The sequence below is a fragment of the Ceratotherium simum genome, chromosome 35 (genome assembly GCF_057802395.1).
Source record: "Ceratotherium simum simum isolate JZ-2026a chromosome 35, ASM5780239v1, whole genome shotgun sequence".
In the NCBI taxonomy this organism is placed as follows: Eukaryota; Metazoa; Chordata; class Mammalia; order Perissodactyla; family Rhinocerotidae; genus Ceratotherium; species Ceratotherium simum.
In genome coordinates, this window is record NC_141934.1 from 5,526,054 (window position 1) to 5,587,001 (window position 60,948).

The 60,948-nt window shown below is 45.6% G+C and overlaps 1 long non-coding RNA gene across 2 annotated transcripts; it reads right to left on the minus strand.

Annotated features, from left to right (window-relative positions):
- Positions 1 to 19,145: 19,145 nt before the first annotated feature.
- Positions 19,146 to 60,693, minus strand: LOC101401204 (uncharacterized). Of its 2 annotated transcripts, none has more exons than XR_015549854.1 (3): positions 60,641 to 60,693; positions 19,321 to 19,404; positions 19,146 to 19,194 (listed from the first exon to the last, which is right to left on the minus strand). It is a non-coding gene; the product is annotated as an uncharacterized LOC101401204 (long non-coding RNA). The 2 variants fall into 2 exon arrangements; XR_015549855.1 differs by lacking the exon at positions 60,641 to 60,693 and adding an exon at positions 46,848 to 46,924.
- Between the last annotated feature and the right edge of the window lie 255 nt (positions 60,694 to 60,948).

Genomic DNA, 60,948 nt, shown 5'->3' on the forward strand with positions numbered 1-60,948 from the left:
GAACTGTGTTTCACAGAATTATTTTCTGTCTATATTTCTGGTTAAGACTGGTGTACAGAGTGATTTTTGTGTGTGGCCCCATTAGTGATACTGTGTGATTCAGATCCTCAGACCGTGATCACTGCAGCCTGAGGGAATGGGATGGACTGTCCTTACTTCCGTATGAGGACTGAACCTTGGCCACCTGCTGATCCCCAAGGCTGATCTCCCTCTGACTCCCACCTAGGCAGCCCCAGCCTCTGTCCTGGATGCTCCTGGATGCAGCTCTGCTGCCCCCTGCTGGTGGAGGAGAACCCAGACCAGGAGCTTCCCTCCTGCAGGTCACCCCAGAGCCCCTGCCACCTGAGAGGGTGTGGAGCAGGCAGTGCAGCCTTCACTGTGTGCCCGCTGTGACCCCCCTTGCCCTGCACAGGGCAGCACAGTGAGGTTGAATATGGGGAACAGGGAGGCAGGATGGGTGCAGTTTCCAAAACCACTTCCAGAGATGAAGCACCCTAGCCTAGGCCATTGTTTACGTTAGAAGCAAGGAGTTTATGCACCGTCTCTAGCTCTTGTGAAACAATGTAAAAGTCTAGAGGACCTGTGCTCCATAGGGACCACACGCCTGTGTGTGTAAGATTCATGACGGATGTTTCCCCACCACAATAAAGGCAGCTTTGTAGTGGCAGCTCCCTCACTGCTTGGTCACCATCCGACCACAACAGGGGCTGATCTTCATCTGCCTCCCATTTCCATTCACTGTCATCACTTCTAGCACTTTGTCCCTGTATCTGTCCATCAGAAGCTACTGCTGACCTTCTCCCAAGTTGTTCGCACAAAAGGCCCAGGTGGATGTGGATGTGGGGTAGTCCACACTGGGGTTTGGATTTATTTCCCTGCAGTCCCCCTGAGTCCCTTTCTTACAATGTAAGCTGTAAAGGAAACGCCCCACTGGAGGCCTTGTTGGAGAAAGGAAGGGACTGAGAGAGACAATGACAATCCCAAGGTCACTTGGGCATGAAGAGAGAAGAGGGAGATCTTATGCCCCAAAAATAACCTCTTCTGAGTACTCTAGAACCTGCCTGGGCTAGGAGAGTGGGTATGGGAAAGTTCTCAGCCAAAATTTTTGGGTCTCTGATGTAGATACATTATTCTTGTCAGTTCCCTCAGCTGCCTGTGGGGGCGCTGCCACACCTGGACCTGGGGCCAGTGGTGCACCTTGAGGGCTAACAGCTCCCAGCTCTCTTTTGGGCTGATCAGAAACCCCAAGGACAATATACTCCAGATCACAAGCAACGAGAGTGACCTTGCCATGATCTTTACCCTGGAATAATCCTGGAATTATTCCTTAGGTCCTGGGGACGTGGTGCTTATAATATTGTCTATTGACTGCTCATGGTCCATTAGCATGACATGTTCATTATACATTTAGTACTCCAGTTGTAATTGTCAATAATTTTTGAACAGCAAATGATTTTTTACATGTGTGGTCTCCATTCCTCAAATTAGACATTAGCTCTAACAAAAGACAGTGGTGTACTTGAAGAAAGATGTAGTTTCTCTTTTCAAACAATTCCATGCTTGACAGTTTTGTGTTTTCAATGTGGACATTTCCCCTGCTAAGCCTCTGTCTTTCTCTGTGTAGTGGGAGATCTATGTACCCCTTGTCCAGGTTGTCACATGTTTTTTAAACATTCTTCAGGGAAATGGTCTTTGGGTGTAAAGTTCACTATTTTTGTATGTCATCCAGAACTTTCCTTATTGCCCCTCTAAGAGATGGACACTGGCCCTTTGTGAGGAAAGCCATGTGTTGTGAGAATGTCAGGATTTTCTTTCTTTACAGGAAGGTGAAACATATCCAGCCACAGTTGGTGGGTGAATAGCCGTGCAGATACCAACCCAGTTTTTCCCAGGAATTTGTTTCAGATGAAGAATAACCCTATGGTATATAACTGGGATGTGTGAAGGTTGGGTAGTACTTTGAAACAGAACAGGTTTTCTTGATAGTCTCCATCATTTACAACATCTACATGTTACAGCTAATAATTGGTGAAATGATTTCATTCATAAATTTGGATGGAGAAGCAGTTGTTTGCCAGTTTCTTACACAAAACTATCTCACTACCTGCTAACTGTCTTAAATGCACCAACTCATTACATGTTGAAATGTGGACTTTTCATTTCCATCCTGCTCCTCATCCAGGCATCATCCCCCTACTTGGTGGCATCACTAGGTTCTCACCAACCATTGATTCTTGCTGTTCTGGGCAAAACTTTCTGCTGTTAATTAACTTGCTCCCTGAGACTATCCTCTCAAAGTCACTTTGTAAACAAAATCTTTCTTCTGAGTGTTCTGAGACTCCCCAGCATTTAAAATAAATATTACCTGTAATTGTAGAATGGCTGTGATTGGCAGTTAAGCATCTCTTTATTTGTGCTACAGCCATGGCTGCATTTGTAGGACGTTTTCCACAATGGGGTGCAGTGGGGTACGATGCTTGGGTCAGCAGTCTGGGTAACACCCCGAGATGAGTAAATTTCACTCTACCTTGGACACTGTCCTTCCTCCCACTACTGCAGTGAAAATATAGAATGTCTGTAGTTCTTCATCATCAACCTGATCAGGATTGTCCGTGTGCCCAGACCCCAACCTCCTCCCCCTTCTCACACCTCATCTTCCATGTCACCAGTTTGGACATCAGACGTGTTTGTAGAACACAGACACCAGTAAAAACAAATACAGATGTCAAAATTTAACTAAGCATAAGATGGGAGATTATGTGATACTTTCCAATCCTTGTCACCTTCACCCGTGTAATCCAAATTTACAACATGTGCACTGGTGTAGTGGGAGGTGGGCATGAGATACAGCACATGAAAACTCCATCCGTAAAGTTACACATTCATTCTATTCAATTTCCTATCTGCACCGTATACCTTGTCCACTTCTATAGTCCCTGATAGCACCATCATCAGCCACCATCTACCCCTTTCTGCAATTTAGTGCCCAGCAGTTATGAGCCATCTCCTTTTGTGCACCAGAAACTTAAAATGGACTAAACAGGTGAACACAGCCCTACTGCACACAGTGAACATGGTCTTTTCTTGTATAACTTTCAAAAAATTTCTGGAAGCCTCAGGTTCAAAGAAATCTTGGCTGAGAAATGCTAGATAAGAAACAGCTAACAATGAAGTGTGAGGGTGTGAATCTTCAGGATATTGATTGGTAAAAGACAAAATAGTTATAAAAGACATTCTTGTGCAACCAGGGAAACGTGACTATGGACCAGGCAGAGGATTGTAGTTAATATTCTCACATATGATAACAATGTTGGGCTTAATAGAAAAATATGTATATTCATGTATCTGTGGACAAGAAGGGAGGGAAAAAGAGGGAGAGAGAGAGAGAGACCAGTATGGTCCAGTATTCCCAGTGTTGTGTCCAGAAAGAGGGAATATGGGTGTTCACTATACTGTTCTTTCAAATATTCTGTATACACAAATGTATGAAAATTAAAATAGTTGTACTACTGAATAAAGGGAGAGATTGAGAGAGAAAATAAACCCCAGTGAGTCTGGTGTTTGCGGTCTGGCATTGACATCCGTGCAAGCAGAGCACTCCAGCCCTGTAGGGCAGGGACCCCTCATCAGGCCTGTAGCCATTAACATGGAGGTGAGGAGCAGGTCTGGGCCTTGGCCTGGAGGATTTCCTGGCGTGCCTCGAGGAAAGCAGTCCAGAGCCCCATGACAAAATCCAGACCTGACAGGGACCTGTGGTCAACCACAATAGCTTCATAACTGCCTGGTGCATGACATGGGACTTTGGAGGCAGTGAGAGGAGAGTGCAGCTGGGAGAAAGTCCCCAGGTGGAACCAAGATGCTGTCTCCACTTCCTCTGCATTTTCTGTGAAATCTCAGGATTTCACAGCAGGGGCTGGGACAGCCCATTAGGATGTGGGAGATGCCTCATTCAGGAAACCAGAAGAGACCCAGCCCCTGGGGCCTCCTCTGGGCTGGTTCTACCCAAGTAGAAGGGGAATTCCAGCAGGGCTGGGCCATTGACACAACTCTCCTCTCCTCTGTGAACACATAATTATATCTGGGGCCTATCTGATGTATCAGGACTTCCTATGCCTTTCTTGTCTACTCCAATCCTGACAACAGTCTCCACAGCCCAGACCAGCACCCCCACTCAATTTTTAATCGGGATAAACAGAGACCCTGAGAAGATGGACAACCTGCTCAGAGTCTCCCAGCCCTGAAGGGGACCGGGAGAGGACCAGAGAGGACACCTGAGCTTAAGGTCTGACCTACAGCTGCTCAGAGGGTGGGTGAAAGGAAGCAGTAGTCCCACGTAGCACGTTTGTGTCCCCTTCCCTGTCTATCTGTGTCACCATGAGTCACTGCCAGCTGTTCCCACTGCCATGGGCTGTGGAACAGTAATAGTCAGCCTAGTGCTTGGTCCAAGAACTTAGCATGGTCAGAGTGGCCATGTTCCCCAAGTTGGAGCCAGATAACTGGTCAGGGACCTCTGAGAGCTGGTAGCCATTATCATAGATGACCAGTGCAGGAGTATGCTCTGGCTTCTGCTGGGACCAAGATGCCTATTTATCCCCCAGGTTATTTACAGAGCAGGTGATTGTGGCCGTCTGTCCAAGGTCCATCTACACTGCGGGTAGCTCCCTCATCTCACAGGAATCCACAGCGCCTTAAGAGAGGAGGGGAGAGGGGGCTGGAGGATAAAGGGCTCAAACCCATGTGGTATCACCCTATGGCTGTTCCCGGGCTGAGCTCAGTGTTTGGGGCAGGACCCGCTTGGGGTGCTGTGGTGGCTGAGTCTGTGGGGCAGCACCTGTGCAGAGAGTGAGGAGGAGGACCAGAAGAGGGGTCCATGCCATGGTGTAGATGCCCCAGAGCTCTGCCTCCTGAGACCACACAGGTGGGCATGGCTCCATGAGGCCCTGTTGTCCCCCGTGGTAGAGGCTGCCCAAGTATGGAAACCAGATGGACCCTCATTGGCCCCCTGAGGAGACAGAGGTTTTGAGAGGAGGCAGGTTCCAAGAGGAAAAGAGAGGAGAGACTCTTCCCTTTAGTCCTTACCCTCAGCCACACAAACTCCTCCTCTGGGGCCCAGGAGACCCTGGCACAACCTCAGGGTCTCCATGAAGGGTGCTGCATGGCTTGTCCTGTGATAATCACCACTAGCCCTGTATCCATACTGGCCTTTGTCTCTTGTCTGCTCTGCCCAGGGTCAACTGAGAAAGGATCTGCTCTTCCTGTGGGGAAGGGAGGCCCTGTCCGTGGTGCTGACCCAAGCCCAGTGCTCTAGAAGGACCACAGAATGAGAAAGGTGGAGCTGAGATGCTATGTTCTCAAGACTCTGCTCGACTCCCCATCCAGCTATTTCTAGCCATGGGGACTGTGAGACCAGGGGCTGTGACCTTCATGCTGCTGATAGCAGAGAGCACTGTAGGAGGAGCCCAGGAGCAGGTCCAGTCCTGCCTCCAACACTGACTGACAATGTCGGTTTATTCATATGACTGCGAGGGTCACTCAGGGTTGATATTTAAGGGTCAATTATCATGTGTCAATACTCTGACCCATGCCCCCCACACGTTGTGCCACTTCTTCTTCCTGGGAACTCAGAGCAGCAGTAAGTTTCGGGACCCATTGAATAGGTGACACCCTGAGCCTGGACATGGGGTGTATCATCCAGAGTCTCAGAGTCATGAATGGCAGAACCCCAATCATTTCTGCCTCGTATATTGCACATGAACATTGTATAGACCAATTGACTATGTTCAATTGACTATGTTCTGGTGCCCAGGGTCATTTTCTTTCCCACTGTGTCACCGGTGGTTGGCATAGTAATGGCCCATGGGAGGATTTATTGGTGAAATAAAGGCATCAAAGCAACATATAACATGTAAGAGTCTATCAAACTAAAGTTATGGTTATAATCAGGATGCCTTCACTTACCCACACAGAGACAATTAATAAGTTATCAAACTAACTAATTATTTAATCATACCAACAAATATGTAGTGATACTAGGGGAAACAGCTCGGAATACGACATAAGATCTGTGCTCAGGATAGGGACAATTAAAAAAACAGAAATAAATCAACAGTGGCCGCTGTATCTGCATCTTGTGGAGACCCTCAGGGGACTGTGTGCTCACTGAAGTCACAGAAGCTATGGTCTAGATCATGGAAACTCTCACTTCCTCCTGCTTGTCTCCCCAAGTCCTTCTTGGGTAGCCTGGGTGTTGGGGCTTAACTGTTCTGTCCTCGTCAACTGAGCTTGATTCAGATTCTAGACCCTACAGTTATGTGGGGAAAGGTTTAAGAATAGAATTTTTCACAAGCACATGGGTGGTGTGTGTGGGGGTGATGTCCTAATGGGAGGTCCAGACAGAAATAGGTGGTTCCTGCTCTTTCCTTGATCTCACTCAGCCCCAGTTGATCTGGACTTTCCTACTTTCTCCACACGTCATACTCTCTTCTCTCTTCCAGTTTCTGTATGTTTTTCTCTCTGACATCCTTTCTGTGACCCTTCTCCTCACCAATGCCTGAAACCTAATCATCCTTTTTTCTGCATCCATTTCACCTCTCTAGGAAGTGTTCTGACCCCCAGAACATTCAGAAACACAGAATTATACTCCTTTATCATTTATCTTCAATATCCTCACAGTTGAGTGTGGGGTATCCAGATCCTTTTCATGGAATAACGCCCCCATCCCATCTCTGCACCTCCACTCTCATCTGTTTGATGCTTTAATAGTACTAGAAACATGACCAGAAGCAAAGTCTGCTGCATGAAAACATTGTGACTCTTGAGAACACCATGACGTTTGTCCTTTCCTTTATTCTATTAATATTGTACATTCCATTAACTGATTTCCAGGAGTTAAAACAACCTTGTATTCCTCCGATGAATATCACTTGTTCATATTGTATATTCCTTTTTCTATGTTGCTGGATTAGGTTTTCTAGTAATTTGTAGACGATTTTTGTGTCTATATCCTTAAGGGTTATTGTTCTATAATGTTTTTGCCTTGTGATCTCTTTATCTGGTTTTAGTATCAACGTAATAGTTCCCTGATAGAATGAAGTTGTAACCATTCTTTCCCATTCTATATTTTTTTTGGAAGAGATCGTGACTAATTGGTAATAATTCTTCTTTAAATATTTGATGGAATTCACCAGTGGAGCCGTCTGTGTCTGGGCCTTTCTTTGTGGGTAGTTCATGATTACTGACTTAATCTTTTTCCTTGTTGCAGATTTTATGAAGTTTTCTATTTTATCTTGAGGTTGTTTCAGTAATTTGTGTCTCTCCAGGAATTTTTCCATTTCATCTAATTTTTTGGCATGCAACTGTTCATTTATTCCCTCACAACCTTAAAGTCCTGTATTATTTCTGTATGTCAGTAGTAATGGCTCTTCTTTACTTTATTTCAGTAATTTGTCATTTTTTCTTAATGATCATTCTAACTAAAGGTTTGTCAATATTGTTGATGTTTTAAAAGAACTAACTTTTAATTTTGTAGATTTTCTCCAATGTTTTTCTACTCTCTCTTTCCCTATTTTCCACTCTAATCTTTATTATTTCCCTCCTCTGTCTGCTTTTGGTTCAGGTTTCTCTTCTTTTTACAATGTCCTGATGTGAAATGTTATGTTATTGATTTGGGATTATATATATATATATATATATATATATATATATATATATATATATATATACATGTGTATATATATATATATATATATGTATATATACACACACACACACATAGTCATGTCTTCATTATCATTCACTTCAAAGTAATTACTAGTTTCCTGTTGATTTCTTCATTGACCCATTGTCTATTTTGGAGTGTTTTTTTTTTTTTTAATTTACACTTGGTGAAATTTCAAGAATTTCTTCTGTACATTATGTTTTCAGAAAATAGTTTGAATTTCTCCTATATTTCAAAATGTATCAATTCTTTTTTCATGTCCTAGAATATGATCCATCTTGGAAAATGTTGCATGTGTACTTGAGAGGAATCTATTCTGCTGTTGTGGGACTGAGTGTTCTGCAGATGTCTGTTCTGTCTAGTTGCTCTATAATGTTGTTCAAGTCTTCTGTTTCCATATTCTACCTCCTACTTCAAAGTTATCCATGTAGTTACCATAAAAGATGCATATCATTGCTTTGTGTGGCCTCATGTTGGCATCTGATATCATTTTTCCTCTCTCTGACGCGTTCTTCTATTTCTTAGTCTGACGGTCTGTGGGTGATCTTTTCTGTGAGCTTTTGCATGCCTGGGGAAGTTTTATTTTGCCCTCAATTGTGGAAGATATTTTCACTAGCTAAAGAATTCAAGATTGGTGGGTGTTTTCTTTTATTGTTTTAAAGATTTTGCTCCTACACTTTTAATAAGAAATCTGCTCATTCTTTGTTTGTCTTCCTCCGTATATAATGAGTCTTTTCTCTAGGTCTACTCTTAGAGTGTCTCTCTCTCTCTCTCTCTTTTTTTTTTTTTTTGGTGAGGAAGATTAGCCATGAGCTAACATCCACTGCCAATTCTCCTCTTTTTCCTGAGGAAGATGGGCCCTGGGCTAACATCCGTGCTCATATTCCTCTACTTTATATGGGATGCCGCCACAGCATGGCTTGATAGGCGGTGCAGAGGTCCATGCCCAGCATCAGAATCTGAGATCGCCAGGCCACCAAAGCAGAGTGCACGAACTTAACAACTAAGTCCCTGGGCTGGCCCCTAGTGTGCCTCTTAATAATCAGTTTTTATTATGATGTTTATCAGTGCTCTAATTTTTTTGTATGTATGCTCTTTTCATTATGACTGTTGCCCGAGATAGAATGTATCTTTTCTCTCTGGCTTCCTCTTAAGAGTGCATCTTCATAATCAATTTGATTATGATGTGCTAGTGCTGTTTTATTCAGAATTATTTTTTGTGCTTGAGGTTTGATAAGGTTCTTGAATACATGCATTTATAGTTTTCACCAAGTTTGGAATAGTTTTGGTTATTATTTCTTCAAACAGTGTTTCTAGCCAGACTCCCCTACCTAAATTTTCTCCTCAGAGCCTACAGTTCCACACATGTAGGCCACGTGAAGTTGTCCTATAACTCAAAGATGTACCGGCCATTTTGTTCAGTTTCATTTCTTGCTGTGTTTCATTTTGAATAGTTTCTATTGCTTGTCACCAAGTTCACTAATCTTCTCATTTATAACATTTAATCTGCTGTCAATGTCACCCAGTGTATTTTTTAATCTCAGATACTGTAGTTTTCCTTTGTAGAATATCAACTTGGATCTTTTTTAATGTCTCCACATCTCCACTTAACAAGTTCAGTCTTTCCACTGCCCTCATGAACACATGGAATACGCTCATAATAATTGCTTTGTATCCTTGTCTACAAATTATAACATCTGGGAAATCACAGGGTCATTTTGAATAGTTGATTTTTGTACTTATTATGGTTCACGTTTTCCTGAATCTTTGCAGGGAATCTTTGACGGGATGCCAGGTATTGTGACTTTTTCCTTGTTGAGTGCTGCATACTTGTATTTCACTTTGTTTTGTTTTTTATTTTGGATTCAATAAAGTTACTTGGGTGCAGGTCCATCCTTTCTCACCTTGCTTGTGCGCTTTCTCAGGTGGCAGCAGAGCAGCCTTTAGTCTGGAGCTGATGTCCACACGTGTGAGGCAAGTTCTCCTGACCAGTCAACCTGCTGCCTTAACTAGGAGCTTCCCCTCTGACTGGGGAACAAGCACTATATGAAAGTGTGAGTGTGAGCCCTGCGGAATGTTCCTCTAGTGTCTTTGGATGGTTCTTTCCTCAACCTCACAGTTTCCTCCCACACATGACTCATCAGTCCTCTTAGGAACATGTGCAGAACTCCAGAGTTCTCTCTCTGTGCAGACATCTCCTCTTTCATTCTCTTCTGTCTGGACTTTTATTTTCTCTTTGGATCCCTAGAAGCATATTGCACCATGGAGAATTGCATGCAGGAGGATTTGGGGTGATCTCTCTGGAAGGAAGCATGGAGAGAAGACTGGGAAGATCTGTCATGTGATTATGAGTGAAGTTTCAGGTGGGAGGCCCTGCAGGGTCATCCTGAACTGAGGCAGGGCCAGGGTCTTGGCGTCAGGCAGTCATAGGACCTGAGTCACAACCAGGGCATAAGCTTGGAGGACACAATTCTCCACAGACAGTGGCACTTCCCAGTGAGTACACAGCTATGAGGAGCAAGGGCTCCCAGCAGTTTGGGTGGGTGGGTCGGGACTAAGGAGGGATCTAGGTGGACACCAAGTGTCCGCTACACTGGTTTTCTTCATTCAGAATCCCAGGCAGCCCAGGAAGCAGGGGATTCAGGAGTTAATCTGAGGTGAGAGGTCCTGGGGAATAATCCAGGACAGCTGACCAACGAGGGACCATTCACCTCTATATGGAAATCCAAGGACCAATACAGCAGTAGACATACATCACCCTCTCTCTCTTCTTCAGGACAGATCCTGGTTCTCCAGCTCACACCCTGGCTAAGAAAACACCAGTAAATCCTGGTCCTATCTATCCTAAATCCACCACTGATCCACTTTCTGAAGAGCCTGCCTGGATGGCTGGGAGGAGAGGGCAACCTGGAGATCTTAGATTTGGGGACCTGGGCCATATCTGGTCATGGCTTTGTCTACAGTTGTCCTGGGGCTGGAGGAGAGTGTGACACAGATGGGGAAGGGGTTTGTATCTCAATTACCCATCAGCCTGTGTCACTGTGAGCTTCATCACTGTAATTATACCTCACCTGACAGTAATAGTCAGCCTTGTCCTCTGTCCGGGCCCCACTGATGGTCAGTGTGGCTGTGTTCCCTGAGTTGGAGCCAGAAAATCAGTCAGGAATCCCTGAGGGCCAATTGCTACTACAATAGGTGACCAGCACAGGGGCCTGGCCTGGCTTCCACTGGAACCAGTAAGTATTTTTACTTCCAATGTTATTTGCTTTGCAGGTGATCCTGGCTCTCTGTCCTGGGGCCACCGACACTGAGGGCAGCTCATAGGAGACCACAGATCCCACAAGAGAGAAAAGGAGAGATGGGCTTGAGGATGAAGAACCCATTCCCAGGAGATCTCCCACCTGCCTCACCAGAACATAACTCCACGGTTCCTTGGGTCCCAAGGGCAGCCTCCCTCATCAGTTTCAGCCTTAATGGACCATGTGCTTGTCTGTTGGATGAAACCTCTGAAAAAATGAGAACCCCCACTTCCTTTCTTTCTGCAGGTGCAAAGAGCCAGTGAGCACGGGGGGGTATTTTAGCACCAACAGCCCCTCTTTCTGCAGCAGTTTCATGAGCATCCTTCCCACCACAGGCAGTGCCCTGCTGAGCTCAGAGTCAGCGTCAGGCTTGACCCAGAGCCCTGGGACTGGGAGTGGGTGTGTGCCTGGGTGCAGCATCTGTGCAGTGAGTGAGGAGGCTGAGGAGGAGAGGGGTCCAGGCCATGGTGGAGGTACCCTGATTCTGCTCCCTGAGGCCCGAGGCTTGGGAGGTTTCCTCTCTGGCCTCTCGTGTCCCATTGCAGGTGGGAGCTGCTGGGTGTGCAAATCAGCCAGGGCTCAGGGGTGCTGCTTGAGGAGCTTTGTGGTTTCAGAGAAGGGCTCAGCCCCAAGGGACACAGAGAGGAGACGCGCAGCCCCTGCACACCCCAACCTCAGCGCAGGGGATTCTCCTTTGGTTGCTGGTCCCATAGTCTTTGGTGACATCTCCATATCAGTCTGTATCCTGGACTCTCTCCCTGTCATGGTCATGGCTCAGATCAGAGGTAAATTCTGTCCATTTTCCAGTGAACCTGAAGGCCTGTCCACTGAGTAGTCCTGGACCCTGTCGTGAAGGTGATCAGAGTCACAGTGCTGATGCTGGGTTATCCTGGGTCCCCATGTCCTTCCCCTGTTCCATCCTGGCTCAGGAGGGAGATGGTTAATATCTTCCAGGACTCTGGAGTGTCTCGTCCAGAATTGTTTTGTGGTGAAGTTCACATGTTGGTCTAGTTCTAGCTCCACCTTCAGTAGCTTCACACAGCAGGTCTCTTCTGACCCTCCAGGTCTCTATGCAGTGACCCTGCTCATCCCCACTCTACAGGTGACACCACAGATGTAGCCAAGTCAAGGGTGTATCCCAGACACAGCTCCTGATTGTAGAGCCAAGAATAAACCTTCTCCCTTGCCAAGTGCACTTGGAGTTTGTAAAGATCCACTGAAGTGCTGTAAGTGTCTGCCCTTGGCCATGAAGTCCTGAGCAGGTCGTAGGGTCTGTGCTTCAGTATCCCCAGCATGTGGTGTGGGCCATTGACAGATCATGTGCTTAGAAGAAATGACTGCTTGTAAGAGAATGAATGCTGGCTGTGTAGGGGAGGAAGACTGTCCTCTTCCCACTCTGGGTCCTTTCTGGCTGGGCTACAAATTAAATTGACATGAGACTGAATAGCAGGAGAAAATCAAACAAAGCTTTATAACATGTATACATGGCAGAGACCAGGGAAGCTGAGTCACTTGATAAAATGGCAGAGATTATCACCTTAAATAGCATTTTCAGGTAAAGACAGAGGAGGATGTTGGGGGTGGGGGAGCTATGGGAGATTACCAGGGAAACAAAGTAAAGAAGAGTATACAGATTTAAGTTTTTTGCCTTCCGCATTGATAAGAGTTTCTAGATATAAGCTCATCCACCCATCTTTCTGGTACAGAGAGGGAGATACCTTCACAATTAGAGATTTCCCTTAGGAATGTAAATGTTTCTTACAAAGGGTAACTTCTAGTTTTACTTGGTTTTCAGAGCTTTGATAAGAACGGCTGAGCAAGGACTGTCCCACTCTATCCATATTCAGAGGTATCTATGGTGATGGACTGTCAGGGGGACAGAACTTCTATCTTAAATTCTTTTAGGCAGTTAGTTGGGGGGAAAGTCAAAGTGTTTTTCTGAGTCTTCTGAGCCTTTGTTGTCTTCAGCTCAAAATGATCTGCATACCAGAGTGTTACATCTTGGGGCACCCTGCCCTGAACCCCACCAGCTGTAAATTACAAGAACATCTCATGTGAAATTTATATACAATTAAATTGCTTTCAGTTGGTTGGGAAAATGCATTAAGTAAGATAAATACTGTTTCTAATTTGTAAGTCAAGTCTCGTTATTGAGTATCTGCAGTATCCCTGGAGTAGAAAAAGAAAAAGAAAGAAATTTGCAACCAGCTGCCTGGAGAGAGATGGAGAAAGGAGGAACTTCTCCAGGCAGGGCCGCAGGCTCTCAGAGCCAAGGGAGGGAGGGAGATCTGTGATCACAGGGAGGATGAGTGTTTGTGGACATTATAGAGCGTTAGCAGGACTTGGTTATGTGTGGGAATTGAATTGCGTGAACCTGTGCCGTGAAATACGCACTTTCTTTAAGATTCAGATCAGGAAGCCAGAGAGTCAAAAAATGTGTACATTGTTGTCAAGGATGGTGCTGTAGAAATAAATGACACATTTTCCCTCAGTTGTTAGGTCATGGTTACTAACCTCCCTGCATGTTACAATCTCCTGGGTGGATTTTAGAGCCCTGGTGCCCAGGCCCTTGTCAGGTGACTCTATGCTGCCCCTTGGTGACCACTCCACACTGACCACAGGAGGCAGGGGTGTCCTCTGTCCAGGTGCAGATTCAGAACTCAGTGCTCAGGTGGTGATTCCCTCATCCATGCACTGCTGGGCCTAGGGGAGAAACTACTCTTCTCTATGAGGCCACTGCCTGCCTTAGACCAGACAGGAGGGGCTCAGATAACCCAGGAAAACATGAAGATGCCCATTTGGAGGAGGAGAAGGAGGGGCCCACCTGGGGCATCCTGCACATCCCTACAAGGTCATGGTGGTCCTCAGGCTTGGCACTGGGGACACAAGACTGAGGGGATGACTCTTATTGGCACTGGCTTTGGGGCAGAGATGATGTGGCTCTGTGGTGACTACTAGTTTAGTTGGATGGTCAGGGACTTGGAAAGAAAACAATCATAAAATTGGTGACCGAAATGTCTGAGGAAGGGACAGGAAATTGGACATCTCCAAATGGGCACACATCATGATGATATTTGGGTCCTTTATAAATGCTCACCAAAGTGTTACCTCAGATGGGATTGATGTCAATGATATGGTGGATATGATGACCAGTTCTGGGGTATGGGTATGGGGTACCAGTCAGCCTCCTTCCCCAGTCACTCCTGTCATTGCACACAGAGTCATGAACAAAGTGGCTCTTGGAGGCAGGGATGGAGATTATTCAAGAGATCATCAACAGGTATGTTCTCTCACTAAAGTTGACCTGGCTGTAGCCACTGCTCAGTGCTCCACATGCCAAGAGCAGAGCACAATACTGAGTTCCCATAGATGATGCCGTTTCTAAGGAGCATCGACCTGGTGACTGACCACATCAGATGGGTTCCATCATGGAAGGGACTGCTCTGTGTTCTTACTGAAATAGACATTTAGTCTAGATAGGGATTTACCTTCCTTGCCTGTCGTGCTTCTGCCAAAACTATTATGCATGGATGAACTGAATTCTTCACCCACCATTATGGAATTCCATGTGAGGCTTCTAACCAAAGAGCTCATTTCATAGCAAATGGAGAGCAGCAATGGACCCATGCTCATGGAGTTCACTGGTCTCCTAATTTTCCTTTTCATTCCAAAGCAGCTGGCTTGACAGATGATGTAAGGGCCTTTGAATACTCAGTAACAGTTCCAGGTAGGTGAAAATCCTTTATGGGGTGTTGCAATGCCCTCCAGAATGCTGTACATGCTCCAGGTCAGCATCTAATATACAATGTTCCCTCTTGCAGAGACAGGATTCAGGGGTCTGGGAATCATGGTGTGGAAATGGGAGGGGCACCACTCCTATTATACCTAGTGAGCCACCAGCATTGTTTTTCCTTCTCATCCCTGAGACTTTACACTCTGCTCTATTGCATTGAAGTGGTGGTTGAGATTACTCTGTCTCCCCTTTTGGCTCCTCCTGACAGTGATTCATCAGACAAAGTAGGGGGTCTTGGCTGGGGTGGTTGATATTGACTATCAAGGGGCAATTGGGTTGTTACTTCACAATTGTAGTAAGCCAGAGTATGTACGGAATGCAGGCGATCCACTAGTGTTCCTTGGGTCTGTGATTAGAGTCATAAAATCACCATAGTTAAAATCAGCAGGACTGATAACGGACCAAAACTTCCAGAATGAAGGTTTTGATCATCCCACCTGGCAAGGGATCAGGGCTAGCTAAGGTATTTCCTGAGGGCAATGAGAATATGGAATGGAGAGTGGAGAATGTAATTATAGATATCAGCTCTGACCACAGGGCTACTTGCAGAAATGTGGACTACAGAAGTAACAGGTATTTTTTCCTTATTTTGATATGTATACATTGGATACATACAAATCATATATTTTTGTTTTCTTCCCCTGTCTACTCCTATTATCATCTAACATAAGAAATGTCTGCAGTAGTTAACTTTATATCTCTGTATTTAAGGTAGAGGAAATCAAAGGGGAAATATGAATCAGCTGGAAGGAAAATAAATATTCCTAGAAGGCAAAATATTCTTTGGCATCCTCTTGTGGGGAAATGGTGAGCGTGTGTTTTGTTGTTCACAAGACAGTTTTATCACATTAGGTGGAAGCATGGCTACCGTTATATTTATTTGGAGTTTCTGTGAATTATGGTGACGTGAGTACATTTCATGCGGACAAGGGGTAGACTGTTATTAAGTGTCAACTCTGTTAGGCTGAACTGTACTTCATAGAATTATTTTCTGTCTATATTTCTGGTTAGGGGGGTATAAGGAGAGATCCTTTTGCAAGATTTGGAGGTTAGTTGTGAAGCAACATCCATTTGTAGCTCATATGCACAGTAGTGCACGAACTGGCTCACTTTGTAGAACGAGGCAATTGCTCCCTTCTCCCTGGATTCACCTTCAGGATGGATCTAACTCTCCACTTCTCTTTCAGAACCGAGAGCACCTAGTGTATTGGGCTGTTTTTTCATCCTATAAAATGCAAGGAACAAGCAGATGTAGCTGGGGCATTGTGAAGTGCACATGGGAATTGAGGTGAGAAACCTGAGTTTTCTTATGAGCTGTAACTCCTTGCCTTCTTGTGTCTGTAACTTGTCAAAGTCTACATTCAGGTGATTGTACCACCTTACATATAGTATAAGAACCTTATAACATAGTTTTATCTCTTTCCTCTCAGCATTTTGCTGTCATTGTCATATGTATTACTTTTACCTACATTATAAATCTCAACATATGTAGTTATTATATTTTGCTTTAGACAGTGTATTATATTTTTAAGAGATCTGAATAATGAAAAAAGTCTTGTTAATTATCCCTGTGCTTAACATCTCTGAATCTTTCATTCATTTTTGTAGATACAGATTCTTTCTGCTATAATATTCCTTCTGCCTAAGTGGTGTCTGTTATTATTTCTTCTATGATGGGTCTGCTGATGGTCAATTTTGTCAGTTTTTGTTTGTCTGAAAAAAAATTTCACTTAGCCTCAATGTTTTAAAGAAATTTTCCCCGTGTAAAATATCGCTTTTTCGTGAGCCAGCCCTGATGGCTTAGTGGTTAAAGTTTGGTGCTCTCACTGCTTCAGCAGCCTGGGTTCGGTTCCCGATCACAGAACCACATCACTTGTCTGTCAGTAGCCATGCTATGGTGGCGGTTCACATAGAAGAACTAGAAGGACTTACAACTATAACATACAACTATTTACTGGGGCTCTGGGGAGGGAAAAAGAAAACAGAGGAAGATTGGCAACAGATGTTAGCTCGGGGTGAATCTAAAGAAAAAATGCTTTTTCTTATTTCAGGTTTTTAAAGATGTGTATCCCTTGTTGTCTTGCTTGCATTTCTTCTGAGAAAGTTGCTAGAATCCTTGTCTTTCTTTTCCCAAGTGTAGTGTGTCTTTTCTCTCTTGCTGCTTTTAAGACTGTCTATTTTTCACTGTCTTAAGTAGTGGTTTTTAATTTTTTTTTATGTTTTATGCTCTTGGGGTTTGTTGTGCTTTTTGGATCTGTGGCCTAGAGTTTTCATCAAATTCAGGACATTTTTGGCCATTTCTTTAGGTATTTTTTCTAATCTCCCCACCCCTCCTTCTCTTTTTGGGGGGATTCTGATTACATCCATACTATGTTTCTTACAGTTGTCCTATAACTCTGTGATTCTGTGATAGTTCTTTAAAGTCTTTTTTCTGGTTTTCGTCTTACAGTTTCTATTACTGTCTCCTCAAGTTCACTCATATCTTCCTCTGCAGTATCATATCTGTTCTTAATCTCATCTCTTGCATTTATAATCTGAGACATTGTAGTTATCATCTCCAGAAGTTTTATTTGGATCTTTCAATTTTCTTCTTTGTCTCCTCTTAACATGTTCAGTCATTCAGACTAAATTTGGACTAAAGACTGAAACATCAACTCTGACTTGAATATCTAGCCTTCTGGTCTGCCTGCAGTTTCAGACTTGACAGCCCCACAATTGCAAGAGCTATTACTTAAAATAAATGTCTTTCTCTCTCTCTCTCAATCTGTCTTTGTGTGTGTGTGTGTATATATATATATAGATACATATATAGATAGATACATATACATAGATACATATATAGATCCATACATATATATGTATATGTGAGTATGTAAATATACATGTGTACATTTTATACATATACATATATATGAAATCTATATCCTATCAGTTCTATATTTTCTGGGGAAGCATAACTAATACATCTTCTTAGCTATAACTCTTTGTTGTTAAAATGGTTTTATTTTAATGGTTTTAAACTTAAATAATTAACTTAACACTCTACCTTCCAGGGATATGCTATCAACTCACATATTGTATAAGAACATCATAACATGTTCTTCTCTCCACCCAGCATCTGTGATATCATTGTCATATATTTTATTTTACATTCATTATGTATCTCAATATACTGTTATTTTTGCTTTAAACTAATGACAATTTTTATAGACATTAACAGATAAAAACATTTCTATATTTATCCACGCAGTTACCATATCTGACACTTTTTATTTCTTTGCGTGGAATCACATTTCTATCTATCATCATTTCCTTTGATATGAAGGGTATCCTGTACTATTTCTTGTTGTGAGGATCTGCTGGTGATCAATTCTGTAAGATTTTCATGTCTGAAAGTTTTATTTTGGCTTCATATTTGAACAGTGTTTTCACTGGGTAAAGAATTCGAGGTTGACAGGTTTGTTTTTCTTTTAGTATTTTAAAAACATTGCTCCACTGTCTTCTTGCTCACATGGCTTCTAATGAGAAACCTGCTCTCACATGTTGCTTGTTCCTCTTTTCTCTGCGGCTGCTTTTTAAGAGTATGTCTTCATCACTGGTTTGTACTAAGTCCATTATGATGCTGTTAGTGCTGTTTTTCGTGTCTCCTGTGCCCTCAATTTTTTGAGCTTCTTGGATATATTGGTTACAGATTTCATCAAATTTGGAACATTTTTGGTTCCTATTTCCTCATATATTTTTTCTATTCACCTCCCACTTCCCTTCTTCTCTCCCTCAGTTCTTCCAATTGCACAGTATTTAGGCTACACGAAGTTGTCCTACAACTCAATCATTTTTTCAGGATTTCTTTTTCTGTGTTTCATTTTGAATAGTTTCTATTATCATGAAATCAAGTTCACTAATTTAGTCTCTTCTTTTGCCACATCTCCTCTGCTGGCAAACTCATCCAGTGTATTTTTTAAATCTCAGATCATGCAGCTTTTATCTCCAGAAGTTCAATTTGCTCTTTTTGAAATGTCCTCCATATCTGTTCTTGACATGTTCAACCTTTACTATACCCACAATAACAAATGAAATATGATTATGATAACTGTTTTTGTGTCCTGTGCTGACCCACCATCCGCAAAGCCTGCCTGGAGGTCTGGGAGGAGAGGAGAGCCTGGGAATCTCAGATCTGGAGGCCTAGACCAGACCTGTTCATGGCTGTGTCTATAGTCCTCCTGGGGCTGGAGGAGAGTGTGACACAGATGGGAGACAGGTTTTTGTCTCACTTCCCCATCAGCCTGTGTCACTGTGAGCATTACCACTACTGTCAAATGACTGACAGTAATAGTCAGCCTCGTCTTCGGCCTGGACGCCACTGATGGTCAGGGTGGCCGTGTTTCCTGAGGTGGAGCCAGAGAATCGTTCAGGAATCCCTGAAGGCCGTTCACTACCACCATAGATGACCAGCACAGGGGCCTGGCCTGTCTTCTGCTGGTACCAGCTAGCATCAGAGCTTTCTATCTCACCTCCCTGGCAGGTTATGGTGGCCGTCTGTCCCAAGGCCACGGATGCTGTTGGTGGCTGAGTCAGCTCAGAAGACTCCACAGAACCTGCAAGAGAGGAGAGGAGAGGTTAGTGTGAGGAAGAGAGTCTCATTCCCAGAGGGCACACACCCTGCAGCCTCCCCTCTGCAGAGCTGAAGGTCAGGGCCAGGCTGCTCCCTGGTTTCTTTGGGGGCTGAGCCCTGAGGGGCAGCACCTGTGCAAAGAGTGAGGAGGGCGAGCAGGAGAGAGGTCCAGGCCATGGTGGAGACGCCCCAGAGCTCTGCCTCTGAGCCCACAGCTGGGGATGTGCCTCAGGGCCTCTCTTATTTTCTAAAGAAATGCAAATCTACTTCCTTCCTTTTTGTGGTCTTGTTGGGTGTCTTCTTGCTGAGCAAAAAATGTCTCACCTTAAAAGAGATTGTGAAAGTGGATCCTATTCCCAAGGCCTGCACTTGAGTCCTCAGAGCTCTCTCTGGTGTTGAGTGATAAATTGCTGCCCCCTGCCCCCAGCACATGCACACACACCTCAGTCTGTGCCCGGGTCTTCCTCTCTGGGCTTGGGGAGAACCCCTCAGTCATGCTCTCTAGTGATGGGTCATCCATGGGGTGGGCTGTGCAGTGCTTGAAGCAGGAGCTTGTAGGGACAGTGGTCATGCTGCTGTATAAGAGGTCAGAATTCATGATCAGATACAGAAAAATTGCTCATGTGCCTCTCAGGTTATACTTTTTATGTTTAGAAAGAAAATAGAAGAAATCCTTGGTATCTAGGGCTGGGTAAGAATTCTTTGATGACCCAGAAACATGATTATTTAAAAGGGTGATCAATATACTTAGCCTCATCAAAATTAATACATTTTCCTTTTTATAACTTTCTAAAGAGCATGAAAAATACAAGCAACAGAGAAAATATATTTGCAAACCCCACATCCAATGAAGGACTAGTGTAAAGAGTATGTAAAGCACTCTCCAACTAAAGAGTAAAAATAAAATCCATTGAGAAAATAGGCAATGAACAACAACAAACATTTCATGGAAGAGGATATAGAGATGGCAAAGACCGCATGAAATTATGTTTCTAGGAAGTCATGAGAGAAATGCACGTGACAACCACAAGGATACATCTCTACATATCTATCAGAATGGCTGCAATAAAAACAGTGACAACTCTAATTGCTGGCAAGGATGTGGAGAAACTGGATCACTCATGCCTGCTGATGGGAATGTGAAATGGTGCAGCAAATTTGTAAAGAGCATGACAGCTTCTTATGAAAAGTAAACTTGTGGTTACCATGGAACCCAGCACTTGTTCCCGTGGGCATTTATTTCAGAAAATGAAAACATGCTCAGAGAGAAACTATACACAAATGTTCATACACCCTTATGCATAACACCCCAAAGTGAGAATAATCCAGGTGTCCTTCAGTGGGGGGATTCATAAACAGACTTTGGTACACTGGTACCATGGAATACTACTCAGTAAAGAAAAAGAATGACCCCTTAATGCACACAACGATGTTGATTAATGCACAGTGTATTATTTAGAGTGAAAAATGCCATGCCCAAAAGGCTACATATAATAGGACTCTGTTTTTTTATTTCTATATATCATTTCTGAAAGGAAAAAAATTTAGAAATGTAGAATCAATTAGTGGATGCCAGGGGTAGAGGCAATGAAGGGCACCTCGGAGGGAGGAACTGAATGTTGTTATAAAAGCAAACACAGAGGATCCCTGTGGATATGGAACTGTTTTGTATCCTGACTGTGATGGTGGGCATATGAACCTACTCCTGGGATAAAATCCCATCAATCTAAATACACACACACAAATGAGTACAAATTTCCTGGGGAATCTGAATTTGAAAATGGAGATTTGATCACACTCTTCACTGAACAAAATACAGATGAGAGATAAGCAGCTGAAAAGATGCTCAACATCACACGTACTAAGGAGATAAAAATTAAAGACATTATGGGACACCACTACAGATAGATTAAAATGGCTTCAAAAACCCTGACAATCTAGTGTTAATGAGGATGTGGAAACACTGGAAATCTCATAAATACCTGGTGATAATGAAAATGCAAAATCAAACATCCACATTGGAAAACAGTTTGGCAGTTTCTGCAAAAGCTCAACATACATCTACCATATGACCCAGAAATTCCGTTCTCAGGTATTTACTCGAGTGACGTGAAAGCTTATGTCCACACAAAAAAACATAACAATGTTATAAAGATTTTATTTGAAATTGCCAAAGAGTGGAACATGGAAACATCTTAAGTGTTACTTACCTGAGGAATGGATAAACCAACTGGTTCATCTGTACAAAATATTCTACTCAGCAACAAAAATGGAATGAAATATTAACATAGCACACAGACACATCTCAAACGCGTTATGCTGAGTGAAAGAAGCCAAAACCAAAAGGATCCCATGCATAATTCCATTTGTATGATGGTCTTGCAAAGACTCAACTATAGGGACAGACAACAGATCAGGAATTGTGGTGAGGGGGGTGGAGGGAGGGTGTGACTACCAAGAGGTCTGGGGAATTTATGGACAATGATTGAACTGTTTACATCGTGATTGTGGAAGTGCTTAGAACTCTATGTGCATTTATCAAAACTCACAATTTAGGGTATGTGAATTATATCTTAATAAAAGAAGAAAAAGAAAAAATAAGTTGAGGCAGGTGAAGGTTCCCAGGTGCCAACTCTCACATAGAGACTAGAGTGCAGGAAGTCTAGATGACCACAGAGCACACCCCAAGGACTGGAAGGGATGAAGGGAGTGGACATGGGCAGAGATGGATGTTAATCTGTGAAGCGGACACAGCCAGGCCCACAATAGAACAGATGGGTTCTGGTGCTGGGCCTGCTCTTCAGATCCTACTGAATGGGGTGGGAGTCCTGTCTCTATCCCACCACAGGCACAGGTCACTAGATACAGGCTGCCATCAGGAAGGGGAGTGTCCCCACTGTACCAGCTCTCTTCAGCTGAAGCAAGTCGTGGAGCTGTGGCTGCCAACACCCGAACCTCTAGGGAATGAGGACTCCATCCTGTAGGTGAGGGACCAGGATTCTGGTTGTCATGCAGAATATTCAGGACAGTGACAGACTCAATGACATTAGTTTTGGTGTAATGTCCATTAAGTAATAAAGACACACGCACACACACACACACACACACACACACACACACATACACAAAATGGACATGAAAGTACGAGAAAGGATTGCGTATAAAAAGGAACCACAAAGATAAAGATGTACTGGAAGAATTCAATAGAACATGACTAATGGGAGAAATCCAGAGAGAGACAGAGACAGACAAAAGACATTGAGTGAGAGATGCAGGATGAGCCAGAAGGGGAAGGACACCCCCTGCAGCACACTCTCACTCCAGCCCCCCTGCCTGGTCTCCCGTGTCCACTCACAGCCACATCAGCTCCAACGTGCCTCCATGTACAGGTCCTGTGACCTGTTTCAGCTGATCCCTCGACTGATTTGACACAGCTCCTCAGGCTTTAGAGAGCCCCCAAGTGTAACAATGACACTATGTGACATCCATCCTTGAGACTCTTCTAAAGCCCCAGCAACAAGTACTTTTGACATAAACTGTTACTCCCAGTCTCAAGATCACTTGGCATCTGTGAGGCCTAGTGCACGGGTGTGGAACAACCTGGAAAGGAACACGCATCCTTCACACCATTCATTAGTCACTTTCACATGACAAGAGCTGACAGTGGCCTCTGATGAGACCCTGCTCCTGTTGTAAACTTGCTGTAAGAAATGGCCTCTAATCGGCCCTTGGTCCCTCTCAGACATGGCTTTGTAGTGGCAGCTCCCTCACTGCTTGGTCACCATCTAAGCACAACAGGAGATGATATTTATCTGCCTCCCTTTTCCATTCTCTGTCATAACTTCTAGCAGTTTGTCCCTCTCTCTGTCCATCACAGGCTACTGCTGACTTTCTTCCAAGTTGTTAGCACACAAGGCCCAGGTGGACATGGGTGTGGGGTGGTCCACACTGGGGTTTGGATTTATTTCCCTACAGTCCTCCTGACTCCTTTTCCTACAGTGTAAGTGGTGGAGGAAACTCCCCACTGGAGGGACCACGGGAGACCATGTTGGGGACAAAGTCAGTGTACAGCCTTGTAGAGATCAACCCTTTACTGGAGTTGGGAGGATGGAGGATGGCCCTGTGACCCCAGCGACTCAGCCAACCACAGGCTGACACTTGTCCCTGCAGGACTGAGCCCTGAAGTCCATCTCTCCTGCCCTCCTGCACCCTGTCCACTCCCTCCCTGGGAGACCAGCCACCTCTTCCCCACCCACTCACTTGGGAGTCCTCCAGGCCACGGGCAGCTCCTGGAGCTTCCATCTCAGAGATCAGACTTGGTATACTAGCTTGGCATTCTAGGGTCCAGCCCTGAAATTCCACTTGACCCTGCTCAGGTCGTGCCCATGGAGAAGTGTTACTTTGTCAATACGGCTGTTCCATGTTGACACAAAGATGTGGGTGTGTGTGAAAGATGCTTGTTTTTCAGATTCTAGAAATGCTATTGAGGAAATCAACACATCCAGGAAACCTGCTCCTCCCAATGCATTTGACGTGGATCATCCACAGGGCTGAGACTCAGGGAGTCAACATATTTCCACCTCAGTGTCACCTGTGCCCCATGCCCTGCTGCTGTCCCTGTGGGCATGGTCTTGGTCTGTCCCTGGAAAAGTCTTGTGAGCAAAATGTGGAGCCATTCTTGGCGCCACAAGCTGAGAATCTACCACAGCTGGAGAAGAACAAACCACACTCCATGTTGGTCCTGCCACACACCTCCTAACATGCACCCACTTCCCCACTGGATCTCAACTCAGCACCCACCATGGAGTTCAGGTCTCTCTGTCATACCTCCCTGAGGGCCAAGTGCTTCCTACTGAACCCTCAACCCTGACAGGAGTCCTGCTGTACACCCTGGTGCACCCGGATTCAGGACATTAGCTGCAGATGACTTCCAGGGTCACCCCTGGAACACTGAGATCTGTGTCTCTTCCCTGAGCAGAGCCCCAGGCTGGGAGCACAGGGACAGAAGGTTCTCTGGGACACAGTCATCTCAGTCTAGCCACTCTCTCAGGGTCATTTTCCTGCCTGGCCTGGTCTGGTCTCTCTCAGCATTGTCCTCACAGGCCTGTGCTGGAGGAAACAGATGTCAGGGTGTCAATGACCTAAATTTTGACCTGCATCGGCCTCTTCATAATGGTGTCAAGGAGAGGAGGTAAACAATGATGAGGTTGGCAAGGAGAAGAGTCAAAGGTCTCAAGGTCCTACAGAGGGACAGGGAGCAGCTCACCCTGAGTCCCTGTGGAGAAGACAGAGTGGGAGGTTTTGGCTGCTCTTCCCTTTGTGTCTCTGTGTCTTACTCGTCCTGTCCATCAATTGTATGGATCTCACCACAGTGATACTCAGTTTCATCCTCAGACTGGATGTTGGAGACAGTTAAGTAGCGGTCACCCCCGGAGCTGGAGCCTGGGAAGTGGTTGGTGATCCCGTCCCCCTTGCTGTGGTTTCCCTCACTGTTGACCTTCATCACATACCCAGGGGCCTTCCCTGGTCTCTGTTGACACAGTGAATGTACTAGGTGCTGTGCTCGCTGCTCAGGGTGCAGGGGAGCTTGGCCGAGGCTCCCAGGGAGGCAGATGCAGATGGGGGCTGGGTTAGCACAGGCAGAGCACAGAGACCTGGAAACAGAAATCACCAGAATGATGCTGAATGCCCTAAGACTGGATAAATGGCCCACGGGACTATACTTGGAGGGAAATGTTGGGAGAGAGACCCCTGAGTGCCCTGGGGCACTCTGACCTGTGGGGAAAATGAGAGGCAGGAGGTAGAAAGGAACCCAGTCCATGGTGGGAGCTTCCTGGAGCTCAGCCCTGAGGCTGCACAGCTGGACTGGCCTCTCCAAGCTCCGGTCTTACCATCTCTTCTTGCAGCTCAAGAAGGGAGGAGCATTGAATGCACATCTATTCTCTATTCCCACTGTCTGAGCTCTTATCTGTGCCCTGAGCATAAGAACCTTCTGCTGGCATTTTCCTGAGGTAAGAAGAAGGGCCAGGTGTGGATTTCAGAGTCGGCTGTTGATTCTACCCAACAGAGTGTCTGCAAAGGAAGCATCAGTCATGCCCTTTGCACTTGAGCACAGCGCAGGGGACTTGGTCCTTTTAGGGTCCCCAAACCAGGACCCACAGCGCCCCCTGATGCCCCCAGGATGAATGTCATCCTACGTGTACAGCTAGTTCAACAGAATGACTCCTTCTGAGCACTCAATAGATGCCAGATCCTTGGTGAGTGTTGACATGCAACCCCTCAACCAGACATCACAATAACCCACCAGCATCCCTCTGCTTAAGGTCACCCTCTCCTCCAGTCTGATGAGGAGGGAGCCATCAATGTGAGGTTAAATGATTTCCCGAAAGTCTCCGAGACAGTGAGGAGCGAGTCAGGATTCCAATCCAAGAAAGTGACCTCAGAGCCTGACCTATCAGCCCCTCCCTGCCTGCCCCTCACCACGCCCCATGTCTTCCTGCTCCCTCATCCCAGCCCTCTGGGGCCCTCCTGTCTCCAACCTCTCTTCTGTATTCAGGTGCTCCTCTTCCCCAAGTCTGTCCTGAAGAGCACTCAGATCTTTATGGTGTTGGAATCTGTGTGTCCCAGTGAAATACAGGTCTCTCTGTGGACAGAGATGGGGACGCTCCCTATTCTCCCTCCATGACAGACAACACAGGAGCATGTGTCAGTGGGACATTGGGGAAATCAGATGGCTGGTCGGATCCTCCTGCAGGCTCATCTCCTGACAAGTTAGGATCAGGATTCCTCTAGTAACATGGTCAAGGCCATTGAGATTGGGCAGCTGTCAGAGTAGGAACAGAAACCTTTTAATATTATTATTTTTTTCTTTTTTTTTAATCTTTATTTATTTATTTGTTTTTTCCCCCAAAGCCCCAGTAGATAGTTGTACATCATAGCTGCACATCCTTCTAGTTGCTGTATGTGGGACATGGCCTCAGCATTGCTGGAGAACCAGTGCATCCGTGCGTGCCAGGGATCCGAACCCGGGCTGCCAGCAGCGGAGTGTGCGCACTTAACCTCTAAGCCACAGGGCCGGCTCAGAAACCCTTTAATATTAATAAACATTATTGCCAAGAAAGCATTTTTCACCTAAGATTCTGAACAAATCTATTTTCAAACCTAGTACTTCTGAGGATGTGATGACGCTAATTTACTTACAAAATGCTGGAGACATTGTTCATAGAAATAACGTGTGAAGCGCTGTGCTGATACCTGTGCACAGACAGGAGACCCACGTGCTCACTCCTCAGAGTTTGGTCTGAAGAGATCATTGAAGATGAGACGAGGGCCACAGGCCTCAGACACGTGCACCACTGTTCCCGCTGAGCGTGTTACACACGGCTCCTCTCCACCTTCCCGCCTCGATGCCTCCACTCCTCACACTTCACCCCTCAGAGTCTCCCCCATGGGGCCCTGCTGGCCACTCCTGCAGGCCAGTTCTGACGCCTTTGCTTCTGGGTCTCACTACAACATGGAGGGAACTTATTAGTACATCCTGGGAAAACGGACCTTCACCAAATTGATCAGTGCTTGTGAACTGGGCAAATATATCTCTTTGTGGAGAATAGCAACTCATCCAAGTTCAATAAAGTATTGCTTATGATCAGCCTTCCTATGCACAAAATATTACTTTATGATATTTCTTGAGGTTTATTGGAATGATCTTCCCACTGAAAGAGAAAGTTGCAGCAATATTTATTAAAGAAGTCACACAGACTATTGTCCTTTATTACACTGACTAATAATGAAAATGTGTGTTGATGACACATTTTCATCTTTAAAATTGTAGTTGTATTGAATACCTTGTCGTTGAGAATGGAAGGAGTGTGGACACATGTTATAAAAACTCCCTCATCACTGGGTGGCCTCGATGTTCCTGTTTTACATGGAAAGTGGAGCAGCCATTCCTCCCCTGTGAGGTTCTGTCATGGGATCCTCTATCACCCCCTGGTGGCTAGGAGTACATACTGCAAGGACAGGTACCCCAAGGAAACCTCAGCCATCTAACCTGCTCTTTACATAGGGAGGACACGAGACACATGTAGCTGCTGAGCATGAATGTGGGTAGTTCCAGCGGAAACGTGCTGTAGTTCTGACATACCCACTACATTTCAGAGACTTAGTATAAAAATAATGTGAAATATATGAATGTTTTTGTATTTAATTCTTATTGAAGTGATATTATTTCAATTGAATTAAACAAATTATATTATAAAAAACAATTCCACCTGTTTCCCTTCATTTTTTAAATGTGGCTACTGGAAATTTTCAATTACAAATGTGCTTATAATTTGATTTCTGTTGGACAGGGCTGCACAGCAAAGTCGCAATATCAGTCATTTCCTTTTGAAATAGGAGAGGGAGCGCTCTACAGCTTAAGGACAGGCCAACTGTCAGCTTTGAAAGCACAATGAGAGGCCACAGGATGGTGGTGAGGACCAGGGGCTCTGGGGTCAGAAGACCGGGGTTTGCTGCCGGGTCGGCCACTTTCTAGATCTGACCTCAGGCAGGTTGCTCATCCCTCCAGGCCTCAGCTTCCCCATCTGTAAATTGGGGTGATAATGAGAATGCTTGTTAACAGAGGATTTGTGATTAAATAAGTTAATAATATGAAGTGCTTTGGGTGATTGATACACATTAGCACATATGAATGTTTCCTTCTCCTCCTCCTATTAATATCCTTAACTCCTTATTCTTATATGTAATATAAAGCAAAGACTCCAGAGTAGTGGAGGAGGAAATTTTTGGAAACAGAAAGTCTTGAGTTTGAGACAATTGACATTGACAACATTTCCTGGCAACATCAAAATATAACATATGCACACACAACACACACACACATGCACACACAAATATGCACACACAAATGCACACAAACTCACAGTTGCACTGCCCTTAGCACAGATCACGCGAGGGCACGTCCTCCCAGCCCCCATCCTCCTCACAAGGCCTTTGGGCCCAGGGACACAGTCCTGGTTCTCCAACAGAGACATTGCAGGGTGTCCCAGAAGAACTGCAGCAGAATGACTTTGTGCTTGTCCAGATCTGTGATGTGTGTCATCACATCCCTGTTGTCTCACTAGAGTCAGCCCTGCTTGTGACTCCTCATTCTGGGAGGGGGTACCTAGTTCTGCAGAACCTGCAAACCTGAACTGCCCACGTTGACATCAATGTGTGTCCTCTGACCCGTCCAAAGAGGGCAGCATGGACCCCTGGGTGGTGTCACCTTAAAAATCAAATTCACCAGTTATTTTACCCTCAAAATGAGTTTTTTGGGAGACTAACAAAAAGTATTGCAATTCCTGATGTGCATGCTATGACAAACCAAAGGCAAATCTGGAAAACAAAGGAAGAGAGCTGCTTCTAAAAGAAAAAGAGTAGCTGCAGGACTGTTCTAAGGGAAAGTTCTTGGGGGAAAGTAACAGTTCAGGGCAGCAATGTCTCATTGATTGAGCTGTTGCTGGGTGGGGAGATAAATCTTCCTTCGGTAGTAAAGTACCTGTAGTTCGTGTTGGAGACACAAGCAACTCTCCTCAGGGTTGGGAGTAATTGATGCCATATTATCAGGTGATGAGAGCCCCCACTACAGGCCTTCCTGACTCCTTTTAGGGAAGGTCTCTTTTATTAATTTCCACAGAGGGCAGGTGAGGACTGACAGGCCCCAGAGCTGGGGCTGATGTCACTGACGAGAAGGGACACTGGGCAGAGAGAGCAGAGGCACCTCACAGTGATCCATCTGGTCAGACCTGAGAGCACAGGGGGAGTTTAATGGGTCTTAGGGACGCCATGTCCACAGCTGGCTCAGGACGACCAGGACCTGCAGCTGGAGGAGAAGCAGATCAGATTGATGTTCAGGGACTCAGTCGTGATCTCAGTTGCCACTGAGGACCCTCTCACTGATAAAATGGGGTTCTTGTCTCACTTATGGCCTGACTGGGAGGCTGTAGAGACCACCCTTCTTCGTGTCGGAGAGTTGCTCACTATAGTGCAACCTGGAAATCAGGCACAAGAGATGGGTCCTTTAGGGGATGGTCAGGTGTCTTTCTGAGCTGTCAGTTCATGCCCCACCTGAATCCCTGAGAGCTTGGTGGTGCCCCTACAACCTACAGAGCCGTGCACCCACAACCTACCCCTCCAAGGGAAAGGATGGCCCAACCATGGTAGAAACGCTGTTATGAGTTGAATTGTGTTCCCTCTGAAATCCATATATTGAAGTCCTAACCCCAGTACCTCTGAATGTGACCTTATTGGAAATAAGACCACTGTGGATGTAATTAGTTAATTTAAGATGAGATCATACTGCAGTAGGGTAGACCCCTAAACCAACCTGGCTGGTGTCCTTACTAAAAGAGAAATTTGGAGATGCTCACAACAGAGAACACCATGTGAATACGGAGGCATAATCTACAAGCAAGGAATGCCAATGATTTCCAGCAAATCACCAGAACCTGGAAGAGAGGCATGGAGCAGATTCTCCTTCACAGCCCACAATTACACCAACACTGCTGACACCTCATCTCAGACTTTTAATCCCAGAACCGTGAGACAGTAAATCTCCATTCTCAGCCCCCAGTGTGTGGTGCTCTGTGACAGTCACCCTAGCAAACTAACTCAGTCACCCCTAGAAGTGTCCTCTCAAGGCTTCAGCAGCAGGGCTGGGCTCCTTCCAGCCACTTTGTCTCTATGATCACAACCCTCTGGAGAGGGGTCTCCTTCCATGTTCTTCTCTCCCCTAAAGTGTCCATTCTCCTCCCAGGAGCCTGTCTTAAGTCCCCAAGCAGCACAGTTTCTCCCATAACCTAAGACCTGTCTTCCCCCATGCCTGCTCCTTCTGGGATCGTGGTGGGGAGTGACACACACAGTCTCCAGATCCTTGTCCTGTCCCACAAGAACATTCTATAGTTTCCCATGTGAAGCATCACCATGACTATGAATATTCAGAGTCACTACCTTGTTGAGCTCTGTGCACAATCTCTCCTTCCGAGAACTGAGTCTAACTGACAAAGGTATAAATGAGATATGACATGTGCTAAGACCTTCCAAAGGGGACATACAGGGTCCTGTGACAACATTCAGGAAAGGAATCTCACTTAGTCTTTATGTCATTGATGGCCTCCCTTAGGATGGGACTTTTAAACAGAACCTTGAAGGGTAATTTAGTGTTAACCTGGTAAGGTTCAGTACCCTTAAGAGTACTGACTAGGGGTAGGGACTGAGATAAACCATGGGGTTGAGAAAGGGATTTATGAGGAGGTTCCAGGCATCTTTGTTGGTAGGACCCATGGCTCCTTCAGGGCCCCAAAGCTTCTGGCTACAAACCAAGTCTGACCCCACATGGGGAGGAAGATCCCCCCAGGATCTGATTACTTGGATAATAGGCAAGTCAGGCCAGGGTCACCTGCCCTCACATTCCTCTCCCTGGTAATGGGAACAGAGGACACATCTGAAAAGCTGGAGAGAGAGGACCCCTTCCCAGGATGGGGTGGACAACAGTAGCTGGAGGAAGGACCTCAAGGTGACCCCCCTGCACTGTCCCAACCTGGACTCTGACCATCAGGACGTCATCTATACCTGCCTCTCCCTTGCAGATCAGGTACATGTCTGAGCACACAGACCACAGGAAGGGACAGAGCCTTTGTTCCCAAGTGGCCTCAATTAACTGATGCTCCTAAGGATGAACTTTGTCAAGTGGTGGGAGAGAGGAGAGACCTCATTCCTTAAGCCTTGAACCTAGAATGTATCTTACTCCAGGGTAGCTGACAACAGACCAGGCGGGCAGGAGTGCAGTGAGGCCAGCCCAGGATGGTTTGGTCTCACTTCTTACCACTAAGAAGCAAGGGGAATGAGCCACCGCCCTCCTGCCCCCTGCATAGGAACAGCAATAATAAGCAGCCTCATGGCTGGACTGGAGCTGAGAGATGCTCAGTGAGTCCATGTTCCCAGATTTGGAGTCTGGAGTCTGTGAGGTTTTGTTCTTGACCCGCACTAATGCATATCAATCTGTGCCAGGAGCTCTCGACAACAGGAGATGTGACTATAACCTCCAATGTCCCTGATGTTTCAGCATAGGTGATGGTGACCATCTGTCCAGGGGCCTCAATGCCTAAGGAGGCTGAGCAGGACAGATTGGGTCCCCAACTCTGATGGGAGGGAGAAATGTGGACAGAACTGAGTGCAGGACGAAGACCCCATGTACCCTGTGTTGGAGGGAGAGCAGGTCTCCTGTGCCTCACAGTCTGTGCCTTCCTGTGGGGACTCTCACCTGAGCTGTGAGTAGCAGGTGAGCAGGAATGAAGCCACTCAAAGTAAGGTCCTCAGAGGTCCAGCAGCACCGGCTCCCCTGGGAGCTGTCAGACATGCAGATTCCCGGGCACCACCCTGATCTGCTGCAGTCACATCTTGCGGAGACGCCCAGGGGACTGTGTGCTCATTGAGGTCTCAGGAGCTCTGGCCTAGGTGACCATGGAAACTCTCTCTTCCTCCTGCTTGTCTCCCCAAGTCCTTCCTGGGCCACCTCAGTCTTGGGGCTTAACTGTCCTGCCCTCGTCAAATGAGCTTGATTCAGATTCTAGACCCTGAAATGATGTGGGGAAATGTTTAAGAATAGACTTTTTCACAACCACATGGGTGGTGTGTGTGCGGGGATGGTGTTCCAGCGGGACGTCCAGACAGAAATGGGTGGTTCCTGTTCTTTCCTTGATCTCACTCAGCCCCAGTTGATCTGGACTTTCTTACTTTCTACACACCTCATGCTCGCTTCTGTCTTCTAGTTTCAATATGTTTTTCTCTCTGATTGAAAACCTTCCCCTGACCCTGCTCCTTACCAACGCCTGAATCCTAGTCATCGTTTCATTCTGTGACTGTATCACGTGTCTAGGAAGTGACCTCTAAACACCAGAACATTGAGAAATGTGGATTTACAATCCTTTATTATTTATCATCAAGTATCCTCGCAGTTTATGATGAGAAACATAGGATTAAGAAAAACGGAACATGAAAACCCTATGAATAGCAGAGAAGCATTGTCTAGTATAGAGCTGGAAGGTGAGAGGATGGCACAAAAGAGTGGGAAGGGGTCTACTGTTCTGTACATGGGGTCACTAAGTCACTACTATTGTCCACCCCATCCTGGGAAGGAGTCCTCTCTGTCCAGCTCTTCAGATCTGTCCTCTCTTCCCACTACCAAGGAGAGGAATGTGAGGGCAGGTGACCCTGGCCTGACTTGCCTGTTACCCAAGGAGTCAGAATTGGCTCAATGACACTAACAAAAACAATCCTCACATTAGGTGTGGGACATCCAGATTCTTTGCATGGAATAACTCCCCCCACCCCGTCCCATCTCTGCACCTCCACTCTCACCTGTTTGAGGCTGTAATAGGACTAGAAACACAACCAGAAGCAATGTCTGCTGCGTGAAAACATTGTGACTCTTGGGAAGATCATGACTGTTGTCCTTTACTCTGTTAAGATGGTACATTCCATTAACTGACTTCCTGGTGTTATGACAACCTTGCATTTCAGCAGTAAATACCACTTGGTCACAGTGTATATTCCTATTTTTTGTGTTTTTTTTTTTTTTTTTGCTGAGGGAGATTTGCCCTGAGCTAACATCCATGCCATCCTTCCTCTATTTTTTAGTATGTGGGCCACCAGCACAGCATGGCTGCTAACAGAGTGGTGTAGGTCTGTGCCCAGGAACCAAACTTGAGCTGCCAAAGTGGAACTTAACCACAAGGCCACCTGAACTGGCCTGTATATTCCTTTCTCTATGTTGTTGAACAGTTTTTCTAGTATCTTACGTAGAATTTTTATGTTTTTATCCATAAGTGTTATTGATCTATAGCTTTCATTCCTGGTGATCTCTTTATCTGGTTTTGGTATCAGAGTAATAGTGGGGTCATAGGATGAAGTGGTAAGTATTCTTTCCTCTTCTATGTTTTGGAAGTGCTTGTGAATAATTTGTATTAATTCTTTAAATATTTGATGGAATTCACCAGTGAAGCCATCTGTGTCTGGACATTTCTTTGTGGGTAGTTTTTTATTACTGATTTAATCTCTTTCCTGGTTGCAGATTTTATCAGATTTTCTATTTTTTCTTGAGTCAGTTTCAGTAATTTGTGTCTTTCTAGGAATTTGTCTAGTTCATCTAACTTTTTGTCATGCCGCTGTTCGTAGTATTCCTTCACAACCTTCAAGACCTTTTTTATTTCTGTAAAGTCAGTTAGGAATGGCTCCTCTTTACTTCCTGATTTTAGTAATTTGTCTTATTTTTTAAAAGATCAGTCTAACTAAAGGTTTGTCAATAGTGTTGATGTTTTCAAAGAACCAACTTTTAATTTTGTTGATTTTCTGTAATGTGTTTCCTACTATCTCTTGCCTTAATTTCTGCTCTAATTTTTATTACAGTCATGCACTGCATGATGACATTTCAGTCAATACAGGCTGTATATATGACGGTGGTTCTATAAGATTAGTACCATACAGACTAGGTGTGGAGTAGGCTATACCATCCAAGTTTCTTTAAGCGCACTCTATGATGTTCACACAATGACAAAATTACCTAAAGAGGCATTTCTCAGAACACATCCCTGTCGTCAAAAGATGCATGACTGCATTACTTCCTCTGCCTGCTTTTGGTTCAGTTTATTCCTATTTTTACAGTGTCTTAGGGTGGACTGTTAACTTACTTATTTTTCCCACGACTGATGCAAGTTCTCCCGACTATTCAATCTGATGCCTTAACTAGGAGCTTCCCCTTCTGACTGGGGAACAAGCACTATATGATTGTGTGAGTGTGAGCCTGTGGAAAATTCCTCTAGTGTCTCTGGGTGGTTCTTTCCTCAACCTCACTCAGTTTCTTCCCACACATGACTCATCTGTCCTCTTAGGAATATTTGCAGAACTCCAGGATTCTCTCTCTGTGCAGATCGCTCCTCTTCCATACTCTTCCCTCTAGACTTTTATTGTCTCTTTGGCTCCCTGGAAGCCCACTGTGACATAGAGAATTTCATGCAGTAGGACTTCAGGTGATGTCTCTGGAATGAAGTGTGGAGGGAAGACTGGGCAGGCCTGCCCTGTGCTTACAGTTGAAGACTCAGCTGGGAGGCCCTGCAAGCTCATCCTGAACTCAGGGAGGGCCTTGTAGTCTTGGCATCAGGCAGTCACTGGACCAGAGTCACACTCAGAGAGGGGGCATAACCTGGGAAGAGGAAATTCTCCGCAAACAATGACTCATCCCAGTGAGGGCACAGCTGTGAATAGCAGGTGCTCCCAGCCAGTTTTGGTGGGTGGGTCACCATTAAATTTGTGTCTAAGTGGACACCACAGTGTCCACTAAACTGGCTTTCTTCATTCCAAATCCCAGGCTGCCATGGGATTTAGGGAGCTCATCTGGGGCAGGAGGTTCTGGGGAGTAATCCAGAACAGCTGGCCAAGGAGAGACTGTTCACCACTATATGGAAATCCAAGGATCATAGACCAGTAGACATGTCTCCCTCTCTCTGTTCTTCAGGACAGGGCCTGGTTCTCCAGCTCATATTCTGGCCCAGAAAACACCAGCACATCTTGTCCTATCAGTCCTAAATGCACTCCTGATCCACCCTCTGCAGAGCCTGCATGGAGGACTGGGAGGAGGGGGCAGCCTAGGGATCTCCTATCTGGGAACCTGGGCCAGACCTCCTCATGGCCTTGTCTAGAGTCCTCCTGGGGCTGGCAGACAGTGTGACACAGATGGAAAGGGGTTTTTGTCTTACTTCTCCGTCTGCCTGTGTCACTATGAGCATTAATACTGTCCCACACATGACAGTAATACTCAGCCTCGTCCTCGGCTTTGGCCCCAGCGTTGGAGCCGGAGAATCGTTCATGGATCCCTGAGGGGCAGTTGCTGCTCTTATAGATGACCAGTACAGGAGCGTGGCCTGGCTTCTGCTGGTACCAGTGCACATAGTAACTTCCTAGGCTCTCTCCCTGGCAGGTGATCCTGGCCATCTGTCCCAGGGCAACCGACACCAAGGGCAGCTGTGTCAGCCCATGTGATGCCATGAATCCTGAAAGAGACAAGGAGACGTGGGCAGGAAGATGAAGGAACTGTTCCTAGGAGACTCTCACCTGCCTGGCAGGGACTGAGCTGCAGAGACTCTGTGGGCCCCCTGGGCACCCTCGGCCATCAGTCTTAGCGCCAGTGACCCGTGAGCTTGGCTGGAGAATGGAGTCTTTGAACAAATGAGAAAACTCCACCTTCCTCTGGGCAAGTGCAGCCCCTCAGGGCTCACAGAGAGCCAGTGAGCAGAGTGGGGGGATTCAGTCCCACCAGCCCCTTATCGTGCAGCAGATTCATGAGCATCCTGCCCAACACAGGCAGCACCCTGCTGAGCTCAGAGACAGGGCCAGGCTTGTCCCAGAGCCCTGGGGCTGGGGGTGGGTAGGAGCCTGGATGCAGCACCTGTGCAGTGAGCTAGGAGGCTGAAGAGGAGAGGGGTCTAGACCATGATGGAGTTGCCCGGATCCTGATCCCTAAGGCCCTAGGCTATGTAGGCTTCCTCCCAGGCCTCTCTTATCCCCTTTCTGGAGGGAGCTTCTGGGTATGCAAATCAGCCAGGGCTCAGCAGGTGCTGCCTGAGGAGCTTTGTGGTTTCAGAGAAGGGCTCAGCCCCAAGGGACACAGAAGGGGAGGGTTGTCCCCTGCAGTCCCCACCCTCAGCCCAGGAGATTCTCTTTCTCATGTTGTCACGTAGTCTAGGACCAACGTCTCCACCCCAAACTGTGTCCTGGCCTCACTCCTGGGCTGGCCTGGCCACAGCAGAGCTTAGTGGTGAAGTCTGTCTGCTTTTTCTGAAGCCATTCTACAGGTGACACTAAAAGGCTTAGACAGGGGTGGGGTCCTAACCCAGATCACAGCTCCTGAGCACCGAGCCTGAAGAAAGTGCCTCCCTTGCCAAACACACAAAGAGTAATCGAGGGGCTGCGAGTTTCTGCCCTTGTTGTAAGCTCCTGGGGCAGGTCATAGGGCTGTGCCTCAGTGTCCCCAGTGTTACTCAGGGCCAGGGACAGAACATGCTAGAAAGAAATGCTGTATAAAGTGAGAGCTGGCTCAAACTCGAAGAGCACCTGAAGTGAGTGGTTATTATAATTAAGTGCTGTTAGTTATTTGGAAATTAATTAAGTAATAAAGAGTCTTAATTTAATTAATCCAGTCAATAAAGTTTATCCAGCAACTGCCGTGTGCTAGGCACTCATCCCCCTGTGAGGAGCAGCCGTGTCTGCAGGACAGGAGCCTCTCAGAGCAGAGGGAGGGAGGGGGGAACCTTGATCCCAGGGTGGACAAGCGTGTGTGGACAGTGACAACATCATATCAGGACTGGGCTGTGTGGGGGAACTGAAGTGCCTGAACCTTGGCCAGAGAAATAGGCAATTTCTATTAGATTGAGATCAAAGGGGTACAGAGTCAGAAAATGTGTACATTGTTGTCTAGGATGATGCTATAGAAATAAATGACCCCTCTCCCTCAGGTGTTAGGTCATGGTTACTAACTGTCCTGCATGTTACACTCTCCTCAGATTTTAACACCCATATGCCCAGCCCCTTGTCAGGTGACTCTCTGCTGCCCCCTGGTGGCTGCTCCACACTGACTGCTGGAGGCACCAGGGCATCCTGTGTCCAGGTGTAGATTCTGAATCTACTGCTCAGGTGGTGATTGCCTGATCCATGCACCGCTGGCCCCAGGGCAGCAATTACTCTTCTCTATGAGGCCCATGCCTGCGTTAGACCAGGAAGGAGGGGCTCAGATCACCCATGAAAACATGAAGATGCCTGTTTGGAGGAGGTGGTGGCAGGGCCCACCTGAGGCTTCCTGCACATACCTACAAGGTCATAGGTGGTCATCTAGGTGGTCCTGGGATTGGCAATGGGGACACAGGACTCAGAGAATGCCTCTTATTGGTGCCAGCTGTAGGTGCAGAGCTGAAGTGGGGCCGTGGTGGCTACTGCAACATAAACAGGGACAGAGGAATAGCCACTCAACAAATATTTATTGAGAGCCACTTTGTCTGGCACATTCCATCCTGGGCATTCAGCACGAACAAGACCTAGTCCCTGCTCTCAGGAGTTTCCATCCTGTGGGTGAGACAGTGCAGTGAACGCACTTGGTTTGCAGATACAGGGGACAGTCCCCATGACTTTCTACCTGTACATTGTCCCCTCTATTTGTTTAAAAGTCAGACAGTGTTACCAGGTCCCTGCCAGCCTGGAATGATCATTTAGCCCAGCAATGGCGCAAGGGATGTAAGGGTCAGTTGGCTGGAGTTCTTTTCAAGGAAATTTCACTCCTGTGAAGGAAAAAAGAGACAGGATTTATGCATCACCTTTCCTCTTAAATATGGGTGTGATACCTGGAGCTGCAGCAGCCATCCTGAGGTCTACCGTCAACAAGAATGAAAGCAAAGTCTTCATAGTAGGGATGATGGAACAGAAAGGAAGAAAGATCTGGGACCTTGTGGAATTGGTGAGCATCTGGAGAAAAGCATCTGGCTTCAGACTTGTTTTGCAGGAGAAAAATAGGTTCCTGTCTGTTCATGCCTCTGTTTGTCATGTGCATTTCCTTGCATTAAAAATATTCCTGACCAATTAGAGAAATAATAAATAGAAACCAATAATAGAAATTAAAAAATATTAAAATATTATTAGTCAATAATCAATAATGATAGGGAAAGAACCATACAGTGGTAGGTGATTTGCAGACAATTAATACAGAGATCAGACAAAAATGACAGGCAGACACTGTATGGTGAGAGGCTGGAGGAGGCCTCCCTGGAGAGGTGACGTTGGAGCTGCTTTCAGGATGGGAGGATGGAGCAAGCAATAGGAAGAGTGTTTGTGGAGAGCGGGGTCAGTGTCCTGCTCTGAAGAGTCCGGTTTGTTTGCGGATCTGAAAGAACAGTGACAAAGCTAAGGTGTCTGTGATTCAAAACCAATTATTTACAGGACCGCCCGGTGGTGCAGCGGTTAAGTGTGCGCACTCCGCTGTGGCAGCCTGGGGTTCACAGGTTCGGATCCCAGGCGCGCACCAACGCACCGCTTGTTAAGTCATGCCTTGGCGGCATCCCATATAAAGTAGAGGACGATGGGCATGGGTGTTAGCCCAGGGCCAGTCTTCCTCAGCAAAAAGAGGAGGATTGGCATGGATGTTAGCTTAGGGCTCGTCTTCCTCAGAAAAAAAAAAAAAAAGACAAAACGAGTTATTTACAATGTGACAGTTTCTTGTAAGAACTTGGGGGAGGGATCAATGAGTTGTCAGGTGTGATAAGGGGGAATTTCCAGGTAACAAATCAGGCTCCTTGGCAGTGGTTTGGCACCTATGGCAGGTCTCCAGGACGATGCTGTTGAGCAGGGACAGGTTTGACACAGGTGGGTTGAGACCAGCCCCTGGCTCATCCCTAGTTTACCTGGGGGCTGAGGCCACTCAGGGGGTGGTTAGTAATCCCTCTCCTCTACACTGTACCCACCATGCAGCCACAGGGAGACTGGTGGTGCTGCCTGTGCCTCTGGTACCGGGACACCTGTCAAGAGTCCCCCATGGATGACCTTTCCCCTCTTTCGCTAACACAGAGAGAGGGTCCTGCACTTGACAGGGAAGATAAGGGGCTGAAAGAGGGTGAGTGGTCTTCCCAATTTCACATGCGGAAGAAGAGAGAAGGATATGACCTAGGAGGTCCTAAATCAGAAATACAGTAGTCCCCCCTTATCTCTGGTTTCATTTCCTCGGTTTCAATTACCCATGGTCAACCAGGGTCCAAAAATGTTAAATGGAAAATTCCATAAATAAACAATTCACATGTTTCAAATTTGTGTGGTTCTGTGTAGTTGAACGAAATCTCACGTCGTCCTGCTCTGTGCCTCCCCGGTTGCAAATCATTCTTGAAGTGAAAAGGTGAAAGTGCTCAACTTAATAGGAAAAAAAAACTAATATGCTAATGTTACTAAGATCTACGGTAACTTTTATTACAATATATTGTTATAATTCTGTTTTATTATTAGATGTTGTTAATCTATAACTGTGCCTAATTTATAAATTAAATTTAATCATAAGTATGTAAGTATAGGAAGAAACAAAGTATATACAGGATTCGGTACCATGCACGGTTTCAGGTATCCCCCGGGGGTCTTGGAACATATCGCCCGTGGATAAGGGGGGCTCCTGTAATAATCTCCTCTGAGTGTTCTGGAACAGGACAAGGTTGGTGGGGGGGGTGCTGCTGCACCTGGAACTCAGGCTGGTCAGGCACATGGGAGGGCGGCCAGCTCCCTGCTCCCTTTGGGGCTGATCAAAAACCCCAAGGACAAAATACTCCAGGTCAGAAGCAACTAGAGCGGCTTTTGCATAGTCTTTACCCTGGAACAATCCTCAAAACATTGTTTAAGTCCTAGGGATCTGGTGCATAAATTATCATCTTTATCATCTGTTGAAAGCTCACATTCCAGTAAGGTAAGTAAATTGTAGATCTAATAATCTAATTATAATGGTCAATGTTATTCGGAGCAACGAATGATTTATTTTGTTCCCTGTGTGCTCCTCATCCCTGCAAATTAGGCATCAGCTCTCATGCAAGTCAGGAGGAAGCTTCCAGTTTTTTCTTTTTAAAAATGTCCACACTTGACCTTTGTACATTACTCATGTGACCTAAAGTAAAGTTTCTAAAACCTTACATCATAGCTCTATAAACAGGTGCAGCCTGTGATACGATTCTACTCAGGGCTTTGAAAAGATACTTTCTCACAGAGCGACATGATCACGCTCAGTGCAGCCTTGGCAGGCACAGGGGATCATGCACTTGCAGTGGATTCTTGATCTCCTATATAGATGTATATTTGCATAAAAGTGTTAATCTTGAAACTAAAAATAAAAAATAGATTTTACCTCTTTCCTGAGAGACTTGCTTTCAGCTACCCAAGCGTTAAATTCTGGGTCAGACTTGACATAAATAACATTTCCTTTTTGAAAAAATCAGCTTATTAAGGTATAATTCAACTATCATGCAATGCATACACTAAAAGTGTACAATGAAATGTTTATTGGTACATTCACAGATATGTGCTACCATCACCACAATGTTACAACATTTCATCACTCCAAAAAGAAACCCAGTACCCTTAAGCTATCACCCCCATTCTCCTGTACACTCCCCACTGTCCAGGCCTAAGCAGCCACTATAGGTTTCTCTGTCTCTGCAGATTTCTCTATTTTGTGGCTGGATTATTTCAATTTGCATAATGTGTCAAGGTTCATCCATGTGATAGCATGTGTCAGTCTTGCCTTCAATTTCATTGCTGAATAATATTCTATTGTAGGGATAGATCACATTTCTTTATCCATTCTTCTACTGATGGACATTTATGTTGTTTCACACTATTGGCTACTAGGAACAACGGAATTAGGAATAATTCACGATAAAGTTCTATATGGACATATGATTTCATTTTTCTTGGGTATGTCCTAGGAGAAAAATTATTGGGTCATATGGTAACTTTATAATTAATTATTTGTGCAATTTCCAGACTATTTCCCATAATGGCTGCACTATTTACATTGTGATGTGTGTGAGGGTTTCAATCTTTCTACATCCTCACCAACACTTGTTGTTATGTGACTTTTTGATTCTAGCCATCCTAGTGGGATGAAGTGGTGTCTAATTTTGGTTTTGATTTGCATTTTATTGATGACTAATAATGATCAGCACTTTTCATGAGCCTATTGGACATTTGTGTGTCTTCTTGGAGAAAGATGTATTTGATCCTTGGCTTTTTATTATTGAGTTGTAAGATTTCTCTGTATTCTAGTTATAAGTGCCTTGTCAACCATATGATTTACAAGTATTTTCTCCCATTCTGTGGGTTGTCTTTTCACTTTCATGGTGGTGTCCTTTGAAGCTCAAAAGGACAGTGGTGAAGAAAAATCCTCCTAGTAACATCTATTTGAGCAGTGTGCACCTGGCTCCTTGTGCCTGGTCATAGAGATGACTAGAGATATGCCTCTATATTAATTCATGAGCTGTGATTAATAGTTTTGTTAGATGGTCAGGGAATGGGAAGGAAAGCAATCAGAAAATATTGACAAAGATATCTGCAGTAGAGGTATAAAAATAGACATCTCCAAATGGACACAGATTATGAAGATACTGGGTCCTATGAAAATACTCTCCACAGAGTGACCCCAGAAGGAGGTGATCTCAATGATTTTGTGGATCTGATGATCAGTTCTGAGGATATCAGTCAGCCTCCGTCCCCAACCACTCCTATCATTGCCAACAGACTCATGAAAACTTTGACCATGGTGGTAAAGATGGAGATTATTCAAGGGATCATCAACGTGGATATCCACTCACTAAGGATGATCTGGTTGTAGCCACTCCTGAGTGCTCCATGTGCCAACAGCAGAACCCAGTACTCAGTTCCATAAGATGATGCCATTTCTAGGTGACATCAACCAGTTACCAGATGACTAAATACATCGGACTGGTTCTATCATGGAAAGGACTGCTGTTTGTTCGTATTGAAAAGGACATTTATTCTAGATAGGGATTTTCTTTCTTTGCCTGACATGCTTCTGCCAAAAATATTATCCAAGACTAACCGAATTTCTCACCCACAGTTATGAAATTCCATATGGGGTATTCTAACCAAAGAACTCATTTCACTGCCAATGGAGAGAAACAATGGGCCCATGCTCCTGGATTCATTGGTCTTATAGTCTTTATCCTCATTCCTAAGCAACTGGCTTGATAGAATGATGCAAGGACTTTTGAGGACTCAGTGACAATGCCAGGTAGGTGATAACACCTTACGGGGCTGAGGCAATGTCCTCCAGGCTGCTGTATGTGCTCTAAGGCAGCTGTAGTATACAGTGTTGCCTCTTCCATAGTCAGGATTCATGGTTCTAGGAATCATGAGGTGGAAAATAGGAGGGGCACCACTCACTGTTACCCCTAGCGAGCTACCAGCAAAGTTTGTGCTTCTCATCTCTGAGACTTTACACTCTGCTGGATTTGATTGGACTCATGGTTGAGACTGCCCCATGGCCTCTTATGTCTCCTCCTGACAGTGACTGGTGAGGCAGAGTAGGAGGTCTTGGCTGGGGTGGTTGATGTTGACTGTCAAGGTGGAATGGGTTGCTGTACAAAATTGTAGGAAGCAGGAGTATGTATGGGATGCAGGAGATCCTCTATTGCTACCTGGATCTGTGATTACAGTCATAAAATCACCATATTCCAATTTAGAAGAATTTATAATGGACCAAAACCTTCCAGAAGGAAGGTTCTGGTCATTCCACCAAGCGAGGATCAGGACTATCTAAGATGTTTGCTGAGGGCAATGAGAACACAGAATGGATAGTGAAGAATGTGATTATAGACACTAGCTCTGACCACGGGGCTAATTGCAGAAATGAGGACTACAGAAGTAACAAGTATTTCTTCCTTATTTTGATATATACGTGTTTGGATACATAGGAATCATAATATTTTTATTTTCTTCCCCTGTCTCTTCCTATTATCATCTAACATAAGAAACGTCAACAGTAGTTAACTTTATGTCTCAGTGTTTAAGGTAGGGGAAATCAAAAGGGAAATACAAATCAGCTGGGAGAAAAATATCCCTAGAAGACAAAATATTAGTTTACATCCTCTTGTGGGGAAAAAATTAGCATGTTTTTAATATTTTGCAAGATAGATTTTCAGGTGGCAGCACGGCTACCATTATTTTTATTGGGAGTTTGTGTGGATTATGGAGATATGAGCGGGAATCATGTGGAGTGTTGAGTGTCAACTTTGATAGGCTGAACTGTATTTCACAGAATTATTTTCTGTCTATATTTCTGGTTGAGGTGGGTATAAAGAGAGATTCTTGTGCAAGATTTGGAGGGCAGTAGTGAAGCAGCATCCGTTTGTAGCTCACATGCACTGTTGTGTACCAATTGGCTCACTCGGCAGAAGGAGGCAATCGCCCCCCTGTCCCTGGATTCACCCTCAGGATGGATCTAACTCTCCAATTCTCTTTCAGAACCCAGAGGGCCTAGCGTGTCAGGCTGTTTTTTCATTCTAGAAAATACAAGGAACAATCAGATTTAGCTGGGGCATTGTGAAGTGCACATGGGTGTTGAGGTGAGAAACCTGAGCTTTCTTAGGAGCTGTAACTCCTTGCCTTCTTGTTGTCTGTAACTTGTCAAAGTCTCCATTCAGGTGATTGTACCACTTTACGTATAGTATAAGAACCTTATAACATCATTTTATCTCTTTCCTCTCAGCATTTTGCTGTCATTGTCATATGGATTACTTTTACCAACATTATAAATTCCAACATATGTAGTTATTGTATTTTGCTTTAGACGGTGGATTATCTTTTCAAGAGATTTAAATAATGAAAAAAGTCTTAATATTTATTCCTGTCGTTAGCATTTCTGAATCTTTCATTCATTTTTGTAGATACAGATTCTTTCTGGATAATGTTCCTTCTGCCTGAGGAGTGTCTGTTATTATTTCTTGTATTATGGGTCTGTTGACGATCAATTCTGTCAGATTTTATATATCTAAAAATTTTTTAATTAGCATTAATTGTGAAAGATATTTTTGCTGCATAAAGAAGTAATTTCTTTATTTCAGCTTTTTAAAGATGTTCATGCACAGTTGTCTCACTTGCATTTTTCTAATGAGAAGTTTTCTAGAATCCTTATCTTTCCTCCCCTGAATATAGTGTGTCTTTTCTCTTTGGCTTCTTTTAAGACTGTCTCTTTTTCACCACCTTGAGCAATTTGATATTTTTGTGTGTTTATTTTTTTTCCGTCTTGTGTGCTTGGGAGTTTGTTGAGCTTTTTGGATCTCTGGGCTTAGGTGTTCATCAAATTAAGAATGTTTTTGGCCATTATTTCTTCGAATATGTTTTCTGTTCTCCCCATCCCACTTTTTTTTTTGGAGGATTCAATTCCATCCATTTATGTTGCTTAAAGTCGTCCTATATCTCAGAGATTCTCCGATCATTTTTAATTTATTTTTCTGTCTTTCATTTTGCAGTTTCTACTGTGTCCTCAAGTTTTTATTGTGCAGTATTATGTCTGCTGTTAATCTCATCCCTTGTATTTTTAGTCTGAGACATTTTAGTTATCATCTCTAGAAGTTTGATTTGGATCTTTTTATTTTCTTCTCTGTTTCCTCTTAAAATGTTCCATCATTAAGATTAAATTCGGACTAAAGATGAAACATCAAGTGATGTTGAATATCTCTAGCCTTCTGATCTACCTACAGATTTCAGACTTGCCAGCCTCATAATTGCAAGAACCATTACTTCAAATCTCTCTCTCTCTCTCTCTAGCTATATGAGAGAGAGAGAGAGAGAGAAAGAGAGAGAGAATTTATATATATATATTTTATTTATATATATTTTATTATATATCTAAATATATGTAATATATATAAAATGTATATCTCTCAAATCTATGCATGTGCATATGTGTGTATATGCATACACATATATACAATTATATGTATTTGAGATATATATCGTATTGGTTCTCTATTTTCTGGAGAAGCATAACTAATACATCTTATTAGGTATAACTCATCATTGTTAAAATGGTTTTACTTTGAGAGTTTTAAACTTAAATGATTCATTTATCAAAGTCTGCCTTCCAGAGATATGCTATCATTTCACATATAGTATAAGAACATCATAACGTGCTTCTTTTCTCCCCCCAGCATTTGTGGTATCATTGTCATACATTTTACTTTTACATTCATTATAAATCACAACATACTATTATTAGTTTTGCTTTGAACAGTTGTATATCTTTCACAGACATTAACAAATAAAAACATTTCCATATTTATCTATATTTGATGCTTTTTATTGCTCTGTGTAGATTCATGTTTCTATCTAGCACCATTTCCTTCTACCTGAGGGACATCCTATATCATATATTGTAGTGAGGATCTGCTGGTGATGAATTCTGTAAGATTTTGCAGTCTGAAAATGTTTTATTTTGCCTTAATCTTTGAACAATATTTTCATTGGGTAAAGAATTCAAGGTTGACAAGCTTTTTCTTTTAGTGTTTTAAAGACACTGCTCCACTATCTTCTTGCTCACGTGGCTTCTAATGAGAAGCCTGCCCTCACCAGGATGCTTGCTTCTCTCTATATAACCTGTATTTTCCCTCCTGCTGCTGTGAAGAGTGTGTCTTCATCACTGGTTTGTACCAAGTCCACTGTGATGTGTGTTGGTGCTGTTTCTCACGTCTCCTGTGCCCAAGATTTACTGAGCTTCTTGGATATATTGTTTTATGAGTTTTACCAAATTAGGAACAATTATGTTACTATTTCTTCAAATACTTTTTCTGTTCATCACCCGCTTTCCTTCTTGTCTCCCCTTTGTTCCTCCAGGTAAACAATTTTTATGCTGCATGAAGTTGTCCTATGACTCACTGAAGCTTTATTGATTGTTTCAGTCTTTTTCTTCCTGTGTTTCATTTTGAACAGTTTCTATTACCGTGATATTAAGATCAAAAATCTCTTCTTTTGCAAGATCTAATCTGATGTCAGTGTCTTCCAGCATTTTTTTTTTAAATCGCAGACCATGTCGTTTGCATTTCCATTAGTTTGAGCTTGTCTTTTCAGAATGTCTTCCATGTCTGCTCCTGATATGTTCAATCTTTTGTCTACCCACAATAATAGATGAGATATTGTTATAATAACTATTTTTGTGTCCTATGCTGATCCAACTTCTGCAGAGCCTGCCTGGCAAGCTGGGAGGAGAAGCCGGCCTGGGGATCTCAGATCTGGGGACCTGGAAGAGACCTGGTCATGGCTTTGCCAACAGTCCTCCTGGGGCTGTAGGAGAGGGTGACACAGATGGGGGAGGGGTTTGTGTCTCAGTTCCCCATCAGCCTGTGTCACTGTGTGCTGTTTACCACTGTTGTCCCATGCCTGACAGTAATAGTCAACCTCATCCTCAGCCCTGGCCCCACTGATAGTCAGGGTGGCCGTGTTTCCTGAGTAAGAGGCAGAGAATTGGTTAGGGATCTCAGAGGGACGTTTGCTGCCATAATAGATGACCACCACAGGAGCCAGGCCTGGCTTCTGTTGGTACCAGTTAGCATAAGAACTTTTTAGGGGCTCTCCCTGGCAGGTTATGGTGACCGTCTGTCCCAAGGCCACAGACACCGTAGGTGGCTGAGTCAGCTCAGAAGAGGCCACAGAACCTGTAAGAGAGGAGAGGAGACGTGAGTGTGAGGATGAGGGTCTCATTCCCAGAGGGCACACACCCTGCAGCCTGCCCTCTGCAGAGCTGAAGGTCAGGGCCAGGCTGCTCCCTGGTTTCTTTGGGAGCTGAGCCCTGAGTGGCAGCACCTGTGCAGAGAGTGAGGAGGGGGAGCAGGAGCGGTGTCCAGGCCATGGTGGAGACGCCCCAGAGCTCTGCCTCTGAGCCCACAGCTGGGGATGTGCCTCAGGCCCTCTCTTATTCTCTGAAGAAATGCAAATCTACTTCTTTCCTTTTTGTGGCCTTGTTGAGTGTCTGCCTGCTGAGTAAAAAAGAAGTCAGCTTATAGCAGGCTGTGAAAGTGGATCCTATTTCCAAGGCTTATCCCTGAGTCCTCAGAGCTCTCTCTGGTTTTGAGGGAGAAAGTGCTCACCCCTTTCCCCAGCACATGCACACACACATCAGTCTGTGCCCTGGGCTTCCTCTTTGGGCTTAGGGAGAACCCTTCAGTCCTGCCCTCAGTGATGGGTCATCCATGGGGGTGGGCTGGGCAGTGGTTGGAGCAGGAGCTTGTTGGGTCAGTGGTCATGCTCTTGTATGAGAGGCCAGAATTCACGATCAGGTACAGGGAAATTACTCATGTACCTCTCAGGCAGTCCCTTTTTCATGTTTTAGAAAACAAATTGGAGAAATCCTTCAGGTCTAGGGTTAGGCAAGATTTCTTTGATGACACCAGAAGTGTGATTCATAAAAGGAAGGGAATACACTGAACCACATCAAAATTAATATATTTTGCTGTGTAAAACTTTCTAGAGAAAATTAAAAAAAGTAACAGGAAAATATTTGCAAACCGCATATCCAATTCATGACTAGTGTATAGAATATATAAAGCACTCTCAAAACTAAACAGTAAAAGTAAAATCCATTCAGAAAATGGGCAATGAACAAGACAAACATTTCATGGAAGAGGATGTACAGATGGCAAAGAGCATGTGAAAGGATGTTCCTCATCAGCCGTGAGGGAAACGCACACGAAAACCACAGAGAGATATCCCTGCATACCTATGGGAAAGGCTGCCATAAAGAGTGTGACAACTGTAAATGCTGCAAGGATGTGGAGAAACTGAATCACTCATGCTTGCTGACGGGGGCGTGAAATGGTGCAGCCACTCTGGAGAAGAGTATGGCAGCTTCGTAAAAGAACTAAACTTGTGTTTACCATACAACGCGCAATTATACCCTTGGGCATTTAGGTCAGAAAAATGAAAGCTTATGTTCACAGAGAAACTGTACACAAATGTTCATACACTCTTAAGCAAGTATGGAGCTGCAGCTGCTAACATCTGGGCCTGGGGGAATGAGGACTCCATCCTGCAGAGGAGGGACGGGGATCCTGGTTGTCACACAGGAATCTTAGTGCAGTGACACAAATGATTTCATTACTGCTGGTGTCATGATCATTAAGGAATAAAGACATGCACACACACACAAACACATACACAAACAAACTGGACAGAAAAAGACAATGAGAAAAGAGTGCATATAAAAGGAGCAGCAAAGGATCAAGATACACTGGAAGAATTAGAATATGACTAATCGGAAAACTCCAGAGAGAGAGAAAGAGACAGACAGAGACACACAAAGACAGATAGTGAGAGACACAGGAGGAGCCAGAGGGGAAGGACCCCTCCTCGAGCACACTCTCACTCCTGCCCACCTACATGGCCTCCCCTGTCCACTCACAGCCACATCAGCTCCAACCTGCCTCCACGTACAGGTCCTGTGACCTGTTTCAGCTGCTCCCTGGACTGATTTGTCAATAGCCCCGCAGGCTTTAGAGATTCCCCTACTGTGACAATGACACTACATGACGTCCATCCTCAAGACTCTGCTAAGATTACAGCAAAAAGTACTTTTGACATAAACTGTCACTCCTGGTCTCAGGATCACCTGGCACCTGTGAGGACAAGGGCATGGAAGGGACATGAAGGGACACTCATCTTTCACACTGTTCACTGTGGCTTTCACATGACAAGAGGTGACAGTGGCACCTGATGAGACCCTGACCCTGTCATAAAATTGACATAAGAAACGGCCTCTAATGGGCCCTTGGTCCCTCTCTGACAAGGCTTTGAGGTGGCAGCTCCCTCACTGCTTGGTCACCATCTAAGCACAACAGGGGATGATCTTTATCTGCCTCTCTTTTCCATTCACTGTCATCACTTCTAGCAGTTTCTCCCTCTGTCTGTCCATCACAGGCTACAGCTGACCGTCTTCAATATTGTTAGCACCACAAGGCCCATGTGGACATGGGTGTGGATAGGTCCACACTGGGGTTTGGATTTGTTTCCCTACAGTCCTCCCAAATCCCTTTCCTACAAGATAAGTGGTGGAGGAAACTCTCCACTGGAGGGACCCACAGGAGGCCTTGTTGCCGACAAAGTCACTGCAAACCCTTGTAGAGATCAACCCTTTACTGGAGTGGGGAGGATGGGGGATGGCCCTGTGACCCTGGTGACTCAGCCAACCACAGGCTGACACATGTCACTGCAGGACTGAGCCCTGATGTCCATCTCTTCTCCTGCCTCTCCTGTACCCTGTCCTTTCCCTCCCTGGGAGACTAGCCACCTCCACCTCTCATGCCAACTTGGGAGTCATCCAGGCCACGGGCAGCTCCTGGACTTTCCATCTCAGAGATCAGACATGGGGGTGGTCCAGTCTGATGTTCTGGGTTTCAGCCCTGACATCCCAGCTGACCCTGCTCAGGTCAGTGCACAGAGACCAGGGTTACACAGTGCCCAGGGAACATTTCACACAATGTGTGGGTGTGTGTGAAAGATGCTTGTTTTTCAGATTCCAGAAAAGCTATGGAGGAAAGCAGCACGTCCAGGAATCCTGCCCCTCCCAATGCATTTGAAGTGGATCATCCACAGAGCTGAAATCAGAGGAGTCGGCATATTTTCCACCTCAGAGTCCCCCACCCACCATGCTCTGCTGCTGTCCCAGTGGACGTGGTCCTGGTCTGTTCCTGGAAAAGTCCCGTGGGGAGGAAGTGGAGCCATTATTGCCACCACAAGCTGAGAATCTACCACAGCTGGAGAAGCCCGAGCTGTGCTCCATGTTGGTCCTGCTCTGACCTCCTATAATGCACCCTAATTTCCTCCTGGAACCCAGCTCTGCACCCACAACAGTGTTCAGGTTTTTGTCCTGCCTGCCAGGGTGGTGAAATGCCTCTTGCTGAACAATCAACACTGACAGGAGTCCTATTCCACTTCATGGTGATCCCAGAGCCAAGACACGCTGCAGACTTCTTCCAGGGTCACCAGTGGAACACTGAGATCCGTTTCCCTGTCCCATAGCAGAGCCCTAAGTCCGGAGCACAGGGCAGGATGGTTCTTGTGGACACAGTCGTCTCAGATCAGCCGCTTCTAAGGGTCGTTTTTCTGCCTGGGCTGGTCTGGTCTCTGCCAGCATCATCCCCACAGGCCTGTGGAGGAGGAAACAGAATGTCAAGTTATCAGAATGATCTAAATATTACCTACCTCAGCCTCTTCTTAGTGATCTCTCTGGGTGGGGTTCAGGATGATGGGCATTACAAGGAGAAGAGTCAAAGGTCTGAGAGTCCTGGAGAGGGACAGGGAGCAGCTCACTCAGACACCCCATCAGGAAGAGGGAGGGAGAGGTTTTGACCTGACTTTCCCTTTGCCTGTGTCACTGTGGCTTACCCATCCTGTCTAGCAATTGTATGGATCTCACCACAGTGATAATCAGCCGCAGCAGCAGACTGCATGGTGGACATGGTTAATTAATAGGAAACCCCAGAGCTGGAGGCTAAGAAGTAGTTGGTGATCCCGTCCCCCTTGCTGTGGCTTCCATCACTGTTGACCTTCATCACATACCCAGGGGCCTTCCCTGGTCTCTGTTGATACAGTGAATGATGTAGGTGCTGTGCTCGCTACTTAGGGTGCAGATGAGCTTGGCTGAGGCTCCCAGAGAAACAGACGCAGATGGGGACTAGGGAAGCACAGGCAGAGCACAGAGACCTGGAAACAGAAGATACAAGAATGATGCTGAATGCACCGATACTGGACAGATGTCCCTGGGGACTGTGCTTGGAGGGAAACGTCAGCAGAGGGAGAACCCTGAATGCACTGAGATGCTCTGAACTGTGGGAAAGAGGGGAGTTAGGAGGTAGAAGGGAAACCACTCCATGGTGGGGGGCTTCCAGGAGCTCTGCCCTGAGGCTGCCCAGATGGACTACCCTCTCCAAGCTCCTGTCTTATCCTTTCTTCTTGCAGCTCAAGAGGGGAGGAGCATTGAATGCACATCTATTCTCCATTCCCTCTGTCTGAGCTCTTCTTGGAGCCCTGAGCCTAAGGACCTCCTGCTGGTAATTTGCCAAGGTCAGATGAAGGACCAGTGGGCTTCAGAGTAGGGAGTTGATTCTACCCAATAGAAGTGTCTGCAAAGGAATCATCAGTCACACCCTTTGCCCTTGAGCACAGCCCAGGGGACTTGGACTTATTAGGGTCCCCAAAACAAGACCCACAGTGCCCCCTGATGTCTCCAGGATGAATGTCAGCCTACATGTGTAGCTGGCTCAACACAATGACTACTTGTGAGCCATGAATATATGTCAAACCCTTGGTGAGTGTTGACAAGCACTCCCCACAACCAGACAGTATAATACCCACAAGCAGCCCTCTGCTTAACTTCTCCTCCAGTCTGATGTGGAGGGAGCCATCAGTGAGATTCAATGATTTCCCCAAAGTCCCCCAGACAGTAAGGAGTGAGTCAAGGTTCCAGGCCAGGAGACTGACCTCAGAGCCTGACCTGTCAGCCCCTCCCTGCCAGCCCCTCACCACGCCCCATGTCCTGCTCCCTCATCCCAGCCCTCCTGGGCCTCCTGTCACCTCTCTCTCTTCTGTATTCAGACGAGCCTTCCTCCCTGATTCTGTTCTGAGGAGCACTCCAATCTTCATGGTGTTGGAATCTGTGTGTCTCGGTGAAACAAGAGTCTCTCCATGGACAGACGTGGGGACCTTTCCTCTGCTCCCTCCATGACGGACCACACGGGAGTCTGTGTCAGTGGGACGATGGGGAATTCTAATGGCTGGTCAGGCTCCTCATGTCAGGCTCATCCCCTGACAAGTTAGGATCAGGATCCTTTTCTAACTTGGTCAAGGCCATTGAATTTGGACAACTGTGAGAGTAGGAACAGAAACCTTAAAATTTTTATAAACGTGATTGGCAAGGTGCCGTTTTCACCAAATATCTTGAACAAATGTATTTATTTTCAAACCCAGTACTGATGAGGATGTGATGACAAAATCCTGGAGACGTTGTTCATAGAAATCACGTGTGAAGCGCTGTGCTGATACCTGTGCACAGACAGGAGACGTATGTGCTCACTCCTCAGTGTTTGGTCTGAAGAGATCATTGAAGGTGAGACGAGGGCCACGTGCCTGAGAGACGTGCACTACTGTTCCCGCTGAGCGTGTTACACACGGCTCCTCTCCACCTTCCCACCTCGATGCCTCCACTCCTTACACTTCACCCCTCAGAGTCTCCCTCACGGGGCCCTGCTGGCCACTCCTGCAGGCCAGTCCTGACATCTTTGCTTCTGGGTCTCATTACAACATGAAGGGAACTTGTTAGTACATCCTGGGAGAACTGATCTTTATAAAAGTGATCAGTGCTTGTGCACTAGGCAAATATATCTCTTTGTGGAGAATGCCAGATCAACCAAGTTCAAGAAACTATTTCTCATGATCAGCCTTCCTATGCACAAAATATTACTTTATGACTTGTCATGAGCTTTATAGAAATGATTTTGCACTTAAAGAGAAACCTTCAGCAATATTTATTAAAAAATTCACACAGACTATTGTCCTTCATTACACTGACTGATAATAAAAATGTGTGTTGATAGCTCATTTTCATCTTTAAAATTGTGGTTGTATTTAACATCTTGTCTTTAAGAACAAAAGTAGTGTGGACACGTGTTGTAAAAATTCCCTCACTTCTGGGCATCCTCAATATTCCTGGTTTTGGTGGAAAGTGGAGCAGCCATTCCTCCCCTGTGAGGTCTGGATCATGGGACCCTCCATCGGCCCCCGGTGGCAGTGAGTACATACTGCAGGGACAGGTACCCCAGGAAAACCTCATCCATCTAACCTGCTCTGTCCACAGGGTGGACACAAGCCACATACAACTGCTGAGCATGAATGTGTGTAGTCCCAGTGGAGATGTGCTGTAGTTCTGACATACCCACTACATTTCAAAGATGTAGCATAAAAATAATTTAAAATATGCATATTTTATTTAATTCCTATTGACATGAAATTATTTCAACTAATTGAGTTAAACAAAATATATTATGGAAAAAAATTCCGTCTGTGACACCTCATTTTTCAAAAGTGGCTACTGGAAATTTGTCAGTTACATATATGTTTCAATTTTTTTTATTCTATTGAGCAGGGCTGCATGACAAAGTCACAATATCAGTCATTTCCTTTTGAAATAGGAGAGAGAACTCTCTGCACCTCAAGGAGAGGCCAAGTGTCAGCTTTGAAAGCACAATGAGAGGCCACAGGATGGTGGTGAGGACCAGGGACTCTGGGGTCAGAAGACCTGGGTTTGCTGCCAGGTCGGCCACTTTCTAGTTCTGACCTCAGACAGGTTCCTCATCCCTCCAGGCCTCAGCTTCCCCATCTGTAAAATGGGTGATAACGAGAACGCTAATTCATAGAGGATTTGTGATTAAACAAATTAAAATAAACACACTTTTGAAGGTGTTTCATACATACTAGTCACATACGAATGTTTCCTCCTCCTTCTATTAATATCCTTAATCCTCATTCTTATATGTAATATAAAGCAAAGACATGAAATAATGGAAGGAAGAAAGTTATGGAAACAGAAAGTCTTGGGTTTGGGACATTTGGTATTGGCAACACTTCCTAGCAACAACAAAATACACATGCACACACACACATGCACACAAGCTCACAGGTGCACTGCCTTTTTCACAGGTCATGGGGGGCACATCCTCCCACCCTCCTGTCCTGATCACTAGGCCTTTGCACCCAGGGATGTGGTCCTGGTTCTCTCACAGTGATGTCATGTGATGTCTCAGCAAAACTACTGCAGAACTCCTTCATGCTTGTCCAGATCTGTGATGTGTGTCATCTCATCCCTGTTGTCTCACTAGATTCTGCCCTGCTTGAGACCCTTCATCCTGGGAGGAGGTACCTAGTTCTGCAGAAACAGAGAACCTGAACTGAACACGTTGACATCACTGTGTGTCCTTTGACCTGTCCACAGAGGCAGCATGCAGACTAGGGGGGTGTCAACTTAAAAAGCAAATTCACTGGTTATTTTACCCTCAAAATGAGTTTATTCAGGAATAGCCAAAAGAATTTCCATTCCGGATGTGCATACTATGGCAAAAGATAGGCAAGTCCAGAAAACAAAGGAGGCAAGGAAAAGAGGAAAAGGGGGATTAAGGAGGGGCTGTTCAAAAGGAAAGTCCATTGAGGGGAAGTAACAGTTCAGGGCGGCAACAGCTTCTCATTGGCTGAGCTGTTGCCAGGTGTGGAGAGAAATCTTCTTCAGTAGTAAAGTAGTTGTACTTCTTGTTGGAGATACAAGCACCCCTCTTCCTGTTTGGAGTAATTGGTGAGGAATGATAGAGTGTGAGAGCTCCCACCACAGGCCTTTCTGACTCCTTTTTAGTTAAGGTTTCTTTTAATTCCACAGAGGGCAGGTGAGGACTGATGGGCCTCAGGGCTGGGCTGGTGTCACTGGAGGGAAGGGACAGTGGGCAGAGAGAGCACGGGTTCCTCACACTGATCCCTCAGGTCAGTCCAGAGAACACATGGGGGAGTTTAATGGCTCTTATGAATGCCATGTCCACAGCAGAGCTGAGCTGGTTCTGGAGGAACAAGACCTGCACTTGGAGGAGAAGCAGGTCAGCTTGATGTCCAGGGACTCCGTCAGGAAGGCAGCTGCCAATGAACCACGCTCACTGAAGAAATGGGGTTCTTGTCTCACTTATGGCCTGACTGGAAGACTGTGGAAGCCACCCTTCTCACATGTCAGAGATTTGTTCACTATGGATGGAGCATGAATATCAGGCTGAAGAGATGGGTTATTTAGGAGATGGTCAGGCGTCTTTCCAGGCTGTCAGTTCATGCCCCACCTGAATCCCTGAGAGCTTGGTGGTGTCCCTACAACCAGCAGAGTTGTGCACTTACAAGCTTCCCTCCAATGCAAGGGAGGGCCCAACCATGGCAGATACACTGTTATGAGTTGAATTGTGTTCCCTCTCTAATCCATATAATGAAGTCCTCACCCCTATATGTCTGAATAGGACCTCATTGATATAGGACCATTGCAGATGTAGTTAGTTAATTTAAGAGGAGGTCATACTAGAGTAGGGTGGACCTTAATCCAATTGGACAGATGTCCTTAGAAAAGTGGAACTTTGGAAACACTCACAAGGGAGAACGCCATGTGAAGATGGAGGCAAAATCTAAAAGCAAGGAACAGCAACGATTGCCAGCAAATCACCAGAAGCTAGAAGAGAGGCATGGAGCAGATTCTCCTTCACACCCCACAGAAAACCAACTGCTGACACCTGATCTCAGACCTTTTAACTCCAGATCTGTGAGACAGCAAATCTCTATTTTCAGCTCCCAGTGTATGGTGCTCTGTGACAGCCACCCTAGCAAACTAACTCAGTCACCCCTAGAACTCTGCTCTCAGGGCCTTGGCAGCAGGGCTGGGCTCCTTCCAGCTGCTTTGTCTCTATGATCACAACCCCTGGGGAGAGGCCTCCTGCCATGTGCTTCCCTCCCCTAAGTGTGGATTGTCCTCTTAGGAGCCTGTCTCAAGTCCCCGGGCAGCACAGTCTCTCTTGTAACCTAAGACCCCTCTGTCCCCCTGCCTGCTCCTTCTAGGATCATAGCAAGGAGTGATGTACACGGTTCCAGAGCCTTGTCCTATCCCACAAGAACATTCTGTAGTTTCCAATATGAGTTATGACCATGACTGTAAATGTTTAGAGTCAGTACCCTGTTGGGCCCTGTGCACAATCTCTCCCTCTAAGAACTGAGTTTAAGTATCACAAAGGTATAAATGAGATCCGACATGTGCTAAGAGCTGCAGGAGGGGAAACACAGGGTCCTGTGAGAACATTTGGCAAAAGTATCTCACTTCGTCTTTATGTCATGGATGGTCTCCTTGAGGATGAGACTTTTAAACAGAACTTTGAAGGGTAACTTGTCCTGACCTGATAAGGTTCTGCATGCTTGGGATTACTGATGAGGGGCAGGGAGCCAAAAAAAGCCATGGGGAGGAGAAAAGGATTCATGAGGAGGAGCGAAGCATCCTTAATGATAGGACCCATGACTCCTTCAGGGCTCCAAGGCTGCTGGTGACAGACAAAGCCTGATCTCACATGGGATGGAAGAATCCCCCAGGGTCTGCTTCCTTGGGTAACAGGCACATCTGGCCAGGGTCAACAACTCCACATTCCTCTTCCTGGTAATGAGAAGAGAGGACAGATCTGAAAAGCTGGACAGAGAGGCCCCCATTCCAGGATGGGGTGGACAACAGTATCTAGAGGCAGGATCTCAAGATAACTCCCCTGCACTGTTCCAAAGTGGCCTCAATGAGCTGTTGCTCCCAAAGACGTGCATTGTCAAGTGGTGGGAGGGAGGAGTGGACCTCAATTCTTCAGCCTTGAACCTGGAAAATGATGCACCCAGGGGAGCTGACAATAGACCAGGGGGCGGGAGGGGACTAGGGCCAGCCCAAGATGGTTTTGGTCTCACTTTCTCATCACTAATAAACAGTGGGAATGAGTCCCCCTCCCCCACCCTACATAGCAATAATAATCAGCCTCATGGCTGTGCTGGAGCCAAGAGATGCTCAGAGAGGCTGTGCTGCCAGAGTTGGAGTCTGGGGTCTGAGAGGTTTGATTCATGAATCCATTTTCAGTTATGTGTGATTGTGCAAAGAGGTGTTGGTACCAAGAGATACAATTGTAACCATCAGTGTCACTGCAGCTTCAGCACAGGTAATGGAGACCATCTGTCCTGGAGCCCCAAATACCAATGGAGGCTAAGTCAGGACATATTGGACGCCCAACCCTGATGGGAGGGAGAAATATGGACAGAGCTGAGTGCAGGGCCAAGGCCAAGGAAGGACTTCTCAGGAAGTCTGAGAGGGAGGGAGAGCAGGTCCCCTGTGCTTCACAACTGTGCCTTCCTGTGGTGACTCTCACCTGAGTGGTGAGTAGTAGGTGAGCAGGAGTGAAGCCACTCAAAGTGTGGCCCTTGGAGGACCAGCAGCACAGGCTCCCCTGGGAGCTGTTAGACATGCATATTCCTGGGCCCCACCCTGACCTGCTGCAGCTGCATCTGCATATTGTGGAGACCCCCAGGGGACTGTGTGCTCACTGAAGTCTCAGGAGCTCTGGTCTAGGTCACCACGGAAACGCTCACTTCCTCCTGATTGTCTCCCCAAGTCCTTCCTGGGCCGCCTGGGTTTTGGGGCTTAACTGCCTTGGCCTTGTCAACTGAGCTTGATTCAGATTGTAGACCCTGCAATGATGTCAGGAAATATTGAAGAACAGACTTTTTCACAACCACATGGGTGGTGTGTGTGGGGGTGATGTCCTAATGGGAGGTCCAGACAGAAATAGGTGGTTCCTGCTCTTTCCTTGATCTCACTCAGCTCCAGTTGATCTGGACTTTCCTACTTTCTCACACATCATGCTCTCTTCTGTCTTCTAGTTACTATACGTTTTTCTCTCTCTGACTGAAACCCTTCCTGTGACCCTTCTCGTCACTAATGCCTAAATCCTAGTCATCTTTTCATTCTGTGCCCATATCCCGTGTCTAGGAAGTGGCATCTGAACAGCACAACATTCAGAAACACGGAATTACACTCCTTTATCATTTACCATCAATATCTTCACATTGGGTGCGGGACATCCAGATTCTTTGCATGGAATAACACACCTGATTCCATCTCTGTGCCTGCAATCTCGCCTGCTTGATGCTGTAATAGGATTAGAAACATAACCAGGAACAATATGTGCTGCATGAAAACATTGTGACTCCTGAAAAGATCCTTTCTTTTGTCCTTTATTCTATGAATAAGTGCGTTAACTGATCTCCAGGTGTTAAAACAACCTTGCGTTCCTCCAGTAAATACCACTTGGTCATGGTGTGTATTCCTTTTTCTATGTTGCTAGATTAGGTTTTGTAGCAATTTTAGAGGATTTTTGTGTCTATATACATAAGGGTTATTGATCTATACTTTTCTTTCCTTGTGATCTATTTATCTAGTTTTGGTATCAGAGTAATAGTGGCCTCATAGAGTGAGGTGGTAAGTATTCCATCCCCTTCAATTTTTTGGAAGAAATTGTGAATAACTTGGTAGTAATTTTTTAAATATTAGATGGAATTCTGCAGTGAAACCATCTGTGTCTGTGTCTTTCTTTGTGGGTAGTTTTGGATTACTAATTTAATCTCTTTCCTTATTGCAGACTTCATGAGGTTTTCTATTTTTTCTTGAGTCAGTTTTAGCAATCTGTGTCTTTCTAAGAATATGTCCATTTCATCTAATTTTTTTGCATGCAGTTTTTTATAGTATCCTCTCACAACCTAAAAGTCTTGTTTTATTTCTGTAGTGTCAGTAGTAACATCTCCTCTCTACTTCTCACTTTTAATAATTTGCTTTTTTATTTATCATCACCTAGCTAAAGGTTTGTCAATATCTTTGATGTTTTCAAAGAAGTAACATTTAATTTTGTTGATATTCCCCAAGGGTTCCATTTATTTCCTTCATTTTCCCTCTATCTTTATCATTTAATCCCTTCTCCCTCTTTTGTATCAGTTTTCTCTTCTTTTTACAGTATCATAGGGTAGACTGTTACATTACTGATTTGAGATCATTTATATATTACGTATATGGTGCTTGTAAAGCAGTGCTAGGAGATCAATGTGTACCAGTGTGTATGAGTATATGTCACCACTTAACATGTTCCATCTTTCCTCCACCCTCAGGAACACATGAAATATAGTTAAAATAATTGCTTTTCTATCCTTGTATACAAATTATAACATCTTGGCAATTTAGGGCCATTTTGGAATAAAGAATTTTTGTAATTATTACGGTTCATGTTTTCTTGGTTCTTTGTAGGAAATTTTTGGTATGACACCAGCTATTGTGAGTTTTTCCTTATCGGGTCCTGGATACTCATATTTCCTTCTCTGTTTTGTTTTTTATTTTGGGATTCAATAAAGTTACTTGGACACAGATCCATCCTTTGTCAACGTGCCTGTGCACTTTCTTAGGTCGCAACAGAGCAGCGTTTAGTCTGGGGTTAATGGTCCCCACGACTGAGGCAAGTTGTCATGACTAGTCAACCTGATTCCTTAACTAGGAGCATTCCCCTCTGACTGGGGAACAAGCACTATGTGATTGTGTGAGTGTGAGCCTGCAGAATGATCCTTTAGCATCTCTGGGTGGTTCTTTCTTTAACCTCCTGCAGTTTCCTCCCACACATGACTCATCAGTCCTCTTAGGAACATGTGCAGAACTCCAGGGTTCTCTCTCTGTGCAGCTCTCTCCTCTACCACACTCTTCCCTCTAGGCTTTTGTTTTCTCTTTGGCTCCCCAGAAGCACTGTGACGTAGATAATTGCATGCAGGAGAGTTTGGGGTGATGTCTCTGGGATGAAGAATGGAGGCAAGATTGGGAAGACCTGCCATGTGCTTACAGTTGAAGACTCAGCTGGGAGGCCCTGCAAGGTCACCCTGGACTGAGACAAGACCTTGGTGTCTTGGCATCAGGCAGCCATTGGACCTGAGTCACACTAAGAGAGGGGCAAAAGCTTGAGGGAGGCAGTTCTCCAGACAATGGCTCATCCTAGTGAGGGCACAGCTGTGAGGAGCCAGGGGCTCCCAGCAACAGTGGGTGGGTGTGTCAGGCCAGAAGGGCATATGTGCGTGGACACAGCAACGTCCACAGCATAGTTTGCTCCATTCAGAATCCAAGGCTGCCATGTTAGCCAGGGGACATCAGAGTACCAGCTGAATCTCAGCAGTTCTGGGGACTAACACAGGACACGTGGGTCAAAGAGAGGCCCAGACACTTCCATATGGAAATCCTGAGATAACTACCACAAGAAGGATTTCTTCCTCCGTCTTTCCTTCCGTCCAGACCCTCTGTCCCCAACAAATACATCAGCCAGGAAAAGACCATGGCAGCCTTATCCTGTCAGTCAACAATCCAGCCCTGATCCACCCTCTGCAGATCCTGCCTGGGGGGAGGGCAGCCTGGGGATCTCAGATCTGGGGACCTGAGACAGACCAGCTCATGGCTCTGCCTACAGTCCTCCTGGGGCTGGAGGAGAGTGTGACACAGATGGCAAAGGGGTTTGTGTCTCACTTCCCCACTAGTGTGTGTCGTTGTGAACTTCAGAACTGTAAGCACCTCCAGACTGACAGTAATAGTCAGCCTCATCCTCTGTCTGGGCCCCTCTGATGGTCAGGGTGGCTGTGTTCCCTGATCTGGAGGCAGAGAATTGGTCAGGAATGCCTGAGGGCTGCTTGTTATCTCTGTAAATGACCAGCACAGGGGCCTGTCCTGGCTTCTGCTGGTACCAGTGAGCATAATCGCTTCCAAAGCTGCCTCCCTGGCTGGTGATCCTGGCTATCTGTCCCAGGGCCACGGACACCGCAGGAGGCTGAGTCAGCTCAGAAGAGGCCAGAGAACCTGCAAGAGAGGAGAGGAGAGGTGAGTGTGAGGATGAGGGTCTCATTCCCAGAAGGCACACATCCTGCAGCCTCCCCTCTGCAGAGCTGAAGGTCAGGGCCAGGCTGCTCCCTGGTTTCTTTGGGGGCTGAGACCTGAGGGGCAGCACCTGTGCAGAGAGTGAGGAGGGGAAGCAGGAGAGGGGTCCAGGCCATGGTGGAGATGCCCCAGAGCTCTGCCTCTGAGCCTACAGCTGGGGATCTGCCTCAAGCCTCTCTTATTCTCTGAAGAAATGCAAATCTACTTCTTTCCTTTTAGTGGCCTTCTTGAGTGTCTCCCTGTTGAGTAGAAAAGGACTCATCTTAAAGGATGCTGTGAAAATGGGCCCCGTTCCCAAGGCCTGTTGAGTGAGAAAGTGCTGCCCCCTGCCCCCAGCACATGCACACACACCTCAGTCTGTGCCCTGGGCTTCCTCTC